This window comes from Meriones unguiculatus, chromosome 3 (genome assembly GCF_030254825.1).
Source record: "Meriones unguiculatus strain TT.TT164.6M chromosome 3, Bangor_MerUng_6.1, whole genome shotgun sequence".
Lineage (NCBI taxonomy): Eukaryota > Metazoa > Chordata > Mammalia > Rodentia > Muridae > Meriones > Meriones unguiculatus.
Window position 1 is genome coordinate 93263907 of NC_083351.1, and position 71796 is coordinate 93335702.

The 71796-nt window shown below is 46.5% G+C and overlaps 1 protein-coding gene across 1 annotated transcript; it reads left to right on the forward strand.

The window, feature by feature from the left end:
* The first annotated feature begins 27040 nt into the window (after window positions 1–27040).
* Window positions 27041–32399, forward strand: Irx1 (iroquois homeobox 1). Its single transcript, XM_021655438.2, has 4 exons — window positions 27041–27549; window positions 30401–31436; window positions 31730–31802; window positions 32027–32399. Exons 1-4 carry the CDS (start codon window positions 27274–27276, stop codon window positions 32082–32084), a joined length of 1443 nt encoding a protein of 480 aa, XP_021511113.1. The 5' UTR covers window positions 27041–27273; the 3' UTR covers window positions 32085–32399.
* The last annotated feature ends 39397 nt before the right edge of the window (window positions 32400–71796 follow it).

Genomic DNA, 71796 nt, shown 5'->3' on the forward strand with positions numbered 1-71796 from the left:
GGAACCTGTCAGCAAAAACAGCAAGAGAGGGGAGGAGATGGAAAGAATGAAGGGCAGGAAGAGGTGGGGAAAGGAAGGAAATACTTGAATCTATGACTGAGAAGCTTTTTCAAATTAAAATAAGACAGAACACGACCCATCGAGAAGGCTCATAGAACACCATAAAGGATTAAAACAGGAGCAAGGAAGAAAGAAGAGAAACGGAAAAGAGATAGAAGAAGAGACTAAAAGAAAAACACAATACCTGGTCATATTATATTATATCAACATGACAGAAAGCTTAAAGTGAAGAGGACATCCTGCAAGAAGCCAGCAAGTGGAGAAATCCAATGTACAGAAAACCATAAGGTAGAGAAATCCAATGTAGAGATGAACATAAGGGACACTTTTTCAGAAGCCACTGAAGCAAGAAGGGAGTGGTGTAAACAGAATTGCAATATCACAAAGCCAGCCATAGTAGAGTGCACATTCTAAAGTAGCCACCAAAAAGGTTTTGAGAAGCAAAAATAGTATGTTGAATGAAAAGAGAGAGAGAAAATAAATAGAGCTACAACAATTGCTCCATCAAAACTATGAGAGGAGGGAGAGAGGGTGGGATTGGGAGGGAATGAGGGAGCGGGATACAGCTGGGATACAGAGTTAATAAAATGTAACTAATAAGAAAAAAATAAAAATTAAAAAAAGAAGACAACTCAGCCACTCCTGATGAGACCTAATTGACTAGGATCAGAAGGAAGGAAAAGAAGTTCTCCCCTGTCAGTGGACTTGGGGAGGGGCATGCATGCAGAGGGTGAAGAAAGGGAGGGATTGGGACAGGAGGAGGGAGAGAACCACAGGGGGGATACAAAGTGAATAAAGTGTAATTAATAAAGAAAAAAACTACAAAATACAGAGGAAGTAGAGAAAACAAGGGGACGGTGGTGGTGATGGTAAGAAACTTAAACAGATAAAGAATAAAGTGATAGTAGCCTGTCTCTCTATCAGTGGTCACTTCACCCGCCAAGCAGTCAGTCCTGAACACGTGTTCACGTGAGCAACATTAAGCAGACTTAGAGGGCTGTATGTGTGGATATGTGCACTTGTGTATGTCGGTATGTATAAGCACGTATGTATGCATCAATTCTTAGAAATCATATGTTTCAAAAGCAGAGGGAAGGGCATGGAAGGAGTTGCTGGGAGGGTGGAGAGATGGCAGTGTTCATTTGTGAAGCTCTGAAAAAAATTAAAATTTAAAAAATTCTAGTAGTCAAAGGTCCAGCAGAGCATGGAGAAGGCAGGCAGGCATGCGGTGCTGGGGGTGCCTTGGTTGTGCTGCTGAGAGCCATGAATTCTGGGTGATTGAACTCTGAAATAATACTTTTATTACTTTAATGCAGAACTTGGGGCTGGAAAGATTGATAAGCAGTTAGGAATGCTTACTGTTTTTGCAAAGGACCAGAGTTCAGTAAGCCATGTGATGGCTGACAATCAGCAGTGACCCCAGTTCCAGGGCTTCTGGTACCCTCTTTTGACCTCTGCGGGAACCAGGCACACATGACACACAGATAGACATGTAAGTAAAAATGCCCACATACACACAACAAAATAAATAAATTTAAAAGAAAATGAACTGAAATAAAAATGCAAAATTTTGTTTTATTATTTTTTAAGCTATGTTGTCAGCACGCAGAACACTTCAATGTTTTTGGGAAAGGAGCATGTGCCTAATATCCCCAAAGACGAATTACTGCAGGGAAAGAACCTTTAATTGCAGAGTTGATGCTTCCTGTTGGCTCCCTGGAGAAGAGATTCCTTTATGTTGACACATGTGGTCATCTTGATGTAAATATCATATCACGAGGACACTCAGGTGCATTTTCATGTCCTCCCCCATTTCCACCACAAGCAAAAACTTAACCCACTTAAAACAAAAAGCCTGTGGACCCTAACCCATTAAAACTGATTTTGGAAGCTTTTCAAATAGACTTTGCAGTGATTTCACTGTGGTGGGCAGCCACCCTCACAGGCACCATGATCCTCTATAGACTATGGGTTCTCAGGCCCATAGTTCTGAAATTTTAATTTCAAGATCTTCTCCTGAAAAGGTGCTAGACAGGAAGTGTCAACTCTCTAAACTTCCCTTTCAGATCAAGAGCAGCCCTCATTGGCTTTGTGGCTTTGGTAATCCATAAACAAAAAGAGCTTGCTAATGGATATTGTTAATGACTGTAGGTCCATACTGCCAAAATGCCATGACTTTTTAAAAAGTATTTTTAATAAAGCTGGATATGGTTTTGAAAACACAAAGGCAGAGGTGGCCAGAAGGGACCAACAAAATGAAGGTAAACTATATGTTGTCTGACCCAAATGAATCTTAATATATTGCAAATAAATGCATGTTAGAGCATGGAAGTAGGCATTCTAATTCAGATCGAGCAAACTTCAGAGCAAGGAAGAGTGAGGGGTAGAGACAGACATTCCAGATGTCAGAATACCAGGAAGTCATTAGCAATACTCAACACATTTGTGCCTAATAAATCAGCAAGATGTGAACCAAAACCTCATAGAGACGCAGACAAGGACAAACTGACAAGTGCACTGCTATAGATGAAGATCTCGGCACACGTCTACCACAGAAGAGCATTTGCAGAGAGTAGAAAAACTGATAAGGATATAGCTGAATAAACAAACACCAAAGCTGGCTCCCACTGACATCCCAGACTACAGCCCAAGACAGCAGAGACATACTCTTCTTGACCTACAGTGGAACATTCGTCAAAATAAACTGTATTTTGTGTCAAACTCAGATACCTTATTGTATTAAAAATAATAAGTATTAGATATTATCAGCTCCTTGGCCAGTGATTAAATTAAATTAGAAATAATCATTGAAACAGCTATAAAATTAGCAAACACTAGGGTATTAAATGACATACTTCTGAATGAAATAGGGGTCAAAGAAGAAATCTCAGAGAACTTTTTTTAAAAAAATGTTTTGTGCTAAAGGAATGTGAAAATGCAAATGAACAAAAATTGCTGGATACTAAGGAAAAACAGTGTTAAGAGAAAAATTCATATCACATGCATTCCTCTGGAAGCAAAAAAAGATCTGAAGTAAATCTTTTAGTTCTTCTAACCAGCTTCTTGAGAAACTCAAACAACAACAGTAAATTTTGTAAAAGTAAGCAGAATGAAAACATAATAAAAATTAGAAGAGCTATCAAGGGAATGAAAACCAAATAAATAAGTAAATAAATAAATAATAGAACAAACAAAGACAAACATGGATTATTTTAAAAGCTCTATAAAATCAATAAGCCTTTTTCCAAAGTAATGAAGCAAAAGAAAGGGCATGGATGCTTTATTTCAGACACAAAATAAGCAATCACTGTAGGTCCTGTATATATTAAGGGGATATAAAAAGAAAAATCATCAACAAGTCTTGCTTGCCAGTTTGGTCATACAGATGAACTGTAACAATTCTTTGAAAGAGACAACCTGCTAAAACTCTATACAAGAAAATTTGGCAATCTATGTTTGTCTGGTATACGTCTGCATGTTTTTGTGAAATTTAATTAGTACTTTAAATCATTCCTAAGCAGCACAGGTTTGGATGAATTTATTAAAGAATTCCAACAATGAAGTCATTATGCCACTTGCCCTTGAAATTTGCCGGGAGAGAGGTTTCCCCACTGATTCTGTGCCAGGCACTATCACAGTGTCAAAATTTGTGTAGTCAGTACAGATCCAAATCTACTCTGAGTGTCTCATAAAAATGCATTTAGAAATAGACAAACAATAAAAACATTAGTAAGCACACCTGACAATTTTTAACAAACAGATATATACCAAGAACAACAGGGATATCCTTGTTTCAGGGTTGATTAAACATCGAAAAGTAAATTAATATGATTATCACATCATTAGACTAATACAGAAAAAATCAATTATCAAATCAATAAAGGCAGAAAAGCATCTGTCAAACTCTAACACCCATTCATGATTTAAAAAAAAAAGACTCAATAAGCTAATACAGTACTGGAAGTCTTGGGTAATGTGAAAAGGCAAGAAAATTAAATATATAGTACACAAGCCAGAAAGAGAACTAAACAACTGTCTATAAGACATGTTTTTCTATGAAGAAGCTCCAAGACTTACTAAAATGTTCTTGAACTATTGAAGCAGCTGTTCTAAGGTAACTGGGTACAAGTTAACACACAAAAGTTAACTTTTTGTATGACTATAATGAAGAACTAAAGTTTAGAACGTGAAACAGAATAACAATTACATTGTCTTGTAGAGTTACCTTCTCAGGTATGTACCTTACAAAATGTAATCCATACAAGGAAAACTGTGCTGAAAGGAATGGAAATAGGAGAAATAGACTTCTAACGCATGTGCTCAGACTGGGAGAATCAGTCCTGTCTACATGCCAGCTTTTCTCATATAATATGAGCCCAGTGAAAATGCCAAGCAGTTATTTATCTGAATATCAGCAAACTTACACTGACTTATGTACAGAACGGAAAACTCTCAGATCAGCCAACAGACTGAAGGAAAACACAGTGCTGGAGAAGGGACACTGCCCATCTTAAAGATTCCCCCAGAAGCCTGTGTGATAGGGATAGTGCTGCTGTGGAGAGGACAGTGGCCTGAGACCGCAGTAGACTTACATCCACACATGCAGCCCAGGCTGGGGGAGGCCTGAAGGCAACGCCGTGGGGCAAACATCTGAAGTAGCCAGTCAAACACTGACCCAGTCACGGGGCTTCAGAGAGATTTACTCAGAGTGTGTCACAGACCTCTGTGTAAAACTCAACGCTGTAGGACTCTACAAACACAGGACATGGGCAAATCTGGATGGCTTTGCATTTAGATGTAGCACAGACAGCACAGTCCAGGGAACACTTGATCTGAAGTTATTAAAATCAAAAGCTTTTCTTTGTGAAGCACACCTTGAAGAGAACGGGGAAAAAAAAAAGCCAAAGAGCAGGAAAAAAATGTTTACAAAAGAAATGTCTTATAGAAGCTATGTCAAAAGGCAGTCTTTATAAAACTCAAAATAAGAGGGGAAATGAAAAGAAGAAAGGAAAGAAGAAAAGGAAGGAAGCAAGCAACTCAACCCAAAATTAGGTATCTCTGGTACACACTTCACTAAAGAAGATGGGTTTGTGGGAGATGGAGCTGAGAAAAGTTGTCTCACCCCCTATGTTATTAGGGAGGTGAGAATTCAAATGAGTCATCATTAGCCACCTACCACTGGGGACACCAAACACTTGGAGGGGCAGGTAACCCACTCATTGCCAGCACTGGTGTCTGCTGGGTAAGGCAGCCACTGTGGGAGATTATACACTGAGTGGTCCCTTGGTATTTATCCCAAGGACTTGAACACTTTTTCTGCACGTGGACATTTAATTCAAAGTCCTCTAACACTTGAGGCCCCAGCAGTCATGGGAACTTGCTGCTTTTGCAGAGGAATGCAGCTTTGTGCCCCAAACCCATACAGGTAGCTCAGAACAAGCTATAGACCTCCAGCTCTGGGGTATGTAACACCCTAACCTGACATCTGTGGGTAACACACACACACAGAGCACACATAAAATAAAATAATATGTATATATATTAAAAGTAAACCTTGAATCCAGGGTGTCCTCCTGTCAGTAATTGATAGACCAATCATGTCATATCAGGACAAGAAATAATACTCAACTCCCCCCAAAAAAAGAATGAGCCATAAAAAGTCACAGAGGGATGGGAGAACCTTAAATGCACATTCCTCAGTAAAAGGGAGCCGTGTGACAAACCTGTAAATACACTGCCCATGGTTCCAATGCCATAGTGTTCTGGAAGTAGAGCGAGCGAGGAAATGTTGTACCTGTCGGCAGCTGGGGGAACTGGGGGCTCAGGGATGGCACACTGATCATTTTGAAGACTTAGCTAATGAAGGTTAAATTCTGACTTTTGTCAATGCTAAATACAAGTGGCCTTGTGAGTTCACCATACTGCTCCAAGTGAAGTTTGGAGATCCCTAAACCTGGGTCATCTGGCTCACAGAGGAATGACTCACACAGGAATCACAGCACCTCACTCGGCCTACAGGCTCAGCAAAAGCAGGTGGCTTTTTCATCAGTCCTGCATTCCTGGAACAAAAGTACCTCAAGGACACCTGTCATTCACCAAGTGCTTCCTGGGAAAACACAGGAAGGAAGGATGGGTTTTCTTCTTGCGATCAGAGAGCCAGCCAGTGGGCTGTGGGGAACAGTGATGAAGAGATCTGTACAGTGCAGGAGTGTTGCTACCACCTCCCCCTCAAAGATGAGACATCATGGTCCATGTCTAGATCCTATCTCCAAGAATTCATGGCCCCTAACCAGGATCTGCCCGTCTGCAGGTGACTAAGGGTGAGTTGAGTTCAAAACCTGTGATCTGTCTGACAGTGGCCACACTGTCAGATACATGCTGCCAAGATAAGCCCCTCGCGTTACTTAGCTCAGTGTCATTGGGCACTGGGACACTCTCACATGTCTTTCCCCACTGTAACAGTGCCAGGCTGACTTCCACAGTGTAGGAAACAGTGAGGGGCCCTTGGGGCTGTACAAACATTTGGGGTTTGCAGGGATTCTGCTGAGGAGTAGAAGTTTTCATTTTCATTTGTGTCAGTAGTGTGGATGTTTTCCAGAGGGCTCAGCCTTCACCTTCAAAGGTTCCATTTTGTTTAAAGCTTAACAGCCTTCAAATTGTACTGGGCCCAAAGTTTGGAATATGTCCACAAAAGCAAAGAATCAGAAACTAGGCTTTGCAGTCATGTGGAAGTGACAATCAGAAGGTCCCTGTGGAGCCACAGTCCTCCTTGCCCTTCTGGAGGATTTGGTGGTGCACATGTAGTGCTGATGGATATCAGGGATGCTCCAGTGGCTATGAAGGTTGCCTTGCTGACGTGCCTGTGCTCAGAAAGTAGCTGGGAAGACCTGTGCCCCTGCGGAGCCTAGCCCTGCTTGCGACCTACAACTCATCCAGCTGACAATATAGCCTTGTAAAGAGAGGCAGCAAGTCCTCAACAAACCTTCCTGCATCCTCCTGGTTGATCATCACGGGAGAGAGCCCATAACCGCTCCCAGAGCTGTATGAGAACTACATTAGGGTGGAATGCAGCCTTTGTTCAGTTCAGGAAATGACTAGAGGGGACACAGGCAATTCACCAGGGGTCAGTGGTCGCTGCACAGTCATACATTGGGGGCTTCCCAGGGCAGCACAGAGAGAAAGAATTTCAAATGGACAGACTTGGAACTATAAAGAAAATGTTTAACTCAGAAAAAACTTCTTGAAATAATCAGCTTGCAGGCACCGTCAAAAATTCTCATGCAAACGGAAGCTCAGCAGGATCACAAGAGGTGACCTGCTTAGAGGCATCTGCAGCCTCCAGTAAGGGCTTGGCTGCTGAACCTGAAAGACAGAAGCCTCCAGGAGAACATGGACTTCATCCAGAGGCTAGATATGGTCAGTACCCCACACCTGTAACCAGCACCATTCTCAGTGACCCACACAAGACCCCATCTCAAAACACTAAAATCTGAATTAAAACAGCATTCAGAGTGCTCCCCCCGACCTTGACCACACTCTCTGATTATGTTCCTATAGTGACCAACTTGGAGAACACCACACCCATAAAACAAGCCCTTTGAAGGTTGAAAGCTGCATTGCCCACCAGCAGTGAAACACAGACCTGAGTCGTCACTGTCAAAACCTGTGTGAGGAAATCGGCATTTCTAAAATGTCAGCACAGTTGCCATTTTCAGATGTCTCCACAACCCAGCCAATAACCTTGGTCGTTGCTTGTGTGTTCCTTTTCCTCTATCGGCATCCTGTTTAAAGCTCTCTGCAGTAAAACTTCCCTCATGAGCTTCTGGTGCCGGCAGAAGCTGCAAAGAAGAGAAATGAGCAGCCATGGGACACAGGCCTTGCTGGATTTTCGGTACAATGACAGTGGATAAAGCCACAAGGTGGTTATGCATATAGTGGATTTGAGCACATACTCTCCCAAGTTCTCTTCAGGTGGCAACCTGCTGTGCACCCACAGCAGAGGAACTCTCTTGGGCTGTGCCGAGGAAAGGGAAATGAAAAATGTTATTCATCCCTGCTTGTTCACTTGCCTTCACCCATTATTTCACGTCTGTTTTCTCTCAGATCTTTTTTCCCCCATTTACTAGACAAAGCCACAGGATGCAAAATGATATTAATTGCTAAATCAATATCCTGTCCCACCCCTGAACCAATTCCTATACAGCCCCTCTCATCATTTAAACCGGAAGAGGGAACAAAACAACACAATCACCTGTGCTGTTGAAGGAGAGCCTGCCTCAAGCTGTTCTCCCAGAGCATTCCCTAGACAGTGCACCTTGTTTCAAAGTGTGTCTCTTCCCTTCTGTGCAGAGAAAGCTACCAGAAGCACCTTCTCCCTTGGACGTGTGCTGAGTCCTCAGGGTTAGCTCATGCCTCCACGGCTTGGCACTTCCCTCTCCACAGAGCTGTGGCTCAGACCCCACAGAACTGGGTTTATCCCCTCCCAATTTATAATCCACCAGCTAGGCATACCCTTTTCATTTCTGAAGCCCTTGGCTTCTTTCCAAGCTTTTGTGCACGTGACAGGTCCCACACAATCCCCCAAATCAATTTTTCACTTTCCTCAGTAGAGAAATGCTCCGTGAGGGTAAGTGAGCAGAACCTTGGGGCTCTACAGCAGTGTGCACCCTGCTTCTCTACTCCCAGGAGTAAAATACTGGCTGCTTCAGAATTCTATGATCCTAGGGTAGTGTGTGGCATATGGTGGACGTGGGAGAGTGATACCTGTGAAAGGAAGGTGAGAGACTGAAAATAACTTTAAAGAAAAAAAGCTTCCAGAGGTGTAAAGCCGGAATGTCTCCACTTCTGCTCACACCATTGCTATAGGCATCCCATCCACACTCTGTGAACACATCTCAGTCAACAGAACATGGCTACAGAGATATTCTTATCTTCTTATTTCTGTAATCAGCGATACAGTGTTTCACCCTTAATTGCTTTCTGTTCACTCCTGGAACCCGGGATGAGGACCTGAGCCATGAAAGAAGCTGGATAAGAAGTTTCTATCTGCGTCTGGAAAGAGTATGGGAGACATTGCAGAGAATCTGACTGTTCCCTGAGATGGGCTACAGGCATCATGACTACTGCAAGACTTGTGTGCTGATGGAACCCTTTCCCTTCCACCTCTCCCAAATACCCAAACTCAAAAGCTTCATGTAAGCTACTTGCCTAGCTTCCTCATACCTGTGTGGTAAAACAAAAACAAAAACACAAAACAACGAAAACCAGGACCTCAGACACTGGCTGTTACAGAAGGGATCCTAAGGCTGTTGTCTTTACACAGCCCAAGATGGGACAGACACAGAGCAGCAGACAGACCTGCCTTTCCTGTCCTGGTGGAAAGGTGTTAGAAAAGCACAGTGTGCTTCCTGGATCTGGGAAAAGTTGCTGGTGATGCCCGGCCCAGCAAGAGGGAAGGGTCCCCAGTACAGAGCTGGGGGACCCTACTGCCTTCCAAAAGAATTGTTACTGCATCTGCTACTGGACTGATGCTCCTGGATCAATGCTGTCTGATACCTCTAAGGTCAGGTTAGAATGTTGCCAGTTGATTTCTGTCTTACAATTTTGAAACGAACCTGCCTTTGTTGTTCCATGGTACTGGGATACCAAGTCCCAGGTAAGAGGAGTCCCTGGGAAATGAAATGATGGCACCCCCCCCCCACACACACATTATCAAATGGTAACGCTGGATTAAGAGTGACTTTCCCTACCCATGGTGGCGACGGCACCATCACAGGCATTTTCCTGCATTGAGGCACCTGCTCCAGTCTCCAAGTGAAAACCTGAAACCGGCAAATCCCACTCACAATAGCATTCAGGCCAGAGCCTGAGAATTAAAGGCCTCCATTGTTTGGAAGGATTATTTATTTGCCTTTACCAGCTTCAAAGAAATGTGAATCTTCACTCCTCCATTGATCCCGGTTGATCAGATTAACTTTGTTTTGGATCCCTATTGAAACAAAGACAAACAGATACATTTTAGGCACTTTCATGTATAGCTTTGTTTCAATTCAGAATTCTTACTGTGGCCCTACTTCCTTGTTTTAAAGATTACTAGGCAGTTGGGGGAAAATAAGGGAATTACCATAAACTCTGTTTGCTAAATACCAGCACTTTCAGGCAAATTATCTCAATTGTAAAATACTTCTGCATACCAAGTAATTATAAGCAATTAAAACCCCACTGTCAGTTTACTTTCCCTTGTTAATTTGTAATAGAATTACCTGTACTCAGGAAAACGAAAAGATTAGCAAGCCCTAGAAATCAAAGACATCTCTCAACACTACAAAAATGAAGCCAAACATTTATCCTGCTCTTTGGGTACTTCAGATTTCAGATAAAATTATTTAATACTTTCCTACCCTTTAATGAGCCATCAAGAGTCTGAAGGATATTTCCTTGGAGACAGAATGTTCTCAGGCCTTCTATAAACACTCTGTGGAGGTTTACTGGGACATGACTCAGATACTCAGGCTGGGATTAGCGTTTGTCTGGAGGCTATACTGCAGTCTTCTTGCCTCACTCCTTTCTTCTGTCAGGGGCTGCTGACCCTGCATTTAACCCCCAGATCACAGGTCACCTGCTGCCTCCCCTGGTCCAGGCAGAGTTGAGAAACATGAATCTTAGTAGCTCATTCAAACTCAACAATGGAGACCTGCCTTCCCAATCCCTACCACACCCGTGGTGGAGCCCAGACAGAGAGGGGTTGGTTACTCAAAACCATTTCACTGGGACATGTGGCCCTTTTACCAAGGCCAAAACTGTGTATAAAGAATAGTCACTTCTGCAACATAAGGCTGCAACCAACCAAACTCAAAAAAAAAGGACACTGTTTCAGGAGAACGGTAGGGTTGAGGACACACTTGCATGAACAGGAAGGAGATCGCCAGGCTTCTCTGTTCCTGGGTTTCCTGTAACACAATACGAAAATATTCATCATGCTCACATGAGCCAGCCATTCTCATGAATGCTATGACTCAGTGGTCTATGACACCATGGGTGCCAGGGACTCCACTGGAGCAGTGTGTATGTGTGTGTGTCTTCCATGAAAGACACAAGCTAAGAAAAGGCTTAGTCCATGATTCTAAGAACTGAGTCTAGCATTAGAATCAAAAAAGTCCCTTTGCTTTTTACCATGTACCAGGCAGGACAACTACTCTGTTTCTGCTGTGGCCTTTGACCCTTCTGCACTCACTTTTCTGGAAGCCCTGTAAGACCTTGTCCCTAAGATAATTGTAAGAACAGATGCAATATCCTCCCATGTTACTGGACTGGCTTCAGGCACCCAAGAGCATCCAGGGCAACTGTACAGGGTATTTGTGGGATAAAGGAATGGACGGGCTTTGTCTACCAAGGGCATGAAAGATGTACTAAAAATGAGGAAGAACTGGGCAGAAACACCTAGCCAGTACCTGACCATTCTTAAATTGGAACCTGGGACTAGATATCCAAAGGGGTCTTTGAAACATGTTCTCATTAGAAAGCAAACCTGATACTCATTTTTTCGTAGATCTTCATATTAACATTGCTTATCAGTATTTCCAAAGCTAAGTTGTAGAAAGCAAAAGAAAGCCTTAAGAACATGGCTGTGAGACTGATAAAGCCACTTGTCTCCTGAACATTTTAAGGTCAAAATTTAGCTGCTCAGGCCTAAGCTTCCATAGATGGGGCTAATTAAATGAGAAAGGAGGCTCAGTGAAAACTCAAAAAAAAAAAAAATTAAAGGTAACTGCTACTAATAAATACATTGTAATAAAGCCCCATTGTTTTTCATATTATTTTTGCTACATATCTAAGTCTAGAGAAGACAAAAAACAAACAAACAAACAAACAAAAAACCTCTCAAAGTTTTTTCATTGAAACTAAGTAACAAAAATTCACAAACCAATCTTCTTGTAAATATGTCAAGACCCTGATTTTGAATTGACAAACAAGCCCCCACAGCATCACATCATAGCTAATCCCCAAGTGATGGCCTCTTCTGCAGACTATATACCCTGGAACCCCCTCATGAAGTGCATGTATATACATGACTCTGTGCAATGGAAGTCAGAGAACAGCTTTCGGAAGTCGGTTCTTTGCTTACACATTTTTTGATGCAGCCTCTGTCTGGTCATTTCTTGTGTGGTGCACACCCCAGACTAAGCTGCCCCATGAGCTTCCTCACAATTCTCTCATGTCTGCTCCCTGTCTCCCTGCAGGAGTGCTGAGATTACACACACACACACACACAAACAATACACACACACACACACACACACACACACACACACACTCTGGTGAACAAATAATACATATACAATTAGAATTATAAAAATCCCCAAAAAGATTAGCTAAGTGGAATTTGGTTTCTCTAACAGAATGGTATAGGCCTAAGGAAGGAAATGTTTGGCTCACTCTAGCTGAAAAAAAAAAAAAAAACAATCTGGATACAAAACAGTATGCAATCATGGCGGCATTCCTGTTTGATTTGCCTTCTTGACACAAGCACAGAGGGTCCTGCTTGGCTAGGAGGGCTATTTCTGTTAACATATTTGTGTGTTTTTTCTTTAATGTACCTAAATTATTTTACCAAAGGAAAAAAAAATCAATGGCAGTGTGGGTTTTTTTTGTTGTTGTTGTTGTTTTGTTTTTTTTTTTTTTCCCATTCACCAGAATGTCTTTTGGAGAAGAGACATTTGTAATAGTAAGTGGTACCCAGGGAGTCAGGTGGATGCTCCCTCGTCGGCCTTTCAAGCCATTAAGGCTCTGCGTGAGTGCGTCCTTAGAGGGATAGATTAATTGACTCTGGCTTAATGTGTGGCTGCTTCTGGATGCCCACCCTTCCCTCTGAGTGCACACTGTCCCACATCAGCACTGGTTCTAGGAAAAATGGCACAGACCCCAACACTCTGGCATACCCCAGTTACAGTAAGAACAGCCTGGAATCATCAATCATAGTCACTTGTGATAAGACCCAGTGGGTTCAGCATGGACAGCCATGTACCTGTCAGCAAGGTGGACACTGAAAAGCTCTAAAGCAGAATCGTTGAACCTGCTGCTGCCTCCCACGATCCTCCAGCCTTTCTGATGTGATGGTTTCATCTGAAAGACCCCAAACTACAGTCTGAAGTGGGACACTTGTGGCCAAGAGGTTGCCTGAGATTCTCGGGCTTCCTGGGTATGCTATCTAATTCTGTCCTGCCAGGAGGGCCAGGTGAGAGAGCTTCCCAAATGAATTCTGTGCGAGCTTGTGATGACTAACTTAGTGAATCGTGTCAAATTTTAAATTTTATTTTTATTTTATTTTTTATCAGCTGCTGGATAATTGAAGGGGAGAGGATGCCCAATTGACATCCTGCCCCAGGCACCAGCCTGACTTGCCACTGCCGTGCCTCCCAAGACAGATGTCAAGAAGGAGTGTGGCTTCCCACAGAAGTGGTACCCCGCTCCCTGTCAAAACTTCGCAACCCTCTCCTGCTGTCACACTTCGATCTTGTCTCTGCTCCATCAGCTTCCACTTCCAATAGAAAGTAAACATCCTCAAAATGCATAATGAATGACAATGAACTTTGAAAAGAAATGACCCTCACATTCCCTTGGAGGCTTTCATTTTGACATAGTGATATCAGTCACATGTTTTTACCAAACAATCAAAGTCTCAATTACCAGGACGACCAAGTAAACCAGACTACAATTTTTCCATATGTAACTATTTTTAGAGAAAAGTATCATCTATTTTTAGATAAGCAAATGAATAATGAACCAATCCAGTACAGCCCAACTACAGACAAGCTTGACAACTGTCAGTCAGAACCCTGTGCCTGTGTCGGCATCCCAGAGAGGTCTCTCCTGCTTACTGTCCATTCAACCACACAATGGACTCAGCTCTGTCCTGTCCATGTGGGGACTGCCATTGCTTGCCAGAATTTATAAAAACACTATACTACAAAGTTCGCCTTGAAATCTTTAATACCCAAACCCCAAGTTTCCATAAGGCTCTATGGGATTGGTCACTGTGATGCAATGCACGTATGTTATCTTAAGCTGGAGTAAACCAGAATGTTTCAAAACCATAATATGATATACATCTGGGCAGGATGTGGGAGAGGGGTCCTACCATAAGCATGTGATATGTAAAGCCATATTAGCCTTCTTGATATAACAGCAGGGCAGGGGTGGGAATGCACACACTGTGCACTGTGAGGAAGCAGAGGAAGGGTATAACATAGTGCCCACCATTAGGAAAACCATAAAGGTTTTTCAACAAGCCACAAATAGGTAGGATCCAGCAATCCCACTCCTGTGTAAAGCATCTAAAGGCAATGAAAACAATGTCAAATAGATACCTGTGCTTCCATGTTCATGGTTCACTAGAGGGAAGATATGGAATCTGTCTTGTCCATCAATAGATGAGCAGGCAAGGAAACATGGCACCATTGCATAGTTGATACTATGAAGCTCATACAAAGAAAAATTCTGTTATTTTCCACAAGGCTGTACCTGGAAAGTATTCTCTAGGTGAAGAGAATCAGACTCAGAAAAACAAACATTACATGACTTCACGTGCACTGACCGTGAACCCTCTGAACTCTCAAAAGCAGGGCAGAATGTGGATATCAGGAATTGTTAATGTATTCAGAGGGGAAGGAGAGATGCTGGCCAAAGGTACATAGCACAGCACGAGGCTGGAGGAAAAAAGGGTACTTTGGGGTTCTGTCTCTCTCTAGTGGTAAGAGTGGAGTGTAGGAAGGACAGGGACTTGTACTCCCTCATTCTAAAAAAAATCCAAACTGTATAGATGCTTCCTTGAGGCCACTTGAAGTGCCATGTGCTGATCCTGGGAGAGAAGCTTGCCAGCCTGACCTACACGCCCAGAATTGCCATTTCTTGGAGGCTCTTTTAAAGAGTGACTGTTTTGTTCAAGGTAACCTGTGCTTGGAGGGTTCATCTTGGAAAGTCCACAGCAAACTTATTGTCAATGAACAGGTTGTTCAAGTCCAGGAACCTCTCCAACAAACACTGGCTCTGAAGCCCAGAATGCCTTGTGCATAGACATCAGTGGTAAATATTTGCTCAGCAGCCACTTCTTCACTTGTGATATAGCTGCTCCAGAAAAGCCTGTGTGCACCCTTAGTACCTGAAACTCACCATGCACTGAGGCCACAACTCCAGTGGGAAAGGTTATTGAAGTTTTCAACATATATGAGAATGATTCTTTAAAAACTATCTGCATGTTCTTGTGGGTTTCCCTGATTCACTGAAGCTCAGCTTTACTCCAGTTCCCCAGTGTCTGGGCCGTGCGCATTCTGTCAGTCATGCTTCTTAACTATCTCACATGCATAAGTGGCCTGTATCCCAGTAGGAGCTGCCCTCCACACACATTGTCATCACTAACCCCCATCATCGTGAACATTGAGAGCAGTCATTTACTAATGGTGCACCCTGAGAGGAAGGAAGAAAAACCTTAGGCAACTTCTTATTCTGAGAAAATAATTCTAGAATTCTCCCTGAATTACCAGGCCCCACAGCAACATAACCTTAATTATAATAATTACTATTTCGAAGTCCCAGAATTTTAGCATTGAGGACACTCTCCCATGATGTAGCTTGTGTACTCCATGATGGAAGTGAGGACCAGTGCTACATTTCCTGGTTTATCTCTCACCAAGACTGAACTGGGGGCACACCCTGCACAGGCCAGAAGGCAGAGAGGATACCAGAGTTTAGAGAGGTGCCTAGGCCTAATCCTCTCCTTGAGCTATTCCTGCTGGCTGTATCATGATGGCTTCTCTATTGATAAAGATCTCATCAGAAGGAAGTGTTAGCCCCTGTTCTTGGAGAAGGAAGGCTTGGTGTGAGCATGTAGGATGCATATGCATGTGAGGTATGGTGTCTGCATTGCTGTAAGTAGCAATGATTACTGCCTTAGCCACCTACATGGGTCTCTAACTGAAGAAGCTGTGGTCTTCATCTTAGGAAGCTACTGTATTTGAAGTATTAAGTATCATATTCCAGAAGGTTCATATGTAGATTGCTTCATCCCTAAATAGCACATTCAGCCACTTAAAGGGTCATGTAAGTAGAACAATTCTGATTCCTAAGCTCTGCATTGTCCCTCAGCACTGTGGAGACACAAACTACAAGTGTTTTGATGCTGAGAGTCAATTATTTCCATCACGACTTGTGATAAAGTCTAAGGTGATTGTCCTGGTGTTCTTACTTTTTTTTTTCTATTGCTTCAATAAACAGCAGGACCAATGCAACTTGGAGAGGAAAGGGTTTATTTCAGTTTTCAATTCCACATCACATTCCATCTTCAAAGTAAGTTGGGGTAGGAACATGGAGGCAGGTACCAGAGTAGAAGCCATAGAGGATCACTGCTTACTGGATTGCTCCCCATGCCTTTTGCTCAGCCTGTTCCTTAAAGCATCCAGGACAACCTCGATGCCAGGGAGGTATTTTCCACATTGGGATGGGCCTCCCTTATTTACTATCAATCAATAGAGTGACCAGTAGTCTTACCTACAGTTGATGGAGGTGTTTTCTCAACTAAGGTTGAATCTTCCTAGATGACTTTGCGTTGTGTTTGGTTGGCCAAAAAACAAACAAGAACAACACAAAAACAAAACAAATCAGAACAAAAACAAACAAACAGACAAAAAACAAAAATCAAACAAACAAACAAAACCCAACTAGCATCCTTAGGTTGGACATGTTATAGCCCCATTGATTTCTTATTCCAGATCTCATTGTATAGGCCAGACTTTACAATTCTGAATTAGAGGTATGACTGTTATCTTCAGACCTGAGGAAGAATTCTGAGAATGACCATTAAAAAATTGTCCTTCCTCTCTTGTCTTTCACAAGAAAATAGAGTTTGTAATTCATCAAGTCAGCTGAAGATGACAGAACCAAGTCTTGAGAATGAATACGGCTTTTTAAACTCCCAATAGTGCATGAGCAAAAGTTGCATTCTTTTATGTGAATGTGTGCTTGCCTGCATGTGTGTATGTGCACCGTGAGAATGCTTTGTATCCTTACAGGTCAGAAGAGGGTGTCAGATACGCTGAGACTGGAGTCTTGAAAGTTATGACATGCCATATGGATTGTGGGAGCTCAACTTGGGTCCTCTGCAAGATCAGCAAGTGCTCATAACTGCTGAGCCTTCTTCTCAGCCCTCAATAGTCATATCTTGATATTCAGTCAATATGATGCAGAAAGTAGAGCTGTTCTCCCTAAATGGCAGGACCATGAAGTCCTTATGGCACAGGCCTGACATCCCAGTTACTCAAACAGAGTTGGTTTAAAGCCTGCCTGGGCAAATTATTGAGACTCTGTCTCAAAATTAAATAAAAAAAGGAAGGAGGTCTGGGTGTAACTCGGAAGGACAGTCACCAGCCCTGGACACCGGACCGACAAGCATGTGCTTTGCCTGACTGCGTGTACCAGGCTGCCAGGCAGCATCTGTGTCTGCACTCATAACAGCATAACAGCAACTACCCTTAATCCTCAGAGAGGTGTGAGTGATGGGAGAGAGTAAGAAAGAAATCTAGGGCTGGTGGAATCGGGTCGAACACAGAACACAGTCTACACTTCCTCTTCATCCCCACTAACTGTGACTTCAGAGTTTGCATGAAGCCTACCTTCTGCCTTAGACTGCTTTGACCCTGCAACTCAGATGCAGATGAGCCCGTTAGCACTGCTCTGACATTACATCCATACCTGCTCCTTTTATAGGTGCCTACAGGTTACCCCAATGCTGTAAGAGTAAAGCCCACTTCACCCCTGTGCCACAGGCATCCATCGTGATGACTAGGCTTCAGTGTCTCCTCCTGAGAAGCCCCATGATGTGGCCTCGCCTGTGGATACCACGGGTCCCCAGACTTGTCTGCGACTATGGAGCGCTTTCTATTCATGTTCTCTGTGTGACACACCCACCTTGGGTTAATGGTGACTGTACTCCTTCCTTTTTGACATAGTCATAGTTGTCCATTGAGTGTAAAATCTCAAGTCTATCTCTCAGCCTGACTTGTTGTGCAGGGCAACCCTCCTGACTTGTTGTGCAGGACTCCCCTGAACTACATGTTTCTGTGAATAGACCTGTAATAACCATGATGCAAATGTGGTATGTCCCACAAAGTGACCTTGTTTGGAAATAAAGTCTTTATGACATAGTTAGTGAAGATGAAGGCAAATTGGGAAAAGGTAGGCCCTGATCAGGTGTGACTAATAGGACCTTTGGCTTGGCAATTCTTGCACACCTGCAATCCCACTCTTGAGCCTAAAGCACGAGCTATCAAGTTCAAGGTCAGTTTGAGCAACAAGGTGAAATTTTGTTTAAAAGCAAAAAACTAAAAAGTAACATTAAAGATGAAGACAAGGATTGGGTGCTATGTCTACCAATCTAGGACAACAAGATTGCCAGCAATCACCTAAAAGTAGGGCAGCCAGGCTTAGAGCAAGCTCCCACCCCCCACCCCCAGCAGCTAAATTCACTCATCTAGCAAACTCCTGGCTTTGGGGCTTCCAGCCTCCAAACTGAAACAAACCCAATCTGTGGCGTCTGGTTGTAGCCTTCCTGGAAGTTGACTCCAGTGAAGAAATAATAGCATAAGAACATTCGCTACGTTAATGGACGTAGCAGCTTTCTACAGCTATGAGCAGACATACGCATGAAAGGAAAGGTATAGTTTCTACAGTTTCAGGGGCTCTGTCCACAGCTGCTTGGCTCCTCAAATACAGACTGGAAATTACAACACCAACGACATGGCGAAGAGGTCGCCTGGAGCCTATTGACCCTCCCTTGGTAACCTGTCGAGTTCTTGCCTCTCAGTGACTTAGTTCTTTCCACTCTATCCCTCCTCCTAATGCTTCTAGGACTTTCTAAAACAGGGCCAGCAGCTGAGGACAAATCTTATTTGTGAGCATCTGGAGGGCATTTCATATTCAAATCATAACAGAAAATGGAGGAAGGGACAGAAAAGAAGTATAGGGCCCAGCTTCACCCTCGGGCTGAAGAGCCAAAGCAGGAGGGAAACAGTCAAGGGCTTTCCAGGACTGACCGCCAGATAGTAGTAATGCTGCATTGGTCCTCGGCTCTGAAAGAAATGATAACGGACAGGGTGCTTTAACATCAGAAGTGCCGGGAACCCCAAACTGGGCAGGCTGCTGCTCCCAGGTAAAAGCTACGCTGATTCTGAGTAGGGCAGAGGACATGAACCATCACCCTCTTCTTGACTTGCTGATTCTGGTGCCCTGTTTGCAGTCTGGAGAGAGAGGAGTGCCATGCAGAGCCCCAGCAATGCACTGGGCAAAGGGAAGCTGAGTTTAAATGTAACAGCTGGTTTCTGACCCAATGCCTCTTCCTGCCTTGCAGAATCATTAGGTGTCTGTGTGTGGCACTTAATGTCTAATTTAGACACTTAGATACTTAGACAACTAATTTATCTCCGCTTACTCCACAGCACAAAATGCTGTCTATCCTATATAGTGGTTCTCCTTGGGCGTGAGAGAATAAATAGATAAAGGGGAATTAAGGGATAAGGAAAGAAGGGTGGATGGAGAGAAGGAAAGGGAGTATCAGGCCATTGGGAGCTGGCAGCAGGGGTGGTGACAGGCTGGAAGGGAGGGCCAGGTCACCTGGCCTGCCTGTCCCTCACCATACATGTGCCTGTTGAGCAAGTGCCAAGGTTCTAAGCCAGGATTTAACCAATCACTTAACTCAACTCTAGAGATAACGTCACAGTCTTCGGCTTGTGAAATGATCACTGATCCTTCATCATGGCTGTCACCACCACAGTGGTTATGCACATACTGACAGGGAGGTGCTGCTACCAGGGAAGGCAGGAGTGAGCTAAGGCTGACCCTCTATACTGGAGTCATTTCTTGGCCAAACCTAAAGTGCAGGCAAGTTCTCCCGGAGGTCACAATGGCTTTAGAACTACCCTTTTGTAAGTGAGAGGAGGTGGTACTGACACAAAATGATAGCCTGGACATTTCTATGTCAGAATCGGTGTCATGGAAGTGCAATTGACATGTGCCGCAAGGGAGAGACCAGTGCTGCAACCGGCACTGTCTTCCGATGTATCTACCTGCTTGCCTACAAACTGGATGTCTACAGAAAAGGTCATAAGTTAGGTTAAACTTCACTTCAAGGCTCACCCTCTAGTCCTTCAATTATTCCTAAGAGGACCCTAGTCAGTGATGTGAATGCCTGCTGATTGGTCATCTGGTGTGGAAGCATGATCATCCTACAGGCTCTGTGGAGATATGGAGGATGGCTCTGAAATGGAGGAGCCTTAACAGACTCTATGGAGAGGGAAGAGATTTTGACTACAATGGCTTCCCCCTTGGGCACAGGTATGTTACTTTCCTTAAGCCAACTTATTCTTGCAATTGCATCTGTCAGAAAGCAACAGTCCTTCTTCTTCTCTTTCCTTTTCATCCTGCCTCTTCTTTGGGAGTATCTAAGGATGTTTGCACACAGAGATTTCCCAAAACTCACAGAAGGTTGGGAGGCCAGAAGGCTAGGAGGCCAGGAGGCTTGTGTGCATTTATTGTGGCATTAGAAAATAAAGAAGGGAACTAGAGGAATCTAGCCAGGAATTCCAAACTGTGGAACCTTTACAGAAGAATGACCTCAGCTGACAGCTAAGTGATAGGAAAGGTCATATCCAGATAGGTCAAGGACCCTAGGTCCTGCCTGCATTTATCTGGAAGACCAGCCTTGGAGAATGCTGGTTACTACCAATCTTTTCTGGATTTCCCAGAATACCCAGGTCCCCAATAGCCTTTAAGATACTAGTTTTGGGGGGACATTTTTGTTGAGGAGATATCTCTCAAATACAGAAAACACATTTGAACCCATCAACCCATGGCATGTCTTATGCATTCCATTGGGCTATGTTTTGTGGGTGTGTGTTTGTCAATAGATGTTGTACAGGACGTCTATCATGTTAGCTTTAATCTGCAGCGATATAAATGTTTCCAGGGTGAGATGAAGTCCTATCACTGTTTGGTCTAAATTTCAAACATTTTTTTTGGAAGTGTCAAACACAAATATGCATTTTGTATTTCCTATCCTTCTGTCCTGTGTGTATCTTTCCCTCTGAGGGCCTGACTAGAAAGTCATCTGTGGATTTGCTCAGATCTGAGAAATGTGTTATCATTGCTCAGCTATTATCTCAAGTCCTCTCCAGTTGTTACTGTCACTTGTTATTTGGAAGAATATGTGAAGAAAATTCATAAATAAGCCTGAAAGCACATTCACACCATTCTGCTTCTTTTGGGCGGAAAAAGATGATATTGTAGCCACAGTTGATTAAATGGTCTGGTGCAGTTTAGGCTCTAAAGGCTCAGGTTACAGACTGTGTCAGGGTAGTTTCCCCTTCCACCATTTGACACCCACATAACCAAAGGACTATTCTGCATCAGGAGAGGCTGAAAATGCACCCCGGAATCCAGAACGGAGAGTTCAGGGAGTTCCTGATGTAAGCGCTTCATAAGAAATGCAGACCGCTAGTGAGTCTTCTCACAGCAGAGGCTTGCTGGGGTGGGGTATGCCACTAAGTACATGAAATGCGTACAGCATAAACTAGATTTACATGATAAAAAGTCATAGGACATGAATTCACAAAGGGCCCCCTGTACACAGAGGAAAAGAACCAACCTTCGTGCTGATGGCAAGTCTTGGCAGTTCATCCCCCACCTGCCTGGATCAATCTGTGTTTGAGCTGTCCAGGAGCAGCTACAGACTGCGAGAGAGCTAAAGATCAGTCTTTAAACTCAAAGTCCCGGCAGCAAGTTATCTGAGGTCTGCCTGGCACTTGGCAAACAAGACAGTCTACCTTTTAAACAAATAATTCATTAGGTAATTAAATTCAAGCGAGATTACACTAATTAAATGTACACTGCTGTAGAATCATAATTTCTATGTGCCTCAGTTAAAGATGAACCATCTCTATTCCAGAGAGACAGAGAGAACCTTAAAATAAGTTCTCCATGGGTTGAAGAATGGATTTACACGCTCTTCGCATAGTTCATTTCAAGAGGATAAGACATAAAGGGGTGGCTAGAAATTTCAGAATATGCTCTCAGCTCTGCTCAGGCTAGGGTGAGTGAAACAGCCTCCCCATTCACAAGCTTTTCCCATACATCCTGCAGAAACCAACCCCACCCACCTTAAAAAGCAGCTGCAACTGGTGTGTTCTCTGGCCCCAAGGAAAGGCCACCTGAGATCATTGCTGGCCCAGTGGACTGCCATAGCCCTGGAGGGAAATAGATAAAGTCCCTTTTGTCTCCAGGCTTGTGCTCTGGCTGCCTCCCTCTAATGACACTCTGAGCCTCCGTGGCAGTATCATCGTCCCTGGCGCTCACAGGACTCCTAAGTCCCACTGGCTTTGATCTGCGATCTCAGCTGCCGGGAGCTGACAGTCCTCTGTGTGGCAGCCCCGGTTTCATTTGTCAGACACGCGTTTGCTAGCTTAGGGGAGCAGGAAGCAACACCTGTACTGCAAGAATTTACATGGCCTTGCTCTGGGATGGGATTGATTCGGGACGGGTGAAATACAAACACAAACTAATTAAAAACTGCATAACAGAGCCCTACAGGAACACGGCGGAAAAACAAATAAATACAAGCGCAGCTGGCGCTCCGATTGCGCTTCTGCCCCTGGGCGACCATCGGGTGACATCAAATTATAAGCCCTGAAAACCTTCATTCACACCGTCGCAGTTGATGGCGTTAGAGGCATAATGGGAGTGATCTGGTTAATTAAGGGGACATTTATAAAATATTTACGTGTGTGCACACGCATGCTATTCCAATCCTGCGATTCCGAGGACGCCGCCAATAACTTGTTTCTCTAGACTGATTCACTGAGGTCCAGTCTGCTCCGCAGTCCTTAGTCCCCTGTGATTTTCAGGCCTGGATCTGTCCGCAACTGGGAAGTGCAGTGCTGGGTTCTGCAAAGACCTTCTACAAAAGCCCGCCCGCTGGGTTTAGTCCTAGCCTGGGGCGATTCCCGCAGGGACGGGCTTCCTCCCGGGGTCCGGAATGTAGGCAGAATCTTTTCTTTTAGACCGTTCCTTTCAGGGTTTTCGAGGAGGAACAACCAAGCAGGCTTCTGTCAGAGTCCCTGCAGCTCCCAACTTACCTTGCTATTGCTGTGTGCTCCAGCGGTATGTGACTCTTGTTTGCAGTCATCAAAATCTCCAAAAGCTCCTTAAGAGCCAGGGCTTGGTGCTGCAAAGAATAGGAAATCCAACTTAGGGAGCCCTGGACATTGTGGATGCCCCAAGGGGTTAGGTGAGGGGGGGGGGGTTGCAGCTGCAAGCTCCCTTGCGATTCTCAGCGTTTGATACACAGAAGACCCATAGACACTAGCTAGCAGCAGCCACATCCTGGCCCTGCTGGGGAAAGTTGCAAAATCCTAATGAGTACTTAACAAGAGCTTTAAATCAGCTTAAACAAGTCAGGGGGAGAGTCCCTGTGGCTTTGACCAGGTTAGCCTAGTCTTTGGCCAGGTTAACCTAGACCTGGCGCTGCTGTCCTCATCCCCAGAACCCGACTCCTGTCATTTGCAATAGTAGCGGGGATTTTGCTCTGGAAATGAAACCGCCATCTGAGTGTTCCTAAGAATGACTTCACACTCTGGCAGTCCCTTGCACAGCCTACTCTGGCAACCAGTGGGGGGTGATTTTTGAAGAAACAAATTTGCAAGCTAGGATGTTATTAGCTTGATTGATCTCAAACTTAACTAAATAAACCCCTGTGAGAAGAGCACCAGCAATGTGATCCTGGGAAGGCAGCACTAAAACGCAACCTTCTCTCATGTAGAAAAGTGTTTCCTAAGAACAAGTTTCCACCATTCCTTAGGATCCCTTTAAAATCCAGCTTGACCCTAAGGTGGCTGGGCACACGTTCGCAGTCCCACCTTTGCCTGCTCTTCCCTGGTGTTTCTCTTTTCCCTTGGTCCACAGAGGTTCACTTCTGTCCCCAACAGGTTCCAGTCCAAGTCCAGTTGATCCACCAGTGAGTCCCAGTCCTCCACTCTGAGCTTGTCTCAAAACTCTGTGGCTCCCAGAGCTATGAGGAATTCCACCATGGGCAGGTTTGAACCCACCTTCAGAGACCCAAGGTCTGAGTCTCCTCTGCTTGCTTTGCCTTGAAAACCACAGGGATGACTACTAGAAGATACTCTTCTGCCAGGCAGAGCATCATCTGACCATCCCCATCCAGTTAGGAAGGCTGCGTAGGGTTCAGGAAGAAGATGTTTTTGTTGGAAGGATCCCTGGGTTCTGATAGGGTAGGCAGATGAAGCTCTATGCCCTTCGCAGAGGCCTGCCTTATTCTGTACTGCTCCACCCTCTATCTAAAACAGGCAAGGAGCCCTGATGAGCCTGGGCAGAACTGGGCAAGTGTGCCCCCTAACAAGGATGCTAAAATAAGACCCTATAGGGTTTCCAGCCTGGAACCGGTTTTCCAGAATGCAACAGATGCAGTCAGCTTCTTGGCCCTGATTTTCTACTGTATGTTAAACACTGGGGAAAGGGGCACACTAGCAGCCAGAGACAGGAGTTTCTAGCTTCTGATAGGCATCCCCTCCAGGGGAAGGATTTGGTGTTTGCCATCTACATCTGCCGGTTGATCCCCACTGCTAGGTGCAAGCTTCAAGGTGAGGAGCCAAGGAGAAAGAAAGGAGGCTGACAGTCTCTGCTAGCACCTTCCAGGACTGGTTTTAAGCACAAGTGTCTGTTTGTTTGTTTGTTTGTTTGTTTGTTTGTTTGTTTTTTCAGCCCCAGATGTGATTAAAGGCAAAGAGTGGACCACAGTCTACTTGCATGCACACACTTGCTGCTGCCTGGTCCTGAAGGGTTGTTAACAAAGGTGTCCAGGATCCTCTTGAATGAGTTTCCACTCATTTCCTGTCTCTGGTGCAGGCGACCCACATAGAGCATAGAAAGCTAGCACTGCCGGGCAAATGGGGGGAGAGGAGAAAGTACCCACAGTTCTTCCCAATCCCCCTCCTAAAGGTCTAATAGACCCAAAGCAGGTGGTCCCAGACCTGCTGGTCAGGTGGGCTGCTGTGGGAGTGATGACAAGCTGGTGAACACCCTGTCCAGGAGTACTGGCAGGGAGAGCTGTTCGGACTGACTTCCCACCTCGCTCTCTGAGGTAACACCTCAGGTCTTATCTTACCTGTATTTACTTGTCATCTGAAATGTGACTCCGGGTTCACTGAGCCACAACAATGGTCGGACCCATTCTTCACAGTAACGTCCCTGCAGTTCTGTGTTTGTTTGGAGTATGTGGAAGATAGGATTCCAAGATTCCGGTTAGAGGCAGGGAAAGGTCACCAGGAGAAGCTTTGTAAAGTTAGAGCCCCAAGTGTCACCTTCTGGCACCCTCCAGTCTAAATCAAAGCAAGAAAGCAGGTCCCCAGAGGGTGGAGGGGCATGAAGTCTGCTGGGATGGATGGAGGAAGCAGCCTGAACCAGAGCATTGAAAGGAAGCTGGACTTCCCAGCTGGTAATTAGTAACTTCTTTTACCGGCTGTATTGTGGCTAATTACAGGCAAAGTTCAGTGTTTGTTATCAAGACCTGTAAGTGAGGACTTCCTGAGGTTGTGGGATTTTAGAACTCCAGGCAGGCCAGGTGGGTTTAGCTGGTGTCCAGGGTCCTGATGGCCCCACCCCCACCCCGACCTGGGCTTACTATGCTTGTTTGGGGCTCTCAGGCCTGCCCCAGGAGCCCTAAATTCACCAAGGCTGTCTTTAGAACCCGCAGTTGACACTCTGCCAGGACGACAGGATATGACACACTTAGGCCTGTGCCACATTATAGGCAGTGGTAGGTTTCTGCACATTTTGGTTCTGCGCAGAAGCATCCTTCTCTGGCCTCTTCGGATGCAGAAGAGAGGAAGGCGCATTCAAGTCTGCCCGGGAGAACAGAGCCTCCAGGCCTCCGGGCATCCCATAGCCTCTAGCTTTCAAATTGTCTAATTCTTCCTGCATCTGAAATAAGAGCTGGGCAGCGGGGTGGGGAGATGGGGACTCAAGGCCAGGGGACTGGCAGCTGCCCTGTCCGACGGCTGGTCGCAGCGCCGCCTCAGGTACCTGAGCTTCGCACAAGTTGACTCTCCGCATCTGCACACCTAGCGGACAAACTCGGGCGCTCAGACCAGGCAGGCTTCTCCAAAGCGGGGATAGGGTGGTGTGGGTGGCTGCCGGCAAGATTCGCCAGTCCTTTCACCTTGCGAAGGTCTGCTCCCCGCACTCCTTCCCCCTTCTTCTAGGATGACCTCCCCCCGCCCCCCTCCGCTAAGTAGCGACTTCTCGGCTGCCTCGCCTATTTTCAAAGTTTCTGTATTTGGAGAAACCGACAGAGCGCGGCCACATCCCGCTTCTCCAAGCTCAGGGAGGCCAGCCATTTCCAGAGGATCAGTTGGCAGCAAGTGGGGCCAAGGGGACGACGCACCCCGTAACCTGGGTGTCGACCCACGCGTTGATTTATCCGAGCACTTCAGCCAAATTCGTCCCACGGAGGTGCTGTAGAGCCAGCCACTGAAGAAAGGCGGCTCGCTCTAGACTGTCCCCTGGCCCCGGGCCTCCTTCCCCGCCGCCCCAGCTGGAGAAACGCAATCCCGGAGTTGCTTTTGTTAAAGGGGGGTCGGGGTGGGGAGACGTATCTCGGATGCAAAACCGGGTGTCAGACAGCTGTAAACCGGTGTCGGCAGGTTGTCAAAAGCCGCGGGGGCCGGTTGGGAAGGAGCCTGAGGCCTCCGGACCCACACCAGCAGACGGGCCGCGCGCGCCCACCGGAGGAGGAGGTGGCCCGGCGGGCGCGGGGCACCACGTGCTCGCCGTGAGGGGCGGGAGCGGCCAGCGAGGGCGGGCTGGAGGCAGGGAGGGGGCGGGAGGGGAGCCAGGGGCGGGGCCTGTGCTCAAGGGGATGCCAATCAAAGCATCAACTTCAAATTGTGTCTGAGAGCCCCGCCGCCGAGCGGAGGGCGGCCGCCGCAGTCGGCGCGCGATCTCGGATCCGGGCGCAGCCGGGAGCCGGGCGCCGCCAGAGAGCACTGGCCCGAACCGCCGAGAGCGGCCCCCGCCCCCGAGTCGCGGCTCGTCGGTGCCCAGCCGGCCGCCTGGCCCGCGCTCTTACTGTTGCCCTCCACCTCCGCCCAGCCCGCGGACATGTCCTTCCCGCAGCTGGGCTACCCGCAGTACCTCAGCGCCGCGGGCCCGGGCGCCTACGGCGGAGAGCGCCCTGGGGTGCTGGCTGCGGCCGCGGCTGCTGCGGCCGCAGCCTCGTCGGGCCGGCCGGGCACCGCGGAGCTGGGAGCAGGCGCGGGAGCGGCCGCGGTCACCTCGGTGCTGGGCATGTACGCCGCGGCGGGACCGTACGCGGGCGCACCCAACTACAACGCCTTCCTGCCCTACGCCGCGGACCTTAGCCTCTTCTCTCAGATGGTGAGTGCTCCCGCCTCCCGCGAGCCCTCCTGGCCGGCGCCCGGGGACAGCGGGGGCGGCTGGCCGGAGGGGGGGCAGAGGACCCGCAGGCGGTGTCTGGGAAGGGCCCCTCCGAAGGGATCCGGTGGCGGAGACCCCGTTCCCTGGGGACTCGGGAGCGCGCGGAGCACGGCGCAGTGACCGCCGCGGTCGTGGGAGACTGAAGAGCGGAGGCAGAAAGAGGATAGCGAGCGAGTGGAGAGAAGCCTCTGGAGCCAGCCCAGGAAGGCGGCTGCAGGTCCCCGGCAGAATCGCCCGGCGCGGCCAGTGCGGCAGGCAGGCCCGCCGGGCTCCCGCAGCCGGGGACGCTCTACCAACACCGCCCTGGCCTCGCCCGAGTGCTGCTACAGCTTTCCCTCGGGCTCAGGGGTCCTTCCTTCTCCCTGTTTGGCACAGCAGAGATAGTTGCCCTCGACTTTGCCAAAAGGCACCGGTCAAACCTAGTAGAGCTGGTCACAAACATCATAACAAACAATAGACATCCGCACGGAGAGCGGTCTGTTATGGCGTGCGTAGGGATCCTGGCGATCAGAGATTAAGAAACACTAAGTTGACACAAATTCTGGCTTCCGAAACGCTGTTTGCCTTTACTTTCGTAAGTTGCCAAACTTTTCATTTCATTTGAACCGAAAAAGAAGCACTTTCTTTCCCGAGTTACATAAGGGAGAATTAAAGGAACAGTGTCCTAGGACTTAAAATAAACGGTGGCCTCCCGTCTCCTGTCTCAGTGGGTGTCAGGTGGGGGAGGGGGTGAATTTACTTCTTCCGCAGGAGCTTTGGGCAGTCTGTCCTTCTGAATGATCAATTTTTCCTGGTCTGGCTGAAAGGAAGGGCTGCGTAAACTTGAGGCCGCTGGCAAATTGTGAGTCTGGCACGGGGTTTTCGGCGGGCAGTCCCCTGCAGCCCCGCTATCGTTTGGGTGGTGCAATTTCCAAGAACCCCGAATTATCTCGTCTCCGGAAAAACAAAGCAGACGGGACCCCCTATAAAAGGTTGGCTTCCAACTGTGCAGAAGCAAAGCGGCCGGCGCGTTCTCCCGAACTTTTCTTGCAGTTTAGAAAGAAAGCCTATTTGTCAGTGGTCAGGCCAGCCGCCTTTCGGATACTTCCCAGCCAGGCAGAGCAGCCCCCATTTTGTTCGGAGAGCCAGTGTGCCCCCGGAGCGAAGAGAGATTTACAAGGTGTCCTTTCACAAAAACAACTCCCACCAGATCGGGGCCGAAATTTCCCCTTTACGGTTCCAACTGAAAAAAAATTTGAAAAGCGAAAAGTAAATTTTCTAAGAACGAGGCACAAACGAATTCTGGCCACAGAAGCCTTTCAGGCGCGGCCCTGATTACTAAACTAATTAGTCAAAGAAATAGGTTTTTAATAACTTTCTTAGGGCTCCGGCTTCTTCTTCGCTAACCTGGATTAACTGGATTCTTTTATTTTATTTTATTTTTTTAATGGAGGATGAAAGGTTATTTATTTATTTATGCGCGTATTTTTTAACTGAAATTTTGAATACAGATGTGAGCCATTTGGGGATTCTGCCTGTGTGCTTGAGGGGGAGGGAGGGTCTGCTCCCATTGTGGGGAGGTAAGGAGGGTCCACGGGAGGCCTTTGCTGTTGCTTAGTTTTGCTTTCTCTTTAAACCAAAGACAAAATAAAATTCCTCCCCAAAGGTGTTTGTGTTACCTCCAGGTCTCCTACCGGGTTTTTGGAAAGTAAGCCTAAATCCAAACCCTCAGCTGAGGCCTAGCTTCCCAATCTTTTATGATCCCGTATTTGGAACCCAAAAGATAAAATTGTGAGTGAGCGGCTGCCTGGGCAATTTATGGTAATAATGAGGCCTAATGAGGCTGTTAGAAAGATAAAATGTTATTTACCAAAAAAACCTGATGGGATAATTTGACTTGCTGTGTTTTACTACTGATGATAAAAAGAATATTGATTGCAAATAAATCATGGCCTCTAAATGCCTGCAAACAGTTTCTGTTTGCTCGGCTGCAGATCAAAGTCAAACTTAAGAGATAAAGTAGCCAAGAAGAGGCCCAGGAAACTGAACCGGTTCCCCTGAGTTGCAGCCTGTGGCTCCGGGGCCTGGTGTTAATATTTTACCGGATAAACTCTCCTTTTGTATTTAAAAGAATGTGTTTTGTCATTGTTACTGAGGATGGCCAGGATTAAATTTTAAATTATCCGTCACCACTACACAATCCTATGTGTGAACGAACCATTATATGGAGAATAATTTGGGAGGCGAAAGGAGGACCCTGCTTTCATTTTAAATTGCTGGTGAATTTAGACTGAGGAGTGCCCTAGCTGGTTTATTTTGATTGAATCCTTCAGGGTGGAGAGGAGGGGCCTTGAGTTCTGAGTGCTTCACTTTGGAAAAACTGTTTCATCAGCCTACATGAAAGGTTTTCCCCTCCAGCTACAGTAAGCCGAACTTGAAAATCTGAATTTTGCGAAAGGGTGGTGTTGGGGACCAAGGGTCCTGGGAAGACTCCCGTGGGCACAGGGCTTCTAGAAGTTTTTCCAGAGTGAACCACAATTTTGTTGTTGTTGTTGATCAGTGGAGATCCGGCTTCTGCAATTCAGTTTAAGATCCCAGCTGCCTTGATTCTCCAAGTATTGCTGCGTGTGTGTGCACGCGCGCGTGTTCCTGTGTGTGTGTTCTTTTTCTGACCCTGGTGAATCAGTTGTCCCAGAGGCCCCCAGGGTCCACGGGAGCGCGGGTCTTCCCTTTCTAACTCCTGGAACTCATCTGTCCTTTTCTCCCTCCATGTCTTCTCTCTCTCCTCTCTCTTGCTCTGCGGTTGCGGCAGGGCTCTCAGTATGAACTAAAGGACAACCCCGGGGTGCACCCAGCCACCTTCGCAGCCCACACGACGCCTGCTTATTACCCCTATGGCCAGTTCCAATACGGGGATCCCGGGCGGCCCAAGAACGCTACCCGCGAGAGCACCAGCACGCTGAAGGCCTGGCTCAACGAACACCGCAAGAACCCGTACCCCACCAAGGGCGAGAAGATCATGCTGGCCATCATTACCAAGATGACCCTCACGCAGGTCTCCACCTGGTTCGCCAACGCGCGCAGGCGCCTCAAGAAGGAGAACAAAGTGACTTGGGGGGCGCGCAGCAAGGACCAGGAAGAGGGCAACCTCTTTGGCAGCGACACAGAGGGCGATCCCGAGAAGGTTGAGGACGACGAGGAGATCGACCTGGAGAGCATTGACATTGACCAGATTGACGAGCGTGATGGCGACCAGAGCAACGAAGACGAGGAGGACAAGGCAGAGGCTCCGAGGGCGCGCATAGTCCCTCCCACCCCAGTTAGGGACCAGAGTTCACCACTGTCTGCCGCTGAGACACTCAAGTCCCAGGATTCGCCCTTAGGCCTGGCTAAGGAGGTCTCGGAGCCTGGCAGCACCCGCCTGCTGAGTCCTGGCGCCGCGGCGGTCGGCCTGCAGGGCGCGCCTCACAACAAGCCCAAGATCTGGTCGCTGGCCGAGACAGCCACTAGCCCCGACGGTGCGCCTAAGGCGTCTCCCCCGCCACCCCCTAGCCACCCCAGCGCACACGGGCCTGCCAGCGGCTCGCCCCTGCAGCACCCGGCCTTCCTGCCCAGCCACGGACTGTACACCTGTCACATAGGCAAGTTTTCCAACTGGACCAACGGCGCGTTCCTAGCGCAGGGCTCGCTGCTCAACATGCGCTCCTTCCTGGGCGTCGGCGCGCCGCACGCAGCCCCTCACGGCCCACACCTGACCGCACCGCCGCCCCCGCAGCCGCCGGTCCAGGTTGCCGCCGGGGTGCTCCACGGTGAGAAGGCCTCCGCCCGTAGCAGTCCTGCACTTCCAGGTACCGAGCCAAAGGTTGTCTCAGCTTACTGGCTCCCAGGCAGAGACCTAGAGTTGAGTGTGTGACGGTGGTGGGCAGGGGTGCCTAACGTAAGGGGCTAGGCCTAGGTTCTCTCTGAGAAGCGGGGTTGCACCCAAGGGCTTGTCCCAGGGAGGGGTGGGCGCGAGTGCTGGTCTCAGAAAATCTACCTGAGCTTTATCGGTGAATCTGGGCATAGGGGCCCTTCCAACCGGCGCACCCCGCTACCTATATAGCTTTCCCCCTAACCTTGCGCATTTTCTGTTCCCTCGCAGAGAGAGACCTAGTCCCCAGGCCGGATTCGCCCCCACAGCAGTTAAAGTCGCCCTTCCAGCCCGTGCGCGACAAGTGAGTGCCTTTTGCTTTTGCCCTGGGGCGGGATGGTTGTGGCAGTGCGGGTCCAGCCGCAAAGTTGGAGAGCGCCACCCGTCCAGCCAGCTCCAGTTCCGGAGTGGAAACCCCGACGGGAGGCGGTCTCGCTCCAGCCCCGGCTCTGCCGGAAGAAGCTGCGGCTCGGTGGCGCTGGACCTGTCTACTCATTGCCGTGTCTTCTTGCTGTGTTTCCCGTGCAGCTCGCTGGCCCCGCAGGAGGGAACGCCTCGGATCCTCGCAGCCCTCCCGTCTGCCTGATGGAGGGTCTTTTACTTTTGCGGGGGGAGGGGAGGGGGGAGGGGAAAGGGAGGGACGAGACGAGGGAAGAATTAAGACAAATATTTGAGACTTGTGTAAAGGACAAACGTGACGGCGGCGTCAGTGATCCTCACGCATCGTTCTCTGCAGAAAGGGGCTCATCCTGCCTAAGCGCTGGAGGGGAGGGCAGGTTCTGCCCGCCTCTCAGGTTGATTATCCGATTCGGTAAATGCACCCCCTGTGTTTGTGTCTTTTCTTTGTTTCTTTTTCCCCTCCCTTACTGTATATAGCGTGATTTCAGATTGTAAATAGCGCGTCAGCGAACTTGTTTAAATCATATATTTTTGTCTAATAAACTAAATGAAACTATGTCCACGCTGCTTCAACTGTTTGTCCCTGTGCTCCTGTGTTGGGGCGGGTGGGGGAGGAAGGGCATATACAGGGGGCTGTGGTTATGCCAGAGACTCCTTTGCGATCGGGGCCTGGGAACAGCGTTTCCACTGAACAAGGCACTGTGTCAGGCAGACAGTCTTTCCATGGGGCTGCTGGTTGAATTTGCTCATTTTGCTCCTAGGCCAGTTTCTTGTTGGCAGTTTGAATCTTCGCCACGCTCAGACAAGCGTTTATCTGGAGCAGCCTTTCTCAGAACGCAAATGGGTTCAATTTTAGGCAGTTTACAAAAAACGATGTTTTAAAGTGGATTAAAATGGGGGAAAATGAAGAGAATTTCCAACCTCGCTCCCAAAGGGGAACTTCGGGCTCGAAATCAATTACTCACTAGTTGTGTGAGCGGTGCGTTTTGGAGGAGGGTCGTTTTCTGGGCAGAGCGTGGACGTAATGGAGTATGAAATATTGCTCGCTATGTGTTTATTTACTTGGTTAAGTGTAGAAAGGAGAAAACGGAAGGTTCTTTTAAAGATCCTCGGAAGACGAGCGAGATGGGATGCGGTTCCGGTCCCGGAGTTCCCTGCGCTTGTGATTCAAGATGCCGCATTGGCTTCAGAGAAAGAGGCGCGGGTAAATGTGGGGGTGAAGGGTGGTTGTAGTGGAGGGGCTGCCAAGGGCGCGTCTCTAAACCCGGGTAGGACGATCTGCGACCGCGCACCAACGGAAGCCCCGGACAAATAGTCCCCCAGCAGCCGGAGTCCCACGCTGGAGCAACTGGAGCAACAAAGCGGGAAGGCGCTGGCGCCCAGCACGCTGGAAAGGAGCTTTGAAAGCCACAGCGAGAGTTAGGAGCCCTGCCACGCCCGGCTTTGCGGCTTCAGGGGCCGGCCGCGCGCGGCACTCTCCTGAACCATGAGAGGCTCCGATAACCCGACTCTGATGACTGAGGAATTCGTGACGACTGTGCGTGCAAACATTGAAATTGCCTAAGGGGGTGTAAACTGAAGGAGAAGCAGGCTTAGTGGGGAAAGTTTAAGCTGGGGAGCCCCTCCCCAGCTTGGGCTCAGCTCTTCGCAGCTGCCAAGGAAACTTGCTCTATCCCCATGCTGCTCAGAACAGTCAGTGTGCGTGTGTGTGTGTGTGTGTGTGTGTTGCCTGCCATGCCACACTGCACTAGGGGCATGCTCCCTTTCCTCCTCAGTTCTTCCTGTTCTTGCCCACCGGATGGGTGAGGATTGGGCTTCTGGACCTCCAGACTGGAAAAAGAGGCTGAGAGCCGCTGCCAAGGCAAGTAGCTCTACCTCGCGTGGGAGTCCACGCGCCATGAATGCTAGGCTGAGGGCGCAGCTGAGGAGCCGGGCAGCCCAGCTAGGCAGACTTCGGTCCAGTAGACTCCCTCTGCTGAGCCGGTGGAGCTCCGAGGTCTGAATGGACATGCTCGAGGCGCCCTCTATGGTCCGAAAGCAGAATGGGGCCTTGACCCCTGCCTTCGGTGTTTCTGAGACTCCTTGACACTCTGGGCCAGCTGGGCCTTGGGGCTCCCTGGGCAAGAGTGTGGATTTGTAGTGACAAGGCTTAAGGCTTGTTCCTGGGATCAATCATGTGTGTGAGCGTGTGTGCGGTGTGTGTCTGGGGGCCTGCCAGGCCACTGGCATTTGGAGGCAAATGTGGGCCTTGGCTGTAAGCTGTGCTTTCACTGTCCTGATGGGGTTTGCTAAGTCAAAAGTATCCTTTTACAATGGTCGGTGCTGAGATTGCATGGAGCCTCATGTCCCTGCACCCTTCACCCCAGAGACTCTGGAGTGGGTCTCTGGTGAAACTGCATCTCTAAGGAAGCCTGACCAACCATGCCTTCTGTCTGGAATGAAGAATGGGGTACTCGGGCACGCTGGCATGCTGCTCGGACCTTCAAAATATGCTGGGAGATCTGTTCTGAATGACCCGCGGGAGGCAGCCGACTTTGCTGGACTCCGGCAGCCCAGACAGGTAAGGTTCTCCTTTTTCTCACCTCTAATTCTAGTAATCGCCTGATTGTCTGCCCACCCTCCCTTCTATTTATTGTTTTCCCCTGTAAGATACACTTGGGGTACTCTGCTGGTGTGTGCTGCTGTGGCTGAACTCGCACATGCCTAAGTGACAGAATCCCAACAGTGGAGGAGCTTAGTTGTCTACAAGGTGGGGCTGAACAGCCTGGGTCCTCCTCCGGAGAATCAGCCTTTCCTGCATACAAGGCAGGGCTCAGTCAGCATTGCTTTTCTTCAGTGAAAAGCTAAAAATGAATTTTTAACCAAGCCCCAAAGCATTGTTTGTTTACATCTTTCTCTGCAGTTGCTACACATGTACAAATGTACTGTTGTGTGGTGCTGGGTGCTGGGTGCTGAACTTCATCTTTTGGAAAAAAAATTCTGGTCACAAAGAACTTAGGTAGCACCTTCTAACTCAGAGCCACAGAAGTTCCTCGGGAAGTTTTTGCCTGTACAAAAACTGGCGGAGTGGGGGGAGATAAGACTCCCCACAGAACTGGTGCTCGCTGCACAGCCCATCCCTCCTTCCTGTGGAAAGGACATGCAGTGTCCTGGACAGACACACTGAGCTTCATTAGAAGTTTTCTGGAGGACACGGAAGGATGAGAAACAGCTAGCCTAGTCTAGTCCAGGGGCCCAGGCTTGAGTGCGCAGCCCGGCTCCTGCGGAGTAGGAACCAGCCCCCTTGGCTGACTTGCTGGAACTTCTGCAGTCTCCCTGTTCCACCCAGCCCTGCTTCCTCTGATCCATTATATAAAAGCACATTTATCTCCCTGCAATATGGAGAATTCATATTCATATCTCCATTATACCGGTCTGACACTGATTAATGTAATATGGGCCTTGGCTCAGAAGGGCGCCACCCGATGAATCATGTCCTGCTGAGTTCCAGTTGTCCTTTGGTCCAGACTCAGGCAGAGAATGAGGAGAGGGAGGACAGGGCCAGACACAGCACCTGGGGTGCCTCGGGCTGCCTTCTAGTCCATCTCGCAAATCTTCCAAACCTCAGCTGAGTGGGAGCTCCTCCCTATGGCCCTTGATCACTTTTCTCCCTCTCCTGAGGGTGCAGAGAACCCCAGAAGTGCTTCTGTCTTAGAGAGGCCTGGTCCACCAGGGGGTGGGCCTTCCAAGGCAGAGACTGGGTTTTAAGGATGCTTGTTTGGGAGTTTGGGGGAGTGTAGAACAGGAAATGTGTTCCCAAAGGGACTGGTCCTTTGCCAACAGTTACTGTAAGTGGAAATGCTAAAATGAGAAAGGGAAGCAGAGCCCAGAGAGGCCACTTGTTGTGTGAGGTGATGAAGCAGAGTGGGGTCTAGGTTAGGAGGACAACCAGGGTTTGGAATCCACCAGCCACAGGGATTTGCAAGGCCAGACCAATTTCTAGCTATCTCTGACCTCATTACAGATGGAGCGCTGTAGTCATCGAGGCTCTGGGGTCCCCCGAATTAGACAGGGAGGCTTTAGGGTACAAGATTCCAAGTGTGAGGGGTAGCGAGGGAGAGCAAGGGTGTGGCTTTCAGGGGCAAAGCCGTGGAAAGGGCACGTGGGATGGACTGGCCATACTGTTGGAATGCAGGGTTGGAGCCAGGAGCCAAGAGCTGAAGCTGGTCCATGATCTGACAATGGTGATGCAGCTCCCGCCACCCCTGGAGTTTGAGGGAGTCCTTGATGGCTTGTAGATGTGTTAGGGGATGAGATGTGCAGAATGAGAGAGTCTCACCTCAAGGGCTCCGTACAGCTTCAGCCCAAGAACTTCTCTGGAAGTGGAAGTGGGTGTTAGTTGTATGGTTTCCATGCAGACCCTGCAGTCGTTTTCATGGGAGAGAAAAGCTTTGAAAGTCATCCCGCCACCAGGGTGGAGGATTCTTGTGCAGCCTAAGATACTAAGGTTGTTTGATGTAGGCAGCAGACAGGAGAGCAGCTTGGCGTCTGGAAGGTGAGCCAGAGCAAGCCGGCCCCTGAGAGAGTTTTCTGAGGCTTGTCCTGGCACAAGGGACTCAGCAAGGGTAGGTTCCTCCCAGGGCTCTGGAGATTTGGTCTGAGATGCCAGTCTGCAGGCCACCCTTGTCAGCTTGTGAAGGAAGAACTCTCAGTGCCCTCTAGTCTGTGAGGTACCCCTGGGCAGGGCCCAAGTACCAGCCTTTTCTATAAAGCCACTGCTGGTTTTCTGAAAACCCCTGGGCTGTTTCTGATTACCTAATCCTTTCTCTAGCTTCTTGAGCATATTGGTTGGACAAGGGGATGTTATGGTTAGGATGCACAGAGGACTGAGGCAGGAATAAACTAGTGAACCTATGACCTGAGCCCATTTTTCTTTTCTCACCTTGATCAGGAAGCTTCTAAACCCACAACCAGAGAGGCCAAACCTAAGCAAAGGGCTTTTATTTTGAATTCCCATTCCTAATTCATCTTCTACTAATTTATTTCTTTCCATGCTCTCCTAGACTAGGGAAGAAAGTAGCCCATCTTCTCCCCTAGTCATTTTCCAGCTCTTTGTTGGTGCTGTAGAAGGCCAAAAGATGGGAGAGGGTCTGAATGCTGGAGTCACATGATGACTGGTCATCATCAGCCTGGGAGCCTTTCCTGTATCCTCCCATTGGCTTGTTTGTTTGTTGTGCTTGCTATTGACATTTAAGTGTATGCTTAATTGCTGGTTCCTTGGAAAGCTTCAACAATGTCAGGAAATATTAAAAATGGCTGTGAGGGGGTGGGTAAGAGGAATGAGAAAGGTGCAGGCTGTCCTGAATGCTAAAAAGATCTCACAATGAAGTGATTAACATTTTTATGAATAAAATTAATCAAGCATTAGTTCAGCAGTGTGCACACATGAAAGCCAAGTGCACTTTGGCAGCCCTTTGCCTGCACCCACAAACTTTGGGGGTCTTCCTGGTCCCACTGCAAAATACAGCCCTCAGGGCCTTCAGGGTAATGGGTGGTATTAACTCAGTAATAGATGTCTAATCTTGAGGCACTGACAGAAAAAACAATTTTTAAAAAATCTGCCCCTGGGAATGTTACAAAAGCAGCCATCATTTTGGGGGGTCACCATCTCTTTAAGAAATCCTGAATTGACAAACCATAGCCTTTCAACTATGCACACTCAGTCTCGAGGACTGGGGCCACAAAGGGCCTCTGAGGTAAAATGGGGTCCCCAAGGTGGTGCCCTGGTCTGGATGATCTGTACTAGGTCCACTCTGCTGACCAAGTAGGTGAGACCGGGGGACAAGCTAAACCCTCTGACTTATTAAAAATTTCTGCGCGCTCCCAGATAATGAAGTGAGATTTCTTCTCCCTAACACGGTCTCCCTTTCTGCCTACTTTCTAATCTCTGGCCACTGTGGTTTGGGGATTACTCCAGCAGGCTGTACAAAGGCAGGCGAAGCCATCTGAAGTGTCACTCGGCGGCTGCAGTGAAGCAGCTGCATTGCCATTTTGTTGATGCCCCCAGCTCATGTGTGCGGCAGAAGGTGAAATCAAAGCAGCCCGTCTTCCTCAGTTCTGCACATTATTTTTCACCGCTGTGGCGAATCTCTCCAAGCTCCGTGAACCAATAAAACAACGGCCCCTGTTTGAGTTGATATATTAATATTTACTGAGGATTTGCAAGGTCGGGGCTAAATGTCAGCAGATTGCTGGGGCAGTCCTGTGGGGAATAATTAAACACATCTCACAGCAGTTCAGCTTTCTAACATCTTTATTAATCTTTTTTTCCTTCCCTCCTGAAAGAGTACATTGAAATATTGCTCTGCAACCTCAGAGAAGGCTCAGAATAAGTTTAATAATAAAACACTGTGTTGGCGGTGTTAGCTCCTGACAGTTTCCTGGGATCTTCCCTGGCAGATGTTTGCGAACAGGGAAGCTCTGATGTGTGAATTATCACCAAGCTGTTGGGATTCTCACCTGCCTCTCCATCAGATTTATCCTGACCAATTTGCCAAGTGTGATGATATTGTTTCTGTGATTTGCTCTATGGACTGGCAGTGCCTACACGGCCCCTTTTGCCACACAAGGTGACCAGGGGCTGTTCATTCTCCAGGTCCACCTACTTTAACATAATTATAATATGCACTTTAGTACAAGTTTGACAATTCTCTTTAATAAGCTTCATAATTAGTGTTGGGATACCTCATTACAAGTCATTGCCTGTAGCAGTGCCAGGCCAAACCCCCTTCTGCAATCTGATTTATTTTTTATCAGGCAGCCGGAGCTGTGTGGAGTTTTTGTTTATATAATGGGGTCCTGCATTAAGCCCCCAGTGTAAAAACACCACCAGGAAACTAATTACTTCTGTGTGGATTCACCACAGATGTGTCCTGCTGATCAGAATGGCATATTTCTGACTTTGGTCTCCTGTGGTGACTTGTATAAAAGATGAGAGGCAGCAGCTCAGGCGCTCTAGCCTCCACTTGGGTTCAGCCTGGCATAATTCAAACCAGGGGGTTGTGGAGGAGGTTGTATAGGTGAGTTAGTTTGTGGGGAGCACTACCCCTTCCTGCCCTCCTCAGACATCTGCATTGTCAGTTTCTGCTGTGAGCGTTCATTTACTTCTGCTGAGTGGACTTTCCTGTGAAGTGAGTGCTAGGGATTTTTGGCTGAAAGATCCTTTGACAGGTAAGTGCACCCTCTTGGGGTGACCTTTCACCTCTCCCAAACTTGACATTACCACTTCCGCATCTCAAAACAGGGCCCATGCCAGGTGCTTGCCTTGGTGGATGCTGGGGCACCGGCTTGGGGAGAGCCCTTGGGCTCTGTGTGTGCGCTGAGCATGTGTCCCTGTCCCCGGCCCTGCGTGTGCCCTCTGAGCTCTTTCCAAGGGGATCCGGAAACTCTCACTTGACCCTCTCACTTGGAACATGTCAGGATCTTTGGGGTTCTCCACCCCTGGGTCAGACCTTTGAGTTGCTTGTTTAGTGCTCAGCGTGGAGACTCAGGGGGGGACCAGGGTCTCAACTTCCCAGGTGTTGGTCTCTTTGTTGGTTCCTTACTCCCTGGGGTTGAGGGTGTGGGGGTGGGGTGGGGAAGAGAACCAGAGTCTGCTCTTGCAGCCACTTCTAAAGCTACTGGTTTTCTCCTTACTCGTTGCAGTTTTGGTTTGAGTTTGCAAATATAATCTCAAAGAAATTGGCAGACAGCATTGTATTTATGGAAGAAAAAATATTAATGATGGCCGCAGCAATCAATAACAGGGAATCAGCTATGCTTAGGGCCTGAGAAAGTTAGAGACCTAATTTTGCCTGAGGAAGCATGAGACATTTTGTACCAGTACCCAGAAAACTGTTAGAACTGACAGTTAAACTGTCAGTTCAGATGCACAAAGACCTCCTTGATATGAAGACACTGTCATTGCTAGAAGATGAAGGCTACTCCAGCTCTCGGGCAGGGGCAAGTGCCCACCAGGAGAGGTGTGCTGTGCCACACCCTGTCTGTCTGCAGTAAAGGCAATCCATGGGATAATGGCTTCATGCCTATGCACAGGGTGTCTATGGTTTAAGAGAGCTACCCAAGCTGGGAGAGGGAGAATTATAAGAAGAGAGGGGGCGGAGCCAGCCCTGGACTTCCTATTCTGGGTGACTTGTAATCTTTGTGTACCCTTCCCCAGACAATTCTCACTGCCTCAGCTTCTGGAGAAAAGTGAGGGGCTTTCAGAGAAACATATCACCGTGTATTTGCCTGCAGCCTCCTCTGTAGTTCCTGTTTTGGCAGGACTGGGATGAACTCCAGAAATCTACATCATAGGTAAGGTCACATTGGGGGACACAGTAGAGCCACCCCCTGGACTAGAAAGCTGCCTGAGTCCTGAGATGCAGGCAACCACTTCCTGTTTCAGAATCAGCTTGTGTTACTTTTCTTGGTTAATTGACACTTGAACTAGAAATGTAAAGTCCTAAGCAAATTGATCTTGAAGGGTGAGAATAATTTGTGGTAGTCAGAGTAGGATTTCCTGAACATGGTGCAGTGTCCTCTAGCCAGCCGCTTAGAGGCCAAGAGAGTCACAGCAGACACGTGGACGGTTATATAAAACTGCTCATGATGATGGATCTTTACAAAAACTCTATGCCCACAGTCAGCAGAGCCATTTTTCAATGCCCCACAGAAAAAGAGGGGTTATAGAACTCCAGCAGGACATCCACCTCATGGTGGGAGCTGGAACACTGCAACTTACACAATTCAGGCAGTGGCTGCGGGTTCTCTAGGCTCTCATCCAGGGCTAGGTGTGACCAAATTCTCCCCCCGTTGGCAGCTCACTGGCCATTTGTGCATGCAGTTCATCTGCCCTTGTGCAATGCTTTCCTCCACCCAGGCAGCTGCTAATGCCAAAATCATGGCGTTTGCCTAAGGCTTAGCAAAGGAATGGATAAAGGCGAGTCTCCAACTCGATGCTCATGCCTACTGAAGTCTGCTGAAGGGACCTCAGTTATACAAGTAAGAGACTGATTAGAAATAACAATAAGAACAACATCCTGAGATGTGCAAATGAGACCTGAGGGCTGGTGTACAGGATGGAGAGCTTTCTACGGGCAGAAGGCATCTCAAATATGAAGTCCATTTTTGCCAGGGTCCTCACCTTAGTTTATCTGTCACCCACACTTGAAAGTAAAGAAAAAGAGTTTGTGCACATGCATGTATGTGTGCGTTGTACACATATGGAAGCCAGAGGTGTCCTCTGTTGTTTTCTACATTACTTTCTGCAGCGGATCTCTGAACTTGGAGTCCCCATTTCCATTCCAGCTACACTGGCTGGCCTGACAAGGCAAAGTTTGCTTGGTCTCCACATCCCCACCATTGGGAGTAGATGAGGTTTTATGAGGATTGTAGCAATCTGAACTCAGGTCTTTTTGAATGACAAGCACTTTACAACTGGGTCACTTTCTCAGCCCCAAAGATTTTCTCAAGCAAGTTTGAAACCAGCTTCATCCATGGGCTGGAAGGTGATTCTTTTGCCCTGGGAAATAACTTATTCCTAAAAAGAGAAACTAAGGAGAAAGTTTGTTAAAATTTGACCCAGTCTTCTTAAGTACAAAGTATCTGAAGAAAAAAACAAAGATAGCTTGATAAGATACCCATGCATAAACCACAGCACATGACTGGTTTTCCCTAAAAATCTTTCCATTTTCAACACCAAAATGGAAAACTTTTTTTTTTTTTTATTTCAGAAGTTTACGGTGTTCAAAGACCATTTGGGTACACTTATCTATAATTTTGAGGAACTGAATTCAATACACATGTTTCTGGTATATTTACAATTATCAAATTTCTCTGTTTATTTGGATGGATTTTGATGTCCGAGGCTTTGAGGCTAATTCTGAAATCCCTCTTTACCTTTGACAGCTGCAGGGACGTCTTTTCAGTGCTGTTCTGCCTTCCCTCCCTGCCACACGATGTAGTCTTTCACTTTCATTGACAAGTTTTCAGGAATCTGTGAAAATGTGTGTTCATGTTGGCAGGAGATTCAAGTGGTTCTCAGAGAATATTGACCCCATTTCTTCCCAATGTCAAGTGATGAAAGAGTCTGTTTTTCTCATGTTCTGTCTTCAGAGGAGTTTCAATGGGGAAACCATGAATGAACACTTCATGTGGGTAAGCTGGTGTCAGTGCATGGAGCTATAGCATAGTTCATGTGGTAACTATAGGCGAAGTCCTTCTCATAGCCCTATACAATGTCCACATAAAGCTTGTTCTGATGGCTTATATTAGTCCATATCAGGCTGGTTCAGGGCTTATGGCTTGCCCATGTTGGCTGCAATTGTCAACAATTACCAGGCTTCCACTGAAGGGTGAGAGATTGGCTTTTGTGGTACTTTCAGGAAGCAAACTCAGGATTGGCATCTGACAAGATGCAGCTCTTAAAGAACTGTGCATCTAAGAATGAGTCTGTGTGGCTCATTATTCCCTTGATTTCCCTGGGACTAGGCTGGTCCAACTGGAAATCTTTTTTTTTTTTTTTAATTTGATTCCATTTAAAAGTCATTACTAAAGACCATTATTTATTTTCTTAAGAATATTTTATGCTAAAACAGGACAGGCCTACATATCACTGACAGCATTATCTGTGCAGGACAAAGACACTGGCTTTCTATACTCAGTCATGTTGCTGCTCTGTAAGATAAGATCCCGTTGTGAGGGGGCCTACATGTTGACCATGCTGCAGGTCCGCTGCATATGTGTAGGGACTCTTTGGTTGGTGGTTCAGTCTCTGGGAGCCCCCATGGGCCCAGGTTAGTTGACTCTGTATGTCTTCTTGTGGTGTCCTTGATCTCTATGGCTCCCTCTACCCTTCCTCTCACTCTTCCCGGAATTCCCCTAGGAGCTGTCTCTGACTCCGTTGCTCTTCCACTGTATCCCTTCCCTCCAGCTGGGTTGCCTGTCAGGCCCCAGTGGGAGAGGATGCACTTATTCCTGCTTTGACTTGAGGTTCTGGGTGGGTTGACACCCCTTGGGACCTCCCCTTCTCTGAAAAAAAGAGAGGGAGGATGTGGGAAGGGAGGATGTCAGGGGTGGACTGGGAATAGAGCAGGGAAGGGGCTGTGATTAGGCTATAAATTGATCAAATTAATAAAAAAATGAAAAAAAATAGACAGGATCTAATAACTCACCATTTCCCCTTTCAGTCTCATCAAGCCTTCTTTCTCTAGAGTATGGACCATCTCTGACATTTCTTCTTTTCCTCTTTTCCAGGTTGGGCCGGGGACACGTGAGAATAGGTATCCTGAGGGACTTGCCACAGATAAGTCTCTAAATGTCTCAGTAGGTCCTTGGGGGTGGTCTCACAGCAAGGAAGGGATCAGCCAAGACTTTAAAGCCTAGTGGACCAGGTGCCATCCTCCTGGGATGCTCTGCCTGTAGGTCTTAGAGCCCAGAGAATGAGTCAGCAGATGCTGGCACCTGCTCCTTCTTCCATCTTGTTTTCTCACCTCCAGAGAGGGCCATTAGTATTTTAGTATCCCTACGACGAATACTCATTCAAAAATACAATATCATCCTTCTCAGCAGGCTAAGCAATCTGTGGCCTACCAATGAAGGCTCATTTTTCTTTTCCTTTGTATAGCAGAGAGAGGCAAGGGACACAGAACACTTGGGTTACTTGTTAGGTTTTTCCATGGCCTGCTATGGTATTTGCTAAGTCACCCAGCAATGAGAAAGCCATGTCTTGGCATTTCCTTTACAGAACAAGGCTATTTCTGCTCAACAGTCATACCTTTAATGGCCCCAAAGGCAAACAGGACAAGTTTGTTATGGTTCTGCAAGTTCTGTGCAATGGGTTTCTCTATCCTGTCAGAGAAGCATGCTGTATCATGGCCAGCTTCCATTTGAGCAGAGGACTTATCTTCAGTCAGCAAGAGACTTGAGAGTTGTGCTGATGGCGTTTGTCAGCAGGAAGGGAAGCTTATGTGACCCCACTGCTCTTTGGACAGTGTTCCTTTTAAGACTTCAGCAGCGGTGCATTCTTTTGAGAGGGTGGAACTTATAATGCAGCAGATGGAAATGGGTGGTCAGCTGTGTCAGAGAGGTAATTCCAGCGGGAACTGGTCAGCTGCAGATGTTTTCATTAGGAATGTCAGCTGCTCAAGGAAGTGTTAGGAGATATTTGCCAGAGAGAGTATATCTGCATGGGGGACTGGATTACTTGAAGCTCTAGACTTCTATGGTCTCTTCTGGTTCTAAAACTGAATTAGGAAAATAAAAAAGACTCTTGACTTGTTTAGGTCTTCATTGACCAAGTAGCTCACGTGTGTGTATATATGTGTTCGGGTAGCTCTATCTGTGTGCAGAATATACATGCACATACCTGATGTGTGCCTCCATGCCTGCTTGCATGTGTGTGTGTGTGTGTGTGTGTGTGTGTGTGTGTGTGTGTCTGGCGTGTGCAGGTGTGTGTCTGGAAGTCTGTATGCCTGGTACATGTTCCGTTGTCTAAAGCCTTTCGCTCTCTGGCTGTTATCCTCACTAAGCCATGCCTGTCTCCCTGTGGAACACAGAACCTCGACTGCCCCCAGCACAACTGTAGCAGCCTTTGCAGCTGTGATGCAAACCTAGAACAAATTCTCAACCCCAGCCCCATTTACAAACGACAGTTTCTGGGGGCGAGGATTGAGAAAAAAACTTGGAAGCAGAAGTAAAAACACAAGAAACTTTGCCATTGAGAGTCAAAAAACTGAGAAAGCATATCACTTTTTTTTGTCTCTTCTCTCTGTGCTCCATCAAAACTGCCCATAGCTTCTCAGACATTAGGAAGTGCAGCACCAGGTTCCAGGAAACCTGGGTGAGGAGGAGGAGTTTTGGTGGCTGCAGGTCCACAGAGGAGGAAGTCGTACACTCAGCTATTGGACATCTACTCTTTTGTTGTACTCAAGGTTTAATATATGATGTAGAGGACCTAATGACTGTTCTGAATCATAAAGGAGTGTGTGTGCATGGGGAGGGAAAGGGGTATTGTTGGCAAGGGAGACAATTTTGCTGATTTGAAAGATATTGTGCATAATTTCACCACTGAGACCCTGAAACCTTCCTTCCACTCAACTGATCATGGGCAGGACTGTGCTTACTTGGAGTATCCTATGCACTCTTAGAGACATGGACTCGATTTTATAGCTAAGAAAATGGACCCGCATATTTAGAACACTGTCCTGAGAACACTGCACTGTGCTGATCAGGCAGAACCAGAGGAAATGGCCAAGGCTTGGCTTTCTCATGCTAAGTTCAACAGATCCACCAGCTTTAATGGATTTCTTTTCTGATGGGCAGCCTTCATGCTGGGCCTGGTCCACTAAATGGTCTTCGCTGACCTTGGGATTGGACCAGGACAGCCTCTAAAGTGTGTGCCTAGGCATCATGCGTTTGTGTTTATGGACTAGTCATGCTTTGATTCTTCTGATGCTGAGTCTCTCTGCCCTTCCCACTGGGTGGATTGTGGTTACATAATTTTGTACCCTTTGAATGTAAACATCAAGACCCGTAGCTCTTCCAAAAGGCTGTCAAAATTCATTTTGCTAATAGCAGCTGCTTAGTTTCTGGGCCTATGCCAGGCTTTCTCGTTGAAGATGTTCAATGTGTTCTCATTTGCATCAGGGGTCCTACACCCAGCCTGAGCCATGCACTTCCTGGAAGACAGCAGCCTCCTAGTGGTGGAAGCTTTTCTTCAAATAAAATAACCTGTAATAGGCAAAGTGGGTTACTCTTCCTCCACACCTCACAGAGACCACACTCAACATTGCACAGATGGTTTTCACACTCCTTTGCCATCCAGATGCATTCTCTTCTCACACTTTACTCAGCCTTGTGTGGTAGCATAGGTGGTCACATGGGGAGTGAGTACTGAGGAGACTGCTTTGCAAGTTATAAGAGGACCAGCAAACAGGTCAGATGGCCCTGGGTGAAACCCACATGGAGCTAACAAATGAGTGAGCGCCCCTCATGACAGATCCCTGATGTGGTATTTGTTTTTTACACCTCCCATTGGCTGTGCACATGTCGGTATTCCCACTTACCACACCTCCTTCTTGCAGCATTTTGCTTTCCGGGCTTCTTGTAAGAACATTCTAAGGGAAATTCCCTGAATTTAAAGTATGAGCACTAAGCCCCTGGAGACGAGTTGATTGATGCCATCCTAGGCCCCAGTTCTTCATTTCCTGGCAGATGTGGCACCCTGAACTGGAATGTCCCAAGAGCCTTCAGTGGCTCGGCCTTCTTTTCCTAGTGGGGGAACAAATTCATTCAATTAGTTCTTTGCCTTTTGGTCTTGGTGTACCCTGAGAACATTAGTCATTCCAGAGCCTGCTGTCCCCCACCTCTGGAGGCCTGGGAGAGAGGTGTCCTAGGGGAAGCAAAGAGTGACAGCATTCCTGTGGGCTTCCAGGGTCATTTCCTATGTGTTTCAGATGAAATGCTTAAAAATAAGAACAACTGGGAACTATGCGTTTCCAAGTTTGGTTTGAATTCCCCTTCCTCCCCCCCACCCCCCGACCCCAGGTTAAAGCCATTGGTGAAAACAGTTAGCGTCTCTATATTTCAGGATACAGGCAGGGCCTTGTAGGAATCTTATTTAATTATGTGCAATATTAATGTTATATTGATTATGTTATTGCCTGTAAATCCAGTTGCTTAATAAAGCTGCAGGCATTTTGCAATAAAGTTTCATTTGCAGTCAATTAAAGGGTGTCAAGGGGCAAGGAGCTATGTGAGGGAGGCGTTGACGCTAAGAGAAAAGGTCCGAGGATTGAGGGACACAGGAGCTGCAGAGAATGGGCTATTTGTGCAGCCACAGGAATGTGCATGTGGAGACACGTAGACTTGGGTACGCCGGAGGGAGCAGAAATCCACTGCCCTTTATTTTTAGCACAGGGATCTGGAGATTTACAAAGGGCTGTCGGTACCTTCGCCTCTAATGCTGCACCAGGGCAGCATCTGCAGTGGGCAGGATAAGGTCTGATTTAAAAACTAGAAGGAAGTGATAACTGCCAATATTGAGAGCACGTGGGGTGGGAACAAAGCATACTTCTATTGCTAGTCATGTTTGCATCCAAGTCAGAGGAAATGCCATCACCCTCGACAATCACATCTGCCACCAATATCAGGCCACATGTGGTCCTCCTTTTATCTCCCCACCAAAATCTCATGTCCTGCTTTTAGCATCTGATGCTGAATTCAGGTCATTGCAAAGTGTGTGTGTATGTGTGTGTGTGTGGGGGGGGGTTGCTTGTTTCTGTCTTGTCTTCCAGGGTGCACCTAAGATGTGGGTTCTAATAACCACATATAAAGAAAGTCAATATTAATGTTCTATAAATGACCCTTTGACAACAGACTACAGGAAATAGGTGTTGTGTTTCAGAGATCTAGCTGACATATTCCATCAGTGGATGTCATGGGAAAGCTATTTAGTTGTCTTTAAGTTCTCTGATGCTGGGAAAATAGGTCCACAATAGTGGCTCACTTTAGCTTCTTTCTGTGCCTGACCACTCACCTGTGAGGCTGAATGCCTAGTTGCATGGTCAGTTCTTCATCACAGCAAGGATCACCACTGACAATACTTCTGATTATCACAGAGGCTATCAAAGGGACCCCAGCTGCAGCTCTTGTCAGTGCCGAACAACATTAAATCACACAGTAAAATCTAGTATTTTCTCCACAGCCCTGAATGGGCCTTCTGAGGCTTCACCTCACAGTGAGATAGATGGTTCATCTTGGTTGTCAGCTTTGTTTGGGAGTCTTCTAGAAGACCGACACAGGAAGATTTTTTTTTTTTTTCCGAAGAGAACAGCTCCAGGATCTCTGATCTGGTCAGCTGTTTAGTTCACTGATTGACTTTAAAATTCAATGGTCTGTTGGGAAATGGTGGACGCTGAGGGAAGTGGGGTGTGGCAGGAGGAAGTGGTCACTGTGGGTATGTGTTTGAGGGAAATTTCTTGCCTTGGTCACTTTATGTCTTTTCTCTTCTCTCTCTCTCTTTACTTATGCCTCTGTCCCAAAGTATCTTTCTTTCCAGCTGTGATATACTGAATGCTCTGAAACTGTGAGCCAAAATAAAACTGTCTCCTTTTTAAGATGTTAGACTCAAGTCTTTGATTACAGAAAGTCTACCTGACTGCCATGCTGCTTTGAGTCAGAGAGCTCTGCCATTCCCCATGCTGCAAGCTTGTCCACAGCAACCTTTACTTGTGTGTGAGAAGCCACTCCCAGAACCTTGTGGGGCCTCCTGTGCCAAGGACACCTCTGTATGGAAATTCTCAATGTCTTCATGCTGCATTACTCTTTGTGTTCCCACTATCAATATGCGCCGAGTTTACAGGAGAATGGCTGCCGCCTGGTTAAGAAAGACTTTGCTCTTCTACTCATCATGAGGCAGCTGGGCCATGGGTCAGCTCGTTTTTTCTGCCTTAGCTCTTGAATGGCAGTGAATCTCCTTGTTGTTTGTTGTCAGACAAGCCCAGAATGGCAGGATTTACTCCACAATCATTTCCAAGGGGAGAGTTTTCTTTTCTGAGAGAACTCATTTGTGGGGTCCAATTCATTCCATTGTGCTGTCACATGATTTCTAAAGGCATTAGTGATAAAATAGAGATGAAAAGCATCATCTTGATCACATATGGGATGAGAATGAAACAGAAGTGTTTCAAAGATGGCACAGGGCTGTCCTGATACGACATTTTCTGAACAGGGTCCCAGAAGGACTTGGAATGGAGTAGAAAACTATGTAGAGGCTGGAAAGCATTAGAGCAGAATCAGCTTCCAGAGCTCTAAGGGCCCAGGTGAAAGTTGGAGTTTTCTGAGGGGGTTGGCCTCCCACACTATTAGCATACTGTGATGAATGCAATGGAGATGCACCATGATCAACAAACTCTTAAGAAATGGAAGAAAGTCAACATGGCTGAGTGAAATGTAAGTCATATTCACACTGATCAGACCAAGAAATGGTTCTATCTACTCTTAGTTTTCCACAAAGGGGAGGAATTTAAACCCTGAAGATACTGCCCAAAGACACCATAGCTCCTCCCTGCAGTCCTCACAGCCCCCCCCCCCCCACATCCATGCTCCTGCTGTGCTCTTCTCCAGTGACTCAGTAATGATGAGATGCTGTGAGATTCCCGACAGCTAGGAGGGAGGATCTGGGACATTCCCATCACAGAAAGATGATAAATGTTACAAATGATGGATGTGGCACAATTATGCTTCCGTTTTGATGCCAGTTGGCAATGATGTGAACTGACTATATTTGTGACTTAATCCAAAACTGGGTTATATGGACTTGAAGCCACACTTCCATTCACCACATATGCTGTGGAAGTTGGCAGAGAGCATGGAGAAGCTGTGGATCCTGCTTTCTGTTAAACGGTGAGATATTGCTCGGTGCTGCTGCTTTAAATTGTGTGAACATCTAACATTCCTTAATGGCAAAAGAAAAGCTTACAATTAAAAAATTGTCAGTGTGGTTATTTGAGTAATAGTTTTCATTATAAACTTAAAGAAACTAGCTCTTTCTGAGATCTAGGCTTATATCCAGACTATCTTAAAGATGGCATGATGTGGGTGTGTAATGTGTATGTATGTGTATGTTTGTGTGTGTGTGTGGTGTGAGTATATGTGGTGTGTGTGTGTCTATGTGAGCACATGTCTGTGCATAAAGCATGTAGGTATGTGTGTATGTACATGAATATGTGCCTGAAGTGTCACTAAGCTGTCTCTGTGAGATCTCAGGTAAGTAAAAAGTGAAGAACTCAGTATCCAAGTGTCCTCAGAACCCACACCCACCATAGCTAAACACAGTGAGGCCTGCAGATGCACAGCCTGGGAAGTAACTCTCTCAACCACCACCTGTGTGTCCTAAGGGAGGACAAAGCACCGGTGCCCTTCATGTCTTAAAAAAACCCATAACAGGAACAGTGACCAAGGCCAGGTCCTCACTGTTCTCAATCATTCAACTCTAGATACCAGGCCCATTTCTCAAGGCTTGCATGCCTTGTGACACTCCTGCATGGGAACTTCAACTGGAGCAATGGCTCAGAGTTAAGAACACTTGCTGCTCTTGCAGAGGACCCAGGTTCAGTTCCTAGCATCTCCCAATCATGTATAACTCCAATTCTATGGGACCTCATACCTCCTCCGATGTCTGCAGGCTCCTGTGTGTATGTGGTGCCAATAGGAATGCACAGATAACATCTTAAATACGTTAAATAAATATAAAGTGTTTAGAAAGCCTTAAGCTTACCACAGTCAATGTTTTGACTGTGAAAGGAATTTCCAGAATGATACAGCATGGACTGGTGCCTGCTTCCATCTGTTAAGTATTGGTCATCACAGAGACCATACCCGAGGCCTTCTTAAGGATGAGTCCCATTTTAAAATAGGACATATATGGTGTTTGATCTTCGTAGTCCATTTGATTAGATCTGGGATCAAGCAAGAGTCATATCTCTGGGTGGGTCTGTGAAGACATTTTTAGAAATGATTATCTGAGGATTGAGGCTTCCTACCTCCACATGGGAAGCATTTTCAGGAAGCCCAGATAGAAAGAGGTCTGAGGGGAGAGCAATGCTACCTTTTACTTGCCATGTTCACACTTTGCTGGTGAGCACACCTACTTTGATGCTGACCTCCTCTGACATGAGAACTAATTTTTTTCTTGCTTTTGACATGAACTGAAGATCAGCTGCAATTCAGCAGTTCTACAGGCTGTCAGCATCAGATTGGGACTGCTGAGATGTCTATCTTTCTAGACTGAGCAGCTACCATGTTCTCAGCCTCACTTGTGTGAAGTCAGCTGCCATCTATCTGCCCAGACCATATCATGCAAGTCAGTGGAACACATACCTTTGTAACATATTTATATTTCATTGGTTCTGTTTCTGTAGAGAATCCTGACTAACACAATGGCCCTGTTTATATTGTTTTTGCACCAAGGAAAATTCCTGGATGTTCATGTGTGAAGGATTCTAGTAGCCATGATTATGATAAAGCATTTCACACCTAACAATCACAAAACTTAGCTCTGTGAGGCAATGGAGTGGAGCTCAGGTGCTGTATATTCTGAAAAAACACTAGGCAATCTGGGGTAAGCCACTCAAGACCCCAGGAAGGGTTAGACTGGGATAAAATCACTTAGTACAATCACTTCAAGAATAATTGCCCTGAAGTCTGACACAGAGTACACATATATGTGTACTCATATGATGGACAAATATCATTAAAAAAGCGTTATGGAAATGACTTTTTTTTCAGTGTTTAACAACCCTATGGTTTCTAATTTAAGCTACTGTCACTTTAAATGTTGTCTGTGATCACTATGTTTATACTGGGCTCTGCAGATGTGGTTAGAGGTGATGGTAAGAGGTATCCTGCTTCCTGATGTAGTGGCAAATGCCCCCTAGAGATGGCTGTAATGCTATAATCCTTTCATTCTGCAGTGTGGTACTTTAAGGCAGCTATTTCCAGCTTGATGGACAGCTGTGAAAGCATAAGAAACCATGAGTTACCACAGCTCTGACTCTTCCAGGTAAGAGAAGGTTGTACTTCATGCTTCTCCTCAAGGTTCCAGGATGGATGCCCCATAGTTCCAGAGACCACATCTGGCATCTTAAAATCTGATGATCACTTTGTTCACTGACACAACAAAAATACCTGACAGGAACAACTTTAAAGGTAAACGGGGACAGCAGGAGTTTGTGAGTGTTGCCTGCTTACATCTTGGGGGACTTGCAAGGAGAAGAGAGAGAGAGAGAGAGAGAGAGAGAGAGAGAGAGAGAGAGAGAGAGAGCAAGGGTTCAAACATACAAGTTTGAAGGGCAATGTACACTTAAATCATGACCATCACCCTCCTAATGGCTTTAGTTTTTATGAACAATGAAATCCTCTCCCACAAGTCAGCTGGAGATACTTCCTTTGGAACAGCTGGCCCAGATTGGATTCCATCCTGGGCTCATGTCATCCTGTATTCCAGAGATGTCAGAATCATGTTCTTTCAGGCCATGAGGGCTATCCGAAGGCTCTGCCCACATGAGTGAGGGTGGGAGTTGAGTGCCACTGGGCAGGAGGGAAAAGGCAAGAAAAGGGGGCTGAGGTAGACACTTACTCTCTTGTCTTCCACTCAGTCTCCCTGATTCCCTGGAGTCTTACAGGCTGGTTAAGGTAGGCACACTGGAAGCTCTTAGCAAGATTTGAGCACCATGAGCCTGTTTCCATTTGGAAACTCCTCCATCCTCTTGACACATATGTGTGGGGCATGAGGAGGCTCAATTCTGAGCATTGGTCCACCCAAGAGGAGCCATTGCTGACGCCTCACTTCAATGAACACACCCATGTCCCCCACTCTCCACTTCAGGACTCCACTCTTAGCCAATGGCCAGAGTAAACCCAAGAGCAGCTCATCTTCCACACACACCAACCAGGCCCTCTCATCCCTGTGACAAGGCTAGTCCCTCCCTTCATATGGGGTCTTTGTTTGCCCACCACCTAATAGACTTGGAGTTATCACATAGCTTCTCTTTTCTGTCTTCTTCCATTCTTTGTTTGATCTGCTAGCTCAGCCTATGACATCTCAACATCTCCCTCCAGTGACTGATAAGCAGAGAACTCTAGCCTGGTCAAAGCAGGGGTCCAAAGAAGCCAAACTTCTCTTTATTTAAAACATTCCCAAAAAAAAAAAAAAAAAAAAAAAAAAAAAAAAAAAAAGCCCCCGTGGCACGCCTGGGTTGGCTACCCAGAGGCTATTTAAGCTGTGGGCTGGCTTTCCCCGGGGTCCGAGGATTGTTCAATGTTCCTGAATAAACTGCATTGAAAAAAAAAATAAAAAATAAAACATTCCCAGAAATCACCTCGAGCCTCAGGTCTACTTCCTTAACTTCATCCTCTCCTAGCTTCACACCCAGATTCCTTCAAGCAAGACCTTATATATCTAGACTCAGGAGCATTCTCTCTCTCTCTCTCTCTCTCTCTCTCTCTCTCTCTCTCTCTCTCACACACACACACACACACTAGCTCTTACTTTCCCTCTTGCTCTCATTCTCCCTCCTCTCCCTTTACCATGCAGCTTCTTTGTGGCATTTATCACAACTGACATCCTTTGTGCTCATAACGGGGAGACCAGTTCAGTCAGCCATATGGTAGTATGGTTAGTGTCCACAGATTTAGCTGGCCTAGTCACTGGAGTGGATTGACTCTAAGATTTACTGCAGTGTAGTTATGCCTGATCATTAGTTGCCTCTCTCCTGCCCCATCCTTTTGAAAGGTTCAAAGATATCTGCTCAGGCTTTGTCACTTACTCTCTGCATATGCTCACCCACTTAGAGGATTTTGAACATCATCAATGGTGATGACTCCTGTTGGAGATCCTGTAGCCTGGGCCTCTTCACTGGCCTCACATTCCCACCTTGCTCATCTGTAGGCTTTTCCAGCCTGACAATCACACACAAGGGGCCTTGATTTCCTTTTATCATATCTATGCCATGCCTATCCTGTCCTTCAAAATGAGTTGAAACTGTGCAGACTGACATCTTGGAATCAGCATCCAAGTTCTCTCTCCTTCATTCCTGTCAGTACTTTATCACCTATATGTCTTCCAGTTCTACTACCATGGTCCAATCCACTCATGTCCTGCTCCTACATACACTATTGAAGAGCCATGGACTCTTCCTACAAAGCTGATGCTGGGTGGCTCAGGAAGCTGGAAAGGAGGTGGGGAGCATCCAATGGTGTAAATCCCATGACCTAGTTCCCATGACTGTGAGCTGCCAGTGGCTGTCTTTTAAAGGGAACAGTACACATTTAACCATGAGATTTATCTACTCTTTAAATGGGAGAGAAATCAACCCTTGATTGAAACCATCAGTCTGAGCCACAGCACAGTCTTTTTTCATTATGCACAGCATAACCCATGTTGAAGTGCTATACTGGGATGCCACTCCTGCTGAGGCCTGAGGGAGGTGAGGGGTCACTAGGTTGTGACCCTCTTAGATGTGATTAGGGGCCTAAGAGTGACAAAAGAAGCTGTCTGACTCTTCAATGATGTATCCAGATGCCAGACAGCTGGCAATCACAAATCCCATCCCATCAGACGTTGCTGGCAGCATCATGGAGACCTCATCCCTGGAGGTGTGCAATTCAGTTATTATCTGATGTACTGCTGTGAGCAGGACTTGAAGTGACTGAGGCCCAATGAGGTCCTTACTGACTCAGTTCCTAGGCAGCAGGATAGCTCCTACACACCCCATCACCTCAGCTTTGGGAGGCAGATGCCATTGATTCCCATCTTAGAGGAGAGAAACGTGAAGTGCTGAGAGCGTGGGCAACTCTTGAGAACTGGAAGTGGATTTCCTGGCAACACTCTGGAGAGGAGCAAAGGACATGAGCCATCAAGAGCATTCACAGCATGGCTCCATGCTCAGGGACCCAAGCTGCCAAAGGGTCATACGCATGGCTCCTCCGTATTCAGGGTCCAATACTGTGAAGATCCAGCAGTACTGGATCTGACTATGATGTAACTCAACTTTCATTTCAGCAACTGATGTGCAAAGCAATATTCTACCTGGATGGAGCTCTGTGCTCAGGTCCTCGAGGCATCATGAGCAGGTCCATGTGTGGGATTCTACGTTCACGACCAAGCAGACAATGAGCAGCAGACACCCTGAACCTTGCATTTGCTCAGGCTGATGTGTTACCAGGCTAATAATTCTGTGTCCCTTTCTTCCTGGACAGCTCCCACCTGCCTGCTTGCATTATTAACAGAGAACACTTGGCTTCACTTTTCCCCAGGACTGGTGAGGATTAATAAGGAGAGTTGAAAGGTGTCTTTGGGTAAAGCAGCCTGAGTGGGAGGAAAACAGCCCTCCTGATCTCAGATGGACTTGCGTTTCCTGTGGACATGCCCAAGGCTGTTTCTGTCTGGCTTTCATGGTGAGTTATGTCATCAGGATCCAGGCAAGTGAAGGAGATGGCACGAGAGGTTAAAAGGAGTGAAGGGAAAAATTGATTTTTCAATCGAAAGTGTCATTGCATTGATAACAGACTGCCCCAAGATTATAAAGCTTCCTAAGTCTGTGTCCACTGTGGTCATCCAGAATTCATTGAGCTTTTTCTTTTCTTCATAATGAAAAGACCAGGATTAATAGCTAGCTAAACAAATTTATGTGGGATTGGGTTCTTTGTAGCTACAAATGAGTAATTGTTGCAGTTTATTATTGTGGTCTTGTTAGGGACAAATGTAGAGGGAATAAGAAAGTAGCTGAAGCCTGGCTCTGAAACAGAGCTGTTGAGTCACAGTCTGGTCCTCATGCAATCTCAGCAGCAGCCTTCTACTCTGAAACAGAGGCAGAAGGGCTGCTCCATGACCCTCTGCTTACCCTGGAGTTTATGTGCTGGGTCTGAGGGGTAGAAGCAGGACTAGAGATTTGGTACAGCCATGTTTCCCTGGGAACCCTTCCAAAGGATTTTGATACCCTTTGGAAGATGATGGAGGTCTGAGGGAGACTCTGCCTTCCTTGGCTCCTGCAAATGACCTGCTCCAGGCTTCAGTCACACCTTTGCACACATTAGCTAGTTGGCTTGGAAAAAGAAACATTTTTCCCTTTGGAACTGGGAGTTGAACCCAGGGCATTGTGCATGACAGACAAGGGAAGCACTCAGCCACTGGGCTACATTCTTAACCCCCCTTCATAGTTTTCATTTTGAGACAGTGTCATGCTAGATTGCCCAAGCTTGATACTTTATTTTGATACAAGCTCTCACACCATAAGGCAGACCAGTAGAGACTTACTATGTAGTACAGGCTGGCCCCCAAACTCAAGGCAATCCTCTCTGCCTCAGACTTCCAAGTGCTGGGATCACAGGTCTGCACTACCATGCCCAGTTCAAAGTGGCACTCTAGTGACAGGCACAGCTGCTGACCTGGCACAGCTGAGTTCTCTCTTCTACACAGCACAGTGAGGCTGGATTCGAGTAGCCAGAAGACAGGCAGCTTCTCACTTCTTCTAGCCTTCCAACTCCAGCCTTCTTGCTTCTAGATATATGTGCCCAGGGATTCCAGGTAGGTTCTGTGGCCACTTTTTACTCTTGTAACAAACACATCTTCCTCATTCAGTTTGCAATGCAGTGTTCAAAAGCCTTTGTTCAGGGCTCTTTTAAACATGGAGATAACCTTTTCATTTCTGAATGAAGTATTAACCTATCCAGACATAGCCTTGATAAAGATTATTTTCTGGAAGTAATTTTTAATTATTTTTTATACACTGATAAATGTATAAGCTCATAGAGACTGTGGCAGCATGCGCAGTGCCCGCGCAGGTTCAAGCCAGACAAAGTCACAGCACTAAGAGGAGAAGTACAGATGGCTATGTTCTTTCTGATGAGGACACTGGTCATGGCTGACTCATGCCATGGGAAGACCCTCCTTTTTAACTCTATTGGACCTTTAAAGGTCCCATCTCCAAATGCTTTCATGCTCAGCAGTATGAGGTCATGGTTTTAGAATATACATTCTGGGGAACTTAGACAGGGATGCATTTTCAGAATCCTGAAGGACCCTCTGCCAAGGGAAGTTCTCACCCTTGACTTGGGCCATCCCATCCCCCACAGAGTTTGTCAGAGTGAGGTGTCTGTTCTCACACAAAGATGTGCCCCTTTCTAGCTCCTGTGTTCCGTTTCAGCTGCCCTCTCTCTAGTAAACATTTGCTTTTACCACCAAAGCACTGACTCTATAGACATGATTTACTTTGAATGACCTTGAACCATCTTAGGACTAGACTGGAAATAGGGAAGTATGTTGCAGCACGTGTATGCTTTGGTGTCAGTTTTAGGCTTAATGAGTTGAGTTTCAGTTTGAGTTAAGGTCATCTCTTAAAAAAAAGAAAAGAAAAAGAAAAATCTATGGCTGGCCATATGTTTTGCACTCAATTCAGGGTTTTCAGAAAATCCTGCCTCTTTTGGGCCAGAATGGGACTAAAGTCTTTCTTAGCTTCCAAGTACAGGCACTCTGTGTAAGAGTGGGCAGAGATGGAACAGCTTTGGGTACTGGACATTGAAAAGTCTGTCTGTTTGTTTTACAACTTATCTTCTTCCAAACTATAGGTTAGCTGAAGCCCCAAGAAATTGTGTCAGAGTTGTGCTTTTGAAGAATGAATGGGTCACAGGGTGATGCTTTCAATGTGAGATTAATTTTACTCTAAGTCTGAGGAAGCAGTCATACCTGTTCATCCAAGAGCAAGTGTCAAGAAAGTAAGACCTATAATCCCAAACCAAGATGATCTTAGTCTGTGTTCTCTCACTGTAACAGAGTGCCACAGGCTGAATAATTTATAAGGAAGGAAGCCTTATTTGATTATTGCCCTGAAGTCTGCCTTAAGAGTTGCATCTGACACAGGCCTGGTGACCATAAGTAGAAAAGTAGAAAGCAAATATGTATATATGTATACACATATATATGGATGTATATATATGTAGGAGAAGGTTGGTGCAGATTTCACAGCAAATATAATCATCTTTTACCAAAGATTTTCAATCAGGATGGTTGGACCAGGGGTTAACCAACCTAGGGTTTTAGAGAGCAACTTTAAAGACATCAGGGTCCCTCACCACACACAAAGTCTGCTGCCGCCTTGAACTTGGCTACCCTGTCTTCACAGTCCTAAGAAACAGATCTTTGCTGTCGGCCATTCTCTGTGTCTGTGGTGTTTGATTACGGCAACCAGAGCGAAAAGACCCCAGTGTCAAGGCACAGGGCATCATCCCTGGAAGTCACTTTCAAATCCCCCACAAGCTACATGTGCATAAGAATTACTTCTCACTGCATCAGGGCACTCGTAAGAAGAGCAGTGGGTGTGTACCGAGGGCAGGGAGACCATGGGAACTCGGAATGACCTCTGTTTCATTGAAGCCAAAACTTCTCTAAAATAAGATTTATTAAAATATAAACTCCAATAACCTCAACAGAAGGGTCTGAGCCCCAGGGTCTTCCTACAGCCTTGTTTGCAGCCCTCTCAGTGAAGCTCTCTGGCATTGAACTTCAGATCTATCCATCACGTGTCAAAATAAATGCAGCCTCCTGGTTACGGAATACCTTCTCATCCCTCATGCCCACAGACTTCACAGCCATGCCTACCTTTAGTCTGCACCAGAAGAAAGGAGCTGTGATCTCAACGTTGCAAGCTTTTATTTACCTTATCTGTAATATAATTAATAGATGACTGCTTGGAGATCAAGGTGCTTTGAAAGGGAATGAGACAGCCTTGTATGAAACTTACTCTTTTGAGTCCGTCCAGGCCTCTATCAAAGTCTGCCTGATAATTTCATGTAAATCCTGGTGTTCCCAACCGGAGTCTTTTAACCTGCGCACACCATTCTTAACACACTACACTTCAAAGACGGTGAAGGCCGGTCTAACGTGTTACAGGATTCCGTGAAAATCGGCAAAAAATCACCTGATTTCTTCAAATTAACAGAGAAGCTCATTCCCAAGTTATCCTCCCGGCTCTCCCAATCTCTCAAGGGTTAGGAGTAGGAAACCATCTCCCCTGTGTCAGAGTGTTTGCTTTTCTGCGTGGAGAGCCTTGCCGGGATTCTTGGATTCTGGACCTGCCTGGGAAACCCTCCGCGATGTCTTCAGATGCCACTGTACATGCTGCGAACCTCAATATGTGTATTTACACTCTTCCTCTTGTGTGTGCCTGGACATAATCGTGCACGCTTGCTCTGCTAATCAGTTGTTATTTAAGCCTGTCTCCTGCCATTAAAAAGAGAGCTCATTGGGGAGTGGAGAAATGCTTCAATTGGGAAGTTGCTTACTATGAAAGCATGAGGACCTAAGTTTGGATGCCTAGGACCCACATAAAACAAACAAACAACAGTATGCAGATAAATGGCTCAAAGATCAATGCTTGTTGTGTAAACAAGAACACCCATATAAAAGAAGAAGCAAGAGTGTGGTTAGCCCTCTTCACATGATTTTTGTTTCTGTGCTTCGGTATAGACTTGGCAGCCATAGTCATGGGGCCTCACTGGATAACAGTATAGACATGGCAGTGATGGGCACAGTGCCCCAATAGATGACGGTATAGACTTGGCACAATGGGCATAATGCCTTGCTTTACTGGAATCAAATCCCATTAACTTACTTGCAGACTCTAAGTTAACCCACTCACAAGGACACTGCTTCTCAAGATCCATAAACACATTCATAAACCCAAAGACCAAAGACGGAGATGTGGCCATTCCTGTGGAGAGACACTAGTCTCTGAGAGTGAAAGGAGAGGAAACTCTAGGCGGAAAATGTGTTGTACAGAACTGGAGATGAAACCAGGTCCCAAAGGAAGAGGGCTTATTGGTACTCAGTTTGCTTCACACAAAAATGTAGGCATCCCCATAAGTGCGAGTGACATTCTCTCAGTCCAGTGCATCAGCTTACTTCAGAGGAAGACTTGGGGACAGACAGGAGTTTCTTTGTTCCTCAGCAAATTCTTGCCACTGGGCTCAGAGCCCTGTGAAGGAGTGTAGGAGTTGGAGGGTGATTCAGTCATCAAAGCATGCTGAGAAGATCTCTGGTAAACTCTGCTGGTTTGAGTCAAGCTGGAGTTGGCCCAGGCTAAGTGTCTTGGCAGGACTTGTGCTGCATTGAATCTTCTCTGTGAGGACAGCCCATGCACATCTCCCTTTTAGGGGGAATCATGCTCAGATGAAGCTGGTATTTCATACTGGAGGTAGGACAATGCACGTCAGGGGGACCCTTTCCTCAGCAGTCCTGGTCATGATTTTTCTTTCTACATCAGGACTGTCAATTTCCTTCCCCTTTGGAGGAGTATGGTACCCAAACTCCTACTGAGACCTACAGGATGGTGGCTTCAGTAGTGTTCCACATCCTTCCCACAATGATGCTTTGCTGCTGAATTTGAGTATCTTAGGTTGGAATATTGTGAAACCCTCTAACATCCACAGTCTCAGGACCATCTGTGAAGTTGATGACTTTCTTCTGTTTTTACCATGACCTCCACATCTCAGACATGTGAAATTCCTTCCTGGGTTCTTCCAAGTGTAGATGACACCCAAGGCTGCTATGCACTAGCTTTCATCCTACCGTGTCACTGGGTTGAAGTCTGAACTCACTGGGTGTTCTAGTCTGTGTCCAGGTGAAAAGTAAGTCTTTATAGGACAAACAGGGACATATGTGTGCATATCCCTTGAGTCTCACCCCAATATGCTGCAAGCATGGTCACCATCTTCCAAAATAATCCCCTAAGTCATGCCTACTCCTTCTCAATGGCATGAGTCCTTTTCTAGTGTGTGCAGAGGAGGTGGTCAGGAATATTATTGCCACACTGCTTGTGGTACTCATCCATCAACTTCCTGGTCTGCCTTCAGGGGTCCAGCTGACCTCAGGATGCACCCCAGAACATTACTACAGGTACAAAACAAAGGGGAAAATATCCAGATAGAAGGTTTTGGGGGGGTGTTGAGAGGCTGGAAGGCATCAGGGGCCCTCCAGACAGCACCCCACCTATGCAGGGCTCCACCAGGAAATTTAGATTTTTTTTTTTGTGGGTAGGAGATACTCAGAAGAAAAGCTTTTATGAGTATGGCCTGAAAAACCAGCATTAGAGGCAGATGTTAATAGTAGCCCAGAGCAGACCACTCCACCTCCATTCCCTGGACAGAAGTTTTCCAAACACAGAACAGAAGGCTTGATTGGGATGATCTCTCATTTTTTCCCCACCAGGCTTCTTTGGATCCTGAGTATAGACCCAGAAATAATTTGAGTCACTCTTGATTTTTTAAGTCATATTCTCAACAAGCCCCTGGGGTATTTAGGGCACAAGAAGGGGTCTAGCAGAAACAGGAAAAAGGCCTTTGTCTTCTCTGTGGGTGTCCTCCCTACTGACTAATGGTGTCCCTGCGTGACTATGTGAGCAGACAAGTGTGTTTTCTGTGCTCACCCGCTCACTTACTCATTTATGCACAGAGCAATCAATCACTCACCTGTCAACCACAGCACTCATCAGGAGGTCATTAGGTATGAAGCAGGCTACGTGACTTGTTCTTAGTGACTTAGGAAGCAGAACCTAGAATCAGGCTCCAAGATCTCTGGGTCCTTATCTCAGCTAGGCTGTGGCCTGGGATGATGCTGAATGAACCTTGTCCATGCTGACTTCCCCAGTGGCATAGGCCAAGGGTCACTTTGATGACACCTGATCTGTCTACACTGTTATGAAGGATCAGTTCCCCACACTGAGAAGAAACAGTAATCAGGGGTCTCAGAGGACTGAGAGCCTGTGGGTGCTATATTCACCAGAGACCCAAGAGACTTGCAGGAACCTATTATTTACATGGGGAGACCACGTCATTCCCAGCCAAGAAAACAGAGTTTCTGTTGCACAAAGAACACCTTAGGAGAGGTAATGCATTGCAAGGATGGAGAACAGGGCTTTGTCATTGCCTCTCCCATGTTCTAGTTTCCGTCCTATTCCTGTGATAATGGGTTTTGATCAAAAGCAACTTAGTGGAGGAAAGGGTTTATTTCATCTTACATCTTATTGTAACTCCTGGATATAGTCCATTATTTAGGGAAGTCAGGGCAGGAATTCAAGCAGGAAGCAGAAACTGTGGAGGAACCAGCTTGCTGGCTCACCCAGGCTATGCTCACCTAGCTTTCTTACGCAGCCCAGGACTACCTGCCTAGGAAATGGTACCATCTACAGTAGGATGCAGTGTTAACGTACCCCATAGATGAGTAGTCAGTTGCCCCGGCAGGATCGGTTGCTATCAGCAGACACTGGGTGTTTGTTCCTGTTAATCCACACATTATATGGAGTGCAGCACATTGCTTTCCCACATCAGCTCATGCAGGCTCATAGACCAGTGCCACCAGAGCCATTGCAAAGAGAGGCTCTTCAGGGTCCGCAGCCCACTGTGGATTTCTTGGGACAGCTCTGTGGTCCTTGATGGACCTTTGTGGGGTATTGAAGATGGGTTAAGATGGGATTTTACAGGGACACTAAACACTGCTGGTCTGGGGCTCCTTGCTGGACTTCAAATCCTTCCTTTTGCTACCTATAGCTGTGGGCTTTGCACTAACACAAGCACTTCACTTCCTGCTTGTCACAGGTGAGTCACAGGTATGGAGCATTCTGGGAGGCAGATGTCCTGGCTTGTAGACAGCCTTATCATATACTACCATTATTGCCAGTAGTACATGCATTTTTGCCACAAAACTCAAGAGGATGCCCTTTCTTCCAAGGGGATGTATCTCAGGGTCAGGAAACTCAAGGAGGGAGCAGGGAAAGTTTCCTCCCTGAGCATTATGGTCTCTGGTTGGTGCCAACTTTATCAGCTGGATTGGCACCTGAAGCATCTTTATCAGCTGAACAGCACTCTAAGGTTGTGAATGAGGAAAAGAGAGACCTACTGTAGGTCTCATTATTTCTGTGTAGCTAATTATGATTTCTACAACAATTTGTAACACATTTTTGGGACATTTGGATAATCCCAAATAAATACGCAAACCACACATTACTATTCTGGGAAATGGCGCTGAAAGCACACACTTCTGCAAGTCTAACTCATTGAATTTTTATGACTTTGGTTAACACTGGACTTTTAAAACCAGTAAATAACTGTTAAGAGCAGAGCCATTTGCTTAAAAAAATATTTTATGGGCTTAATTTTGGGGATGGTCAAATATCCTCCTAGATTTTCCTCCCCTCAGAATTTGTGGAAACTTGGTGTTCTGAATAGCTCTGGTTGGTCACAGTGCTTTCCTGATCAGAGAGGAGGGGGGGGGGCTGCATTTCTGCCAGGAGGAGGCATTATGCAACATCCCCAGAGAACCCTGAGGAGCCATGTCAGTCCCAGTTTGGCTATTACTAAGCCATCCCAAAGACTCGAGACCATCAGATCCTGCCAGGATTTTATTCTTGGAATCCAGACAGCTGCAGAAGAGCTTGGTCCTCCAAATACTCATTTGCACTCTGATGTCATATTCCTGTACTTCAGGTTTGCAGGGACTGATAGTCAAACTTTACCCTCACACTGAAGGCTGGGTACAAAAAAGACAGAGTGGACATGGGTTGTTTCTGGACTTCTAGCCTAAGCCTGATCTCTGCTCACCAGTTCTTAGGAGTCCTTTGAGCCAGGAGAGACTCAGAAATCTTACAAAGGGAGAAGAGTCACAGGTGAAAAAATGATACTCAGATGTCTTTCACCCAGGGCTGGGCTGTCAGTGAAAGGCCATACGCTGTGTAGGGCCCTGAGGCCCCCAGTGTCCTAAGCAGCCAATGGTGCCATGATGTGACTGGCAGCACAGAGGCTCTGTTGATGATATGCTCTCATTTTAAAATGAACAAACAGAGGACTTACACACAGTCAAGAAGTGGCAGGGCCATTGGTATCTGCGGATTAACACAGTCTCACAGGGACCATGGTCCCAACAGCTTCTTCCATATCCTTCTCCAAAGCTGCTGAACTGAGGAGCCAGGACCCAGCTTTTGAGAGTGGCACCCATCTATGCCTTACATGTGAGTATGCCCAGGCCTACATGAGAACTCCAATCCATGCAGCAGGATTTAATTCCTACTCCTCACTAGAGCCACACTGAATAACCACCTGCCATACAGTCTGGGAGCTTAGGTGATGTCTGTAAGAATGTGGGGAACATTCCAGGTTCCCACCACAATGGGTGATCAATGTGGGATAGAATTTGCCAAGAAACATGGAAAGACTAGAGAAATCCATCCTCGACAGCATGTGCCACCAGCACGGCTGAATTACTTTACCAGGTCTAGTGAGAGGTGGTATATTCAGGTTTGGTACAGGTTGAGTATGGGATGAGGATTAGATGGTCAACCCAAAAGCTGAACTTTAACTTGAGGTGCCTGTGCTTTTCCTGGGGTTCATCAAATGCCATCCCATTTCAGAGACATAAAAACATAGGGGATTCATTTATTTCGACATGAAAAACTTCACACCTAGCAGTGTGTGAGTTTCCTGTGTATATGTGTCCCAGTGTAGCTGTGAATATGGCCCAACACAACTGATCACAGGTTCATGTCGCAGTGTTGAAAGACTAGACACTGATGCTGGAAATGTGGAACCAGGGGCCTCACCCAGTCTCCTTTATTATCTTTCGCTATTGCTGCTTGCTTAATTTCCCCAGGTTGTGGTGTGTGTGTGTGTGTGTGTGTGTGTGTGTGTGTGTGTGGTGGTGTAGCATTGCCCAAAGCTTCTTACATGGCAGATATATCTTCTCCTCCCTTTAATGTCCCTCTCTGTGCATCCTTTCCCAACTCCACAAGGCTAGTAAAAGAACATGAGGCTTATGGGGAGAGAGTAGAGACTGGGAGCCTCTGGTAACATAAAGGTGGTAGCAAAACTCTGCCTTGCACCACTGTGTGCAAGTCTGGAAACCATGTGTTCCCTTTTGCACTACATATCCGTAGAGGCAGGATCATACAGCCTGCTTCTGTGAAATACTGTCGTAATTATAAGAATGCAGGAGATACATATGCCACACACCTAGAATCTCACCCTCCATAAGCCCTAGTTAGAACTCAGGGCTAATAGGGATCCCAGCTGCCATGATGGGGTGCCTTCATCCTCAAGAGAGGGGAGGGGATGCTGGCTGCATTGACTGGCCCCTCTTCACAGGCCTCTTGTGATGTATCTGATGGAGACATCTGAGTCTGCACGCTTCGTGGTCTTCATCCGAATCTAGATGGGAAACGCTTTGTCAAGATTTAGAGCCCAGGAAATCAGTCCATTACATTCTCAGTAGGTGCCACTTATACGCCTTTAAGCCACATCTGTCGAGATAAAACAGCATTCCCGAGACATTTGGCTGCATGGAGGCTGCACAGTTGTTACAGAATGTGAAGTGTTAGGACAGAGGGATGTAGGAGATAACCCTGTTTTTCTCAGTGCCCCCCTTGAAGAAGCATCACCTGCTGCCCTGGAGTGGAGAGTCCTTCTGACCCAAGACCAAGCAGGCCCTGAAAACTGATACTAACTATATTTTTAGGAAATGCAGTTTTTACAAGACCAAGCCATGTGCCCTGCTTAATGTGGTTGTCTTGTTAAGTGGATTGCCATCTTGGGATGTGTAAATCACAGAGGCCCTGAAAGTAGCTCCTGTCCCCACATCTGTGCTTCTTACTGTGGTGTCTAAGCCAGAGCTTGTTCTGTTGAGCTAGCAAACTGTACACACACAGTGCACATCAGTCATGAAGTCCACCTTGGCTGTGGCAAAGGAAAAGGTAATTCTGGTTTCCAGACAACTTAAATTACAGCTGTGTATGGGCTTGTTAAGGCAGGGCATCTGTGTAACATTGACACTGTATGAACATCTGAAGGTATTTTCTCACCCAGGGTACCTAGGGAAGTTGATACACAATACTCTTCACAGGACCATCAACTCTATTATAGCTATATTTACTTTGTAATGAACTTAGTGCAACAATGTCTTTCTTGTAGCCACTTTCCTTTTCTTTTTTTCTGAGTAACTTATTTACAAATTTTACCCTCATTTCCTCTCTTCAACTCCTTCAGTGTACCACTCCACTTCTCAAATTCAAGGACTCTTTCAATTATTGTTTTGGGCACACACACACACACACACACACACACACACCTGAGTGCATTTAATGTTGCTCATATGCATATTATTTTAGGGCTGACCACATGCTATTACATAGCTAGTCAGATGGCTCATCTCTGGGAAAGGCCTATGTTATCTCTCTCTGCAGTTGTTAATTGCTGTGGCTCTTCATGTAGTGGTTGGGACCCGTGAGATCTCTCCCGTCTACACTGACCCGTCTACACTGATGGTGTATTCATCATTCAGGTCTTCTTTAGGTGGCCATACTGTTGTGATTTCATTGGTGCCCTTCCCAATGTTCCTGTCAAAAGCCGCAACCTGCAGCAGAGGCCCTGTCCACTGTCTCTTACAGTCTTTCCGCCTTATCTTCTGTGATGCTCCCCATGCTTTAGGTGCACAGATTGCACTGCAGATCTGTCAATGTGGCCTGAGCTCTCCATGAGATTCCCTGTTCTCCGAGTTTTGACCACTTGTATCTTTCTGTAATGGTCTCCATCTGATGCAGAAAGGAGTCTCTATGATGAGAGTCCAGAGCTACACCTATCTGTGGGTAAATACCTATCTGTGGGCATAATGATAAATATTCAAAAGGCAGCTAGGAATTGTCCTGGGTATTGAGAATGATTAGAACACTTTGCAATTCAACCTTATTATTTTTTCTTGCCTCACTGAGGTACCGTGGGCAAAGATAATAGTAGACATCCTAAGTGCTTATTTGATGTATGTCTGTTTTGTGAAATGGTAATTAGAATCAAGACAGCCACAGCCGTAAGAGTCACCATTCATGGGTATGCACACTTAAGACCTACTGTCCCATTCTTTGCATCCATGGGATATGGCTGAGATGTATAGTCACCACAGTCTCTGTTGGGTCTGTTTTGGGTCCGACTCCTTTATTTCTCATGTAAATAAGACCCTGTGATTTTGGGTTTCTTTGTCTTATTTCCCTTTACTATACCATCTTCAAGGTTCATCTACATTGTTGCCAATGCTTACATGCTGGAACGTTCTAATGGAATGTTTAGCTGTCAGTGGACTGTTAGGCTGTTTCCACAGCTTGGCCACTGTGAATAGAGCTTTAAGGACCATGAGGTACTAACATCCCCAAAGATATGTATTTCAATTTTTTCACTTGCACGTGCATGACAGTTGCTGTTGGTTTTTGTGGTAGTTTCATTTACTTATTTAATTTTCACCAATCTCTTTGCTGTTTTCTAAAACATCTGCACCAATTTTATTCCCCAATAAGGCACAGAGGTCCCTCTTTCTCCATATTGTCAGCAGCATTTGTTATTGTTACTCATCCAATGGTTGTGTTTTAACTATAAAAAACATCTGTAATCTTGAAAGGTAAAACCACACCCCCAAGGGATTTTTAAAATTTTATGTATTCAGTCACCTTATCACCAGATCTCAGCCCCCACCTCCCTCTCCTCCCAGTCCCACCTTCCAGCCCTCCTCCCTCCATTCCCCTCTCCCCTTCTTCTCAGAGAAGAGGAGGCCCTTACGGAATACCAGCTCACCTGGGTGCCTCAAGTCACAGCAGGACTAAGCACATCTTCTCCCACTGAGACCAGAGGAGGCAGCCCATCTAAGAAAAAGGGAACCAAAGGCAAGCAACAGAGTCAAAGACAGGCCCTACTCCTATTGTGAGGGGGCCTACATGTTGACCAAGCTGTGTATCTGCTACATGTGTGTAGAGGATCTAGGCCTTGTCCATGTAAGCTCTTTGGTTGGTGGTTCAGTCTCTGTGAGGCTTCACAGGCCCAGGTTAGTTTACTCTGTAGGTCTTCTTGTGGTATTCTTGGTCCTTCTGGCTCCTTCAGTCTTTCCCCTGACTCTTCTGCAAGACTCCCTAAGCTCGGCCTACTGTTTGTCTGTGTGTCTCTGTATCTATTTCCATCAGCTGCTGAATGAATCCTCTCAGAAAATAGTTACCCTAGGCTTCTGTCTGCAAGCGTAGCAGAGTATCATTAACAGTGTCAGAGATTGATGTCTCTCCCATAGGATTGGTCTCAAATTGGGCCAGTCATTGGTTTGCCATTTCCTCAATCTCTGCTCCATCTTTTTCCCTACACTCATTGTAGGCAAGACGAATTTTGGGTTGAAGGTTTTATGGGTGGATTGGTGTTCCCTTCCCTCTACTGGAAGTTCCACAGGGATCTCAGCCTCAATTTACCTTTTCTTACTCTATAGTCCTGTCCTTATTAGTCATTTTAAAGCATCTACTGTATCTTTCTTGTATGTAACTTTTTTTTCAGAAAGTAAGCAATATTAGCATGTATTTGCCTTTCTTTCCTGAAAAGAGTGTCTGCATACTTTGCAATATTTCTCAGTTGGACTGACATCTCTCCTTTAGCCATAAAGACTTCTCTCCCCAGTTACCTTCTGTTTCCTCAGAGAACACCCACTGTGAGGACCATCCAGCTCATGTTTGTGTTCAGCCTTTCACCCGTGTGCAGACCCTGGTCAAGTGGCCACATAGACACCTGTGTGATGGCAGAAGCCGTAGGCGATGGGGAGGATGGAGAGCTTTTGTCACCAGAGATTTTATGAAAATGTTGAGCTGAGTCTAATCCCTATGAAACAAAAAACCACACCAGATTATGAAATATCAAAAAAAAAAAAATCTGGGACTATTCCAAAATATCAAGACCAGGAAGGACAGTAAATAAGAGCTAGCTGGGGATAAAGGGAACTGCAAGCAGCATCCAGCCCAACTTCTCCTCAGTACTTAGTTGAAGAAACAAAGCAAAGAACATTAAATAATGTTCTGGAAATGTAAAAAAAAAAAAAAAACAAATGGAAGATAGATAATGTTACATGAGCAGTAGGAATCGTAGGGGTGATGATGGTAAGGTAAGGGGGGTGTGCTTGGATGCACTGGAGGCATCTGTGAGGGTCCAGAGCCCAAGGGTACAAGGTCAGCTCAGCTTCTTACTGAGTCCCCCTATTTCTAACCTCTATTCAAGTATCCTGGTGGGGGAGCCAGGGGAGGTGGATAATTAGTATCACATATCCTAAATGGTAAGGTGCTGACAGCTCCCATAGGCACATTTAACTGATGGATAGCTTCCCTGGAATTCACCTGACCCTTGGCCATGTGACACCAGCAGCATCTCCCAGACACCCTGGGGCTCAGAAGGGTTGTGACTGAAAACATGGGGACAGACTCACCCAGTTGTGCATCTTGTCTGCAGGATTTTCTCAATGACTGACATTTTACCACAGGATCTTGGGGTGCTGTGCTGCACTCTATCCTTCATCTCCCATGGAAACATGGTTTGCTGCCATTCTTGAAATGCAAGGGACTGAAAACAGCTGTCTTTGAGGTTTCAGAGCTCTCACTGTTGTTCTGAGCTTAGCCCTTAGCCTTACTTCTATGAGCTAGTGTCAGGATCCCCTTGGCATCCTTTAGGGAACCATTGGCTACACAGTACAGCAAAACCAGTTGCTCTTAGGGACGCATTCCAGGGACAGGGGAAAAGGACTCTTGCTTTCTTGCGCCTTTGCTTTGAGTTTCCTCATTCTCAGCTCCTCATGAGGCCTGTTCCCAGCAGGACCTTGTCACTCAGGGCTTTTTATTGCTACTCCAAAGCTCTCCCCAGATCACTTAGATGAATCTAAAGTGCTCACAGATGACTTTGTAACTGCAGGTGACACATATATGTCACCTTAGTTTACTAGATATATACTTCTGTCAGATGCAAGCTGTGCCCATGACATTTGCACCAAGCAGCTCCTGGTCAGGGACATTGGATCTGTGAGTGCATAAGCTACCTCGATGTGCCTTGGCCTTTTTTTTGGAAAAAGGATTCAACAGGAAACTAAGTAACAGAGAGACCTCTGACTCAAAGATAAGAAGTTTATGAAGAATAGTTCATGTAAATAATAGAATACAGGAGCCAGGAGGAGGAAAGCAGTGTGTATGGTACACACAGAGTAATTGAATACCAGAACTATGTCCCAGAGGGCACAGCCAGGGAAAGCCCCTCCAGCCAGCCCCTCCTTTCTGCCAGGGTTCAGCCCCTCCTCTCATCAGGGATATACTGCTCCTGTTCCCTGTGGAGAAGGTGGAGAATTGGGGAAAATGCAAGGGAGTGACCCTAAATATATACCAACAGAGGGAGTAAGACTGTTTCGTTTTTGTCCCATGTGGAAAAGCTCAGCTAACTTGTTTCGTTCCAATGCTGAACCTGCTACCTTCTTTCCCTGAGAATAAACTGGTTAATTTTGCAGAGTGCTTTGAAAACACACAGTGCTGTAAAATGGCCAGGACTGGAGGAGGCCACACACAGATACTGGGAGGAGAAAAGGCAAGTGGGAGTTCAGGTTTGTCATTTGCATAGCAAATTTCACGACTGCCTTCGGAAATTATGCTTTCTTATTTATAAGTCTTGTCAATGAAATAAATTGTATGGAGTCACCAGATGGCCTTGAATTTTGTCTTTTACTGCTTAGTACCATCTTTGGAGAGCCTTTGTTCATGGGACTGGAGAGTGTGAGGGCATTAAATGGCAGAAAAGGGAACTCAGTCTAATCCCTGATTGTCATGGCTATCTATTTATTTGCTCAGTGAGGTGAGGGGGAGATATCTCATTTAGGCTTATTAAAGGGTCCAAAAGTGTAGCACTCCCTAGAAGGGTCACTATAAATATGCCACACACTATATTTCATAGGGTTTATGGGAAAGGAAATTGAAATCTCCTAAAAATAGAATTGAATCTTGTCCAAACAATATTGGATATACCAAACTAGTGTCTCTGTTATTACAGAACGGGCTGCTTTTCTAAGTACAGTTTTATAAACCTTTGGTTTGTTTTCATAAATTTCAGACCTTATAATTCTACAGTATTCTGAAGTCATCAGCCAGGATGATAGCACTTTGGAAAATAATAAGGAAAGGCTTGTTTGTGGCAGAGTGGTTATTTCTTCCTGCCCTTCCCACTAAGACAGCGAGACACCCACAGGCAGCTCCATAGTTCCAAGAAGTCAAGGAGGAAGGGTTACCTGGGTCAGGCAAGTCTTGTTTCTCGCAGAAAGAGGCTCTGGGCTCTCATGGATCCTTCCACATTACCTTCTCTTCGAGGTGAGGTCTGCTTTTGCTCTTTTCCTCAAGTATGTCTTACATGCTGCCCCAACTATGCCTCTTTTTATTTTATTTTATTTTATTTTATTTTATTTTATTTTATTTTATTTTATTTTATTTTATTTTATTTTATTTTATTTTTACTTTGCTTTCAGAGATGAGGTCCCTTGTGCAAGTCTGCTTTTAATGCTATGGCTTTCCTCCACACTCCACAGACCACAGGAGTGCAAGCATCACATGTTTTTGTGTGCGTGCTCTCTGACCGACCCCACATACAAAGGAAGGGCTTTCCCAGTGAGTGAACCCAAGGCTGGCCTACAGAACACAACACACCCCTACATTTACCCTGAGACCCCTTTCATTCTCCTCTACTCCTGCCACCGCCTAGGGTTTGCCTGCAAGAGAGTGACCCACACAAACTGCCCCCAGAACCCCAGTGGAGAAATGCGAGGGAGTCCCAGGAACAGTTTGCCTTTTTTGACCCCAAGTTCTCTTTTGGTTTTAACATTTTAATTATAAACAAACTACTAAGGGGAATCCCAAAGCCATGGAAATTGCTGTTTTCTGACAGAAAGCGATGGCATGGGAGAAGGCAGAAGCACATCCTGGGGAGGGAGAGGAAGGCTGGGAGCCTCCCAGCCTGGGATGGCTCCTTACCTGTTTGAAGGCTGCTTCTGTGTGTGTCACTCCTGCGCTGTTAGAAGGTTAGTCTTTTGTTAAATTATTTAGAGCTTCTGTGGGTGCCACTCAGGCTGGGATTAAAGCTCGCGGCCTTTTTCTTGGCCCTGCCGGGAGGCTGCCGCATGTTTTCTATAACAAGATCTCCAGGAAAAACAGTTTGAACAGAAAAAATTAGCATTTGATACACATTAATCCTGTATCAATGGCATTCAGTCCAGATAATAGCAAGAAAGATGCTTTTGCGTGCATCACTTATTCATCTTCCACCTCAGGTTCCAAGTCTCATCTGCTCACGTCTTCACCATAAAAGTGACACATGCTTCCTATGACGTCAGAGTGATTAATTAGCAACGTATAAATTACTTGTAATGATTTTGGAAAGGATTTATGATCTGTCTTGTCTTCGGATAGAAGCCTGCTACTGTTGCCAAGACTGTGAAAATCTAAAATCATTATTGACACTCTTCAAAATGGCAG

What these genes read in the sequence shown, in the direction of transcription:
- Irx1 (XM_021655438.2), top strand. Translation starts at nt 27,274, where the DNA reads ATGTCCTTCCCGCAGCTGGGCTACCCGCAGTACCTCAGCGCCGCGGGC. An exon ending in TTAGCCTCTTCTCTCAGATG is followed by an intron (nt 27,550 to 30,400) that starts GTGAGTGCTCCC and finishes CGGTTGCGGCAG; the next exon opens with GGCTCTCAGTATGAACTAAA. An exon ending in TTCCAGCCCGTGCGCGACAA is followed by an intron (nt 31,803 to 32,026) that starts GTGAGTGCCTTT and finishes TTTCCCGTGCAG; the next exon opens with CTCGCTGGCCCCGCAGGAGG.